A 72,089-nucleotide genomic window follows, 5' to 3' on the forward strand; every position below is an offset into this window, starting at 1 on the left:
GAGAAGAACTAAAACTTTATGTTGTTGTAAAGACGCTTCTATAATGAGAGCATGACTCTTGTTTACAATGTGTAAACTTGTTGTTAGGTGTACTCTGGAACACTTACCCCTAATGGTACATCAAAAGAGACATGGTGCGATTACCATAATTATGCTTGTTGGGCTGCTTTGCTAGTTATGGTTAGCTTGGGATAAACCCGATACCAAAGGTTGGACATTATGGCATCTGCGACATGGTTTGACCACTTCCCAAGGGAGCGAACCTTCACGTGTCTAGACTCATGACTCATGTCTCCATGCTCATGGCTCACATATCCAAGCTCACATGTGTTGACTCACTTCTTTTTTTGCGAGAATGTGGGCTCACGTCTCTCAACTCGAGAGCCCATTTGGCCTAATTTTTGGTGGTCTTTGTGATTTTTTTGGACTTGATGGGAGAAGTAAGGGTCCTAATCCTAGTTAATGATTGTTATGCAAGTGATTAATTTTTTTAATTGTTTTTTTGTTGATTTTGCATGTTTTTAAGCTACCAATCCAAACAATGCATGAAAAATATGAAGTGCATGAACAAAAAAACAATAACGTGTCTAGACTTACACGGCTCATGTCTCCACACTCATGGATCATGTCTCCATCCATACTCACAGTTTATGTCTTCCAAGCTCACATGTATTGACTCACGTTTTTGACTCGTATCTTTTTTTATGAGGTTGTGGACTCACATCTCCCAACTCAAGAGCTCGTTTGGCTTGGTTTTGGTGGTTTTGTGATTTTTTGGATTTGATGTAAGGATCCTAGTCCTAGTAGGTAATGATTATTAAGCAGGTGATTAAGTATTTTTTGTGATTTTTTAGATTTGATGGGTGTAAGGGTCATAATCCTAGTTAATGGTTGTTATGCAACTAGCTAAGTGTTATTTTAGTGGTTTTGCATGCGTCTGAGCTACTAATTCAAAAAATACATGAACAAAAATTAACTCTCTCACTGTAATCCACACCTAATGGTACTTAATCCTCATGTTCTTGGAGTTGATTCCACTTTTAATCAGAATGCTAAGCTATTCCTTAGCTTAATGCCATAAAATCTAAGCCTTGTGGGCTCGAAAATCATGCAAATCACCAAGAAACCAAGGTTTTCTCATTCTAAGATATGAAAATAGAATACTCTAATACACATAAACTTTAAATCAAAAACAAAATCAAGAAAGCTAACACATCCAAGGCTCCAAAACCTTATGTATTTTAGAGTGTGACTTCTTAATCAACACCTGACAATTTTAGGTGATCCCAATAGGTTGTAATTGATGGATGAATGAACAATATTGGGTGATCGCAATAGCTTGGAATTGACGCATGAATGGAGGTAAAAGCTCTAGGCTTGTCCCTAGCATGATAGAGCAATGCCAAATATGTCCAAGTCAAAAGCTTACCTTAGCCTTGTCAAAGCATATATCTTTAGGTCTTACCTTTGAGCTGCAATTTGCAACTTCATTATGTAAGTGCGCTAGCTCATCCATTGCATCCTCACTCTGTTTGTCACACTAGAATGCTCCTTTGCTAAAGGGGTAAAGGGAGAGCTTTCTATGCTTAGAAGGAGGCACAAGGAGATAGTCTTTCACAATGGTTTTCTCTTAGTAAAGGTGGGGTAAGAAGAAGCTAATAGAAGACGGAAACCTACTAAGACTTGCAAGAAAATAGATTATTCAACCTAATCAACTCATTAAAACCATAAATTCAAAATATTCAAGATTTTAATAAATAACAAGTAAAATACTTAACTCTAGATAACGACTCGACATTGGGTGCAATCATCCCTCCTCGTGTGTGGTCTCTCCCCACACATGAGTATTTACATAGGTCTTTTATTCCAAAATAGGCCATAGTCTCCAAAAATATATAAAAAGGTGCTTTTACTTGCAGCACGGCACTCTCTTATGCTCAAAATAGAGTCCATAAATTGAGGCTAGGATCAAAGCATATTATGCTTTACAATAGTATTAAAGTTCAAGTCTAAGCTTGGTAAATTAAAGCTTTCCAAAATAAAGCAAAATTTACACAAGCTAGCACAATCATTTACAAAGCTTATAAACAAAAATGTGTGCCGACAAATAATACTATGCACATTCTCCTCAATCTTTTGAATCCTCTTCACCTATAAAATAACCAACAACAAATTGGTAAACAAATATTCCATAAGTATATAAACCATAAACACACACATGTTTGCTAGGTGTAAGTAACCGAGGAATCATCCTTCCATGCAAACCAACTGTACCAAACATTGGAGGCCCCAATCATACATCGATATATACCAAACGTATTAATATTTATAAAGGCATCACCCATGATATTAACATGATTTGGCATGACCCAAAGATATCCAAGCGTCCCTGAATTATCTAATAGTAGATTAATATTTTTAAGAGAGCTTAAAATATATTCTCGTTCCCTCTTACTTGAGTTTGCAATTTTCCTCAATTGCGGGTTTGTTGAAAAGAACAGAGAATACGAAAGTATTTCTCATGCACCAATCTTGCATCTTCACAAGGATGATTTTGAAAAGTTGGTAAATATTTGATATATTGATTTCCAGTATGAGGATGTAATCTAATCAATCATAGTATCTGGAATCAAAACTTTTTCCTCACCCCCCTCAATAAGAGATGGTTCCTCATAGATAGGATGAGTGGGAAGTAATCCCCTAAAAGGTTTTAACAAACTCACATGAAACGAGTTATGGTTCTGCCAATGAGAAGGTAATTTAAGTCTGTAAGCAACATCATTAATTTTATGAATCATCTTAAAAGGTCCATAAAATCTTGGGGCGAGCTTAATAGATAGGAATTTTTCAACAGTCTTAAGTTTGCGCTTCTCAAATCTCAAAAGTACATAATCTCCAATCTCAAAAGTACATAATCTCCAATTTCAAAAGAGATAGATTTACATTTACGGTTTGCTTTCTTAACATATTGTTCTTGAGTATGTGCAATATAATGTTTTACATCATTCGAAATGCTACTAAAATTAATAGTGAATTTATTAGTAGCGTTGATTTTATGGGAAAGTCTAGTAGGTGGGAATACGCAAAGGTTTTCCATACACAATTTTGAAAGGTGCTCGACTAGTTGCTGAATGAGAAGTACTATTGTAAGCAAACTAGAGAAGATGAATGTACCTATCCCATGAATTAAGTTGTTGGGCAACATAGGCTCTAAGTAGATCCAAGATAGTGTCATTAGTAACCTAGGTTTATCCATTCATTTTCAAATGGAAAGTTGTAGAAAAATCTATCTTAGTGCCTGAGTTGGAGAAAAGAGTGATTCAAAAGTTACTGCAAAATCTAGAGTCCATCAGAAACAATGACTTTTGGCAGTCCGTGATGTATAAAGATTTGTTTGATAAACATAGTCACAGCTTGCTGTGAGAAGTCAATGTTTTCTTACAAGGTAAGAAATAAGCTTGCTTACTTAAACGTTCCACTATAGTCAAATCATGTCATTATGACAAGATATAGTAGGCAAAACTATAATGAAATCCATTAATATTTATTCCCAAGTATCATTAGGGATTGGTAGAGGTGTAAGAAGTTCTTGAGTCTTACCTTTGTAGCTTTTAATTTTATGACAAATTTAATATTTTGCCAAAAATTTTGCTACATCTTGTTTAAGATAAGGCCAAAAGAATTCTCTAGAGACTAATTGTAAAGTAGTTGAAACACCTCAATAACCCATGTATGGCAATTGATGCATTTCCTCCAATATGAATTGTTTGATAGGTTATGTAATACGCAATCTCTTTTGGAAGAAAAGGTATGAATAGTTACCAATAATGTTTCAATAATTATCTCTAAGCTTAGTCCAAACCTCAGAAAAATTCGGGTTAGTATCATAAGATTCTCTCATAAGACTCAAAGATTCACTCTGAATGATATAAATGTTGTGAACACTAGCACTTCTACTTAAAGCATCTGCCACAACATTTTCTTTGCCTGTTGATATTGAATCATGGGTTGGAAACTCTGAATAAATGAAGCTCGTTTGATATATTGGTTAAAAATCAATGGTTAGGTCAACAAATGGCGAATACTCCATTGATCTTACTTGATTAAAAATTCAGATCAATTAAATAATACTTCCAAAGTCTTAAAGCATATATAACAACAGCTAATTCCTTGTCATATGTACTATAAATCCTTTTTGCTGGTTTAAGCTTATGACTTTCATAAGCAATGGGATGTCCATTTTTGCATGATAATAACACCAAAACCATGTCCACTTGCATCAATAACTACAACAATGGTCGTTGAAAATCTGGTAATGTTTCAATAATATTTTATTCATCATTTTGTTGAAAGTAGCTGAAGCATTAGTCAAATCAAATGCCATGACTAAAAACTCATAATGATATGTTTAGGTTCTAAAAGCAGTCTTAAAAATGTCCCCTTCACCCATTCAATTATGATGGGTGACCGGACTTGAGGTCAATTTTACTAAAAACTTTTACTCTCTTCAGCTTATCCAAACAAGTCATCCAGTCATGGTATCATATATCAGTTATTGACAGTAATCTTGTTTAAGCACGATAATCGATACACTTTCGATATGTCCCATTCTTCTTTTAAATGAGAAGAATTGGAGCACCAAATGGAGAACTAGTGGGTCTAATTAGTTCTTTCTCTAACAATTATTTGGCTTGTCTTTGAATCTCTTTTTGCTCAAGCATGTTAACTCAATAAGGAGCTTTACATGGTAGATAGCTTCTAATGATTATTTCAATTTTATGATCTTTTGGATAAGATTTGGGTAAGCCAGGAGGTAGGTCATTTATAAAGCAGTTAGAGAACTTAGAAATGAAAGGATCACGAGGCACGTTTGCAGCCTGGGCACTAAGGTGGTTAACAAAAATAAAGAATGTCTTCTCCTTTTTCAAGGTTACAGCTCTTTTTGCTTAGGTATGAGTTAAAACTAGAAATAAGTCACCCTTAGACTGAGCTTGGAGATAAATATCGTTGTCCTCTTCAGTAACGTTTAGACGAGCCACATGTACAAAGTTCTTTTTCTTCTTTGGACAGTCTGGTACAAGGTGACCTTCCTTGTGACATCTAAAACACTTGATGATACGATTCTTTGGTTGATCATTTGAGAGTTTGTTGTTATTGTCTTTCCGAGCATCTCCTTTAGCTACATCTTTACCCTTGTGCATCCTAGATTTATCAAAATTTCTTGAAGTAAAACATGGTTTAGATAACTTTTTAAAATACTTTTCCTGCATTATGGAATCTCTAGAAAGAGATGGTTTGTGTTCAAAATTTAGAGCAAGATCCATAGCAAAACTAAGACTACGAGGATGAAACATATTAACACCAGCCCTAATAGTAGGCTTGAGACCGATAATTGATTTTCTTCTTTGCTCTCTTTCTTTGACCTTCTTGATCACTAAACATGTAATAGAATATCCCAAAATTTGTCAACATAGGCTTGGACATTCTCTTTCTCGACCTGGCATAAAGTGTCCCGTGTGGACGAGCTTTGGCCCTATATTAAGAAGGTAGAAAGTTCTTCTTTAAAAGTTTCAAGAACTCCTTCTGTGCCGTAGGTCGATGATCACGTTCCACCATAAAGCAACACTTTTAATTCAATGATTACAAGCACACTTAATCTTGTTCGTTTCTGAGAATTTTTGTCTGAAAAATAATCATCCAATTGATTGAGCTATGCAATTAGTACTTGTGTGTCTTTCTTGCCATCATAGTTTTGGAAAGAGAACGCATTTCGGCTAATCCGTGTATCTTTTCAGGAACTATGAGCATGTAAAATATCTTTAATAGTGCACCTAACATGATCATTTTCCTCCTCATCAAAGTAAAAAAAGTCATGCTTGCGCTTAGAACGCTTCACATGTTGCTATAGCTTGCGTTGGAGTTCACACTCACTTGCCATTTGCTCTTGAAGTGTAAATTTTTTCTCTTGCATAGTAGGTTGTGCAGGTAGATTGGCCATTGCAAATAATTAAACAAAGAAAGTGTAATTTTATGATGTAGATAAATAAATAAAAACAAGAAACTTATCTCTTGAAGCGTGTTGAATTTGGGTTTGAGGTTTGTTAAAAGGTTGATCTTAGCACTGTCCTTTTACTCCAATCTCAAATGAATCCCGAGTGTGGTAAAGAATCTTGAGTTTGGTCGACTTTGGCAAGATTTTTAAAGCCACTTCAAATTCGTTGAGTCTTCCTAGATCCATGGCTCTGATACCACTGACATGGATCCACTTCTAGGAAAATAGAGAAAATCAAGACTTACAAGAAAATAGATTATTAAACCCAGTCAACTCATCAAAACCACAAATTCAAAATATTCAAGAATTGAATAAATAACAAGTAAATTACTTAGCTCAAGATAATGACTCAATAGTAGTTGCAATCATCCCCCCTTATATGTGTGGCCTCTCCCCACACATGAGTATTTATGTAATTCTTTAATTCCAAAATAGGCCATAGCCTCCAAAATTTCAAAAAGGCGCATTTACTTACATAGCACTCTCGTGCTTAAAAAATAGAGTGTCCATAAATTGAGGCTAGCACATGTATTAAAGCATATCACACTTTATAAAAGTATTAAAGTTAAAGTCTAAGCTTGATAAATCAAAGTTTTCCAAAATAAATCAAACTATGCACAAGCCAGCACATGTATTTACAAAGCTTGTTTACAAAAATTTGTGTCAACATATAATATTATGTGCATTCTCCTCAATCTTCAAAATACTCTTCACCTATAAAATAACAACAAATATTCCATATGTATACAAACCATCACCACACACATGTTTGCCAGGTGTAAGTAACCCAAGAATGATCCTTCCATGCAAACCAACTATTATAACAAACATTGGAGGTCGCAATGATACTTCAATGTAAACCAAACGTATTAATATTTATAATGGCATCATCCATGATACGTCAATGTATACCAAATGTATTAATATTTATAATGGCATCACCCACCATGATATTAATATTATTTGGCATGATGCAAAGATAATCCAAGCATCCCCAAATTATCTAAGAGGGTAGAATAATATTTTTAAGAGAGCTGAATGGATTGGCCATAAGTTGTACAGTCAATTAATAGAACTTAAAAAACTAGATGAGGCCAGGTTATACTTGTTAGTGGGCATGTATGCTAAAAAGAAGATAAGAAAAAGATGGTTCAATTTAAATATCAAAACCAAGGGGTTCAAGGTAGGGGACTTGGTCCTACTTTATAACCTTAAGAAAAATAAATGAAAACTCAAACTTGGAGGGATGGGTCCTTTTATGATCTATGAATCAACTTCGGGAGGAGCTATCCTCTTAGAAACATTAGATGAATGAGGAATTTCTTAATAATAATTAAAGTAAACTTGAAGAATTATATGAACCTATAGGCGCTCTGCTCCATGAAAAACTGAAAGGCATCTAACTGGCTAAGGATATAAAAAAGAAGGAAGCAGAAAGGAAGAAATAAGCTTGAGGAGAATCCAAGGCTCGTGAGGAGAAAGCTAAACAAAAGAGAGGCATTCTGCTTGCCCACATGGATATTATAGATAGCGATGATAGAGAAGAAGATGTGAAGCTCACAAGTCTTTGCTTGGACTTCCCCACAAACACCACAAAATATATAGCCAAACTTGTTCTACTAGACATTGGTGCAAGAGGAAACTCAATGTCCTATGAGACATGGATCTCATTAGGCAAACCAATCCTTGAGCCTACAAAGGCCTTAGTGCAAACTGTTTTGGGACTGTACAATGAATGTGAAGGTGTTATAAATCTCATTCTATATTAACTCTTATCTCATGGAAGGGAGTTTCTTTGTCATGATTGTAGAAACTATGCTAGAAGAAATCATCCCTCGAAAGAGGATGGATTGTCAAACATGACTGCAACACTGATTGGAGGACAAGGTCTGCAACCATCAAATTCGAGCAAAGAACCACGAGTGTTCTTCTTGTAAGATGAGAATGAAGACAAGTCTCCTTAAAGATTCACTCAAGATTCATAAATTTCTCACTCTATTACAAGCATGTCCAATCAAACTAGTAAGTTCAATTATCCACAAACTCTAAACCTTATCGAAATAGACACAACCATAACCCTTCCCAACTCTATTCCTTTAGGAACCTACAAGCCAAAAGATGGACATAAGGCAGTGAAGCCCAAGCGAAAGCCGAGTAGAAACCATAGAAGGAACGTAAAAACAACCAAGAAATTAACAATTCTTGCTGTCTCCACTTCACCACCACTACCCAAGGGTAAAATTCGATGGAGTATAGGTACCTAAAGTCTATTATTCTAACTATTGTACTCGATACTTCTCTATAAACCAAGGTCAACCAACCAAACCTGGTAGGGATCCTAAAAGCTAGTATACTTAACTTACAAAACAGACAACATATGACTAGCTACTACTAGTATGGATCCCAAGGAGAGGGAGAAACAGCAAACAAAGAAATGATCCAACCACCCAAGGATGGATAACCACTTAACATACCCTCAAGGCCCAAGGATATTATCAATGACAAAGCTTGATCTGGATGCCTATGATAAAGTCAACACAAGGTGGCAAGACTGGGGCTCCAAAGGGTGAACTATTAGGTCTAATAAGTCCACGATCTTTCTTCTATTTGTTTCGTAATTTTTTTTTAAATTCGATTTTGTCTATAACAAGCTATGTGGGGTGGTTGACTACCTATAATAAGCTCAATAGTATGGTCTTCTGGCCTAGAAGTAGGTCGGCCAGGTGGTAAATTATTGACAAAACAATCTTCTAAATGATCTACAAAATCTTGTTGATTGGGTGTCAATTTATGCTTAGTCGCTTCAATTTGATTCGCATAAATCAAGTAAGCTTTCTTAATGAGTGTTTTTCTTGTGTGTGCGACAACAACGAGAGCAATTCATGTGTATGATGACTCTTAAGTGTTAAAGTTTCATCATTATGTGTAATGCACATTGTGTGTGTGTCCTAATTAATTTTTGGGTTAAGCTGATGATAAAAAGGCGTGCCTAGAATGATATCACTAGTGTATAATGGTGCAATTAGGAAATTTATTTTCCTTTATAAAAGGACCAATCATAATTTCTAATTGCCTAACTTCTTTAGTTCTAATTATATCGTATACCTTGGAATGTAGACTTGACCTTATAAAGTGGTGGATGCATCTCTGATTACAACTTCTTAACAGTACGTTCAAAAAAATTTATCGTATACCTTGGAATGTAGACTTGACCTTATAAAGTGGTGGATGCATCTCTGATTACAACTTCTTAACAGCACGTTCAAAAAAATTTATCGTGCTACCATCGTCATGCAATAATATGATATCATGACCATGAATTTCAGTCTTCATTTTAATCAAAGAGTAATACAAAATAGGGGTACTTGGTAGATCACATTGATCTCCATTTTCGTTGTCATCATGCAGCGTATTGTCAGACCAATCTAGCGTATAGTCACACCATTTTTGTTGTCATGTAGCGTACACATCCTTAGACCAATCTAGCGTATAGTCACACCATCATCGTTGGGTGCTTCTTCGAGGTTGTGAGGTTGAGTAACTCGTGGTTTTGGTATTCTTCCAACATCGAGTAGCAAAGTGCCATGGTTGATTACAATTGTATCATATAGGGCGAGGCTTTTTAGTAGTAGTAGTAGTAGTAGCAGTAGCAGCAGCAGAAGCAGCAGTAATAGTAGTAGTAGTAGCAGTAGAGCAGCAGAAGCAGTAGTAATAGTAGTACTAGTAGTGGTAGTGGTAGTGGTAGTGGTAGTGGTAGTGGTAGTGGTAGTGGTAGTAGTAGTAGTAGTAGTAGTAGTAGTAGTGTTGATCATTAGGCTTGGGATAAATTACATGACTTGATCATTAGAGTTCTTTTTCATATTAAATAGTAGTAGTGGTGGTGGGGGTGGTGGTGATGGTGATGGTGGTAGTAGTAGTAGTAGTGTTGATCATTAGGCTTGGGATAAATTACATGACTTGGTCATTAGAGTTATGTTCATATTGAATAGAAGGAGTACGTGCATTACTGTGTCCTACCCATTGTGACTAATAGGCTTGGGATAAATTACATGACTTGGTCATTAGAGTTATGTTCATATTGAATAGAAGGAGTACGTGCATTACTGTGTCCTACCCATTGTGACTAATAGGCTTGGGATGAATTACATGACTTGATCATTAGAGTTCTTTACATTTTGAATAGGAGGAGTAGTGCATTAGTATGTCCTACCCAAGGCTTCCTATTTACATGAGAACTATTAAAAGAATGGGCTCTGATAGGATCATTGTCGATATGAGGAAAATATTACTGTTTTTTATTGTAGCTCGAGGATCAGTACATTTGGGTAAGAAGCATTGGATTGGCGAGCTTGCTTGTTCAAACCCCTTTCTTTCTACATCATGAGCTAAAGTAATAGCATCATATAAGCTCTCCAGTCATTAATTAAAGCAACGATTTGCTGCTCAGTTTTTGTTGAGTATTTACCTCCTCAACATGCAAATTCCATCCATAGCGCTTGATCTTGCTCTCATGAAGAATTGGGAAAAAACACTTTTGAGAAAGAAGGGTGGTTTTTGGTTTTGTAGAAGTGATTTTCCACCTTTCCCTTTACCGAACCACTTACAATTTATTTTCCCAATGGTCCCTATTAAGCCTCCTCTTCAACCTTAGACTATTTCTACAATTGCTTCCACAGTGAGACCGGTTGTCTTTGACTCTGATATATCAATATTAGGAGACAATAACACTTCAAATATTAAATTATAAAAAAAATATAAGAGTTGATATAAGGTCCAATTTTCCTCCATATAAGAGTTAGCACACGTTTCCTCTTTGTTTATTTTAATAGATTATACTCATAATAACTTTTTGGGGCTCGAAATACATCTCAAGCAAAAATAGCTTGCTTTACTTTATGTTTGAGCTCTTATTTTAAAATTAAACAATAACCTTATCACCAAGTATTATTGACAACCTTTATACCCAAAATTAAATGTCTATACAAGAGCTTTCACATGTCCAATGTAAATAATTATTCATTGCCATATAATTTATATAGACGTCATCTAAAATGGAATAAACGGTGGGCGTCCCATATGATGAAATAATAATCTATGGATGCCCATAGTTGAGCGTCTCAAAATAAGCATGACCCCATCGGATCGCCTTCATTATCGAGCCCAAGGATCTACACTTACATCAACTATGCCAACTAATAAATAATTAATTGGTTAAATTACCAACACAAATATCCACATAAAAACTAAATAATTAAAACAATGTAGCCAGTATTGTCACACATGTATGGAGTCACCCATATACATTCAAAGTAGGCTACAAGCCCTCGGATTTTGAAAGGCATCCTAATCTAAACTTGTCTAAGAGAATTCATAATAAATAAAAACATGGGAATATAAATTTCACAAGTTACTCCTCATAATAGTAATCTAACCTAACATTGGAAAATTTTTATATCGAGAAGGCACAAGAGTTGGTTAGAAAAGGTCTAATCTGAACTAAACTCTATGCTTGAGTAAGTGGCATAATATGAACCCTTGCACACATCTAACCCACCACTTGATCCCAATCTACCATCAAAACCCAAGTCTTTGCTTCCATTTGAATCTTAATTAGAAGAAGCCATCCTCTATAGCACTAATTTGAAGTGAAAGCTATAAGCCAAAAATTACAAGAAGCCAACCTCTATAGCGCTAATTAGAAGGCACAAGAGTTGGTTAGAAAAGGTCTAAGCTAAACTAAACTCTATGCTTGAGTAAGTGGCATAATATAAACCCTTGCACACATCTAACCCACCACTTGATCCCAATCTACCATAAAACCCAAGTCTTTGCTTCCATTTGAATCTTAATTAGAAGAAGCCATCCTCTATAGCACTAATTTGAAGTGAAAGCTACAAGCCAAAAATTACAGGAAGCCAACCTCTATAGCGCTAATTAGAAGAACCCAACCTCTATAGCGCTAATTAGAAGAACCCAAGCTCTATAGCACTAATTAGAAGAAGCCACCCTCTATAGAACTAATTTGAAAGTGAAAGCTAGAAACCAAAAATTAGTAGAATCCAACCTCTTTAGTAGGAATTAGAAGAAGCCAACTTCTATAGCACTAGTTTGAAAGTGAAAGCTATAAACCAAAAATTAGAAGAAGCCAACCTCTATATAGCACTAATTCAAAAGCCATAAACCAAAAATTAATTACAGATTATTAATTGGTCACACATGCTCTCCCGAAGAGAAATATGTTCTCTTTAACCTTAATCACACATTTTGCAATTAATCAAATAAATAACGAGTAATTTTTTGATTATGTTATTGAGGACATGCACATCCCCATATCCAGAATTCTTATCCTCAAAAGTTCACATCCCCATAGGCTCTCTCTCTCTCTCTCTCTTTGTAAAAGGAAACCTCTATCTTTATAGAGATCTTAAGGATTGGATGGATGGAAGCCTCAATGCATATGTAGAAAAACCCATAGAGTCCTTATCAGCAGACTTGACCTCTCTAACACGCATTACAGACTACCCAAAGTGCCACAAGATAGGACACTAGTTTGAAGGTGAGGAAATGAATGATATAACACCTATCATATATACAAAGGGAAAAAGGTCACTGCAATCTTAGATGATGGCAATATTGGACAATGTTCTCACAACAAGTTGTCGGGAGACCTGGGGAAAACAACTCTTAATAAGTGGCACAAACATAGTCCAAACCAATGGGAGTCCTACAAGAAGATGATAGAATCAAAACATATGGAAAGTCCATAAAGAGAATAGATCTGCCCCACAAAAGGCAAAAATCAAAAGAGAAAAAACATTTAAATAATGATAACAAAAAGGAGCCCAAAAATTAAGAATATGAAGAACAATAGAGTATGTCAAGTCACAACTCATAATTCCTAGAAGTTAAATTATTTTGTAAAAGATTTGTAATTGGTCTTGGGGCACCTCAAGACACTTATTTGAGGACAACCTAGTGAGAAAACGCGTACAAGGTATAAAGGCCAATTTCTTATGTTTGGATCACACAATTCTCCATACATGAAATAGAGCTTTGTTTTTCTATACTCTTGCAACTCTTTTATGCTTTAGAATCACTAAGTGAGGGAGGATGAGAATGTCACCCATTAGATGCGGGGAGCTGCTACAATATGACAATGCATATAGGAGGGCATAAGTTGGAGTGACGAGAGGAAAAAGAAGATCTTAACATTGGTAATATTGTTAGGGATGGAACCCAAGTCACTTGCATGATGGGCAAAAATATGCAGTTCACTTAGATGGTTGTGTGCTTGTGCCTCTAGATATCCCTTATCTCTTGCTTATGTTTAACTAACTCCATATGTTGCATTTTATTGGATACTTGTAATTAGGTGTTTCATTCTAGTTTACTTCTGAAAGGGACTTGCAGCTCGAGGGAGTTGAAACTTTATAGGTGATGTGCCCGCTACCAATTGGTAGGTCACAATTCACAAGTAGCTACCTTAGTCACCTTAGCTACTTACCCTTTATTTTGAGCTTTACTAGTAGACTATTTAATCTATTTAGCCTTTACAATTTGTAAATTTTCACTATTGTTTGAAACTTTAAAGCTTTGATGATTGGCATGTAGGATGGCATAAGGTAGCATGCTTGAGTGGTACCCTCTAGGTTCTAAAGATTCTTTAAAAAAATAAAAAACAAAGGCCTTGATTTGCATAGTTGAAATTGGCCATGGATTTCTTGCTTTAAAGGCCAAAATAACACCTTGAGTTTTTTTCTCATGCCAAATTTTTGGAGGTACATTATATAAAGGTTTTACAGAGGATGATGCCCATTGAAGGCTACAAATTTCAGCTCTAGTTTAGGGTAAAGGTTACCATCAAGGGTGGAGAGTACCCCTTATAAAAAGGGTTTACTCTCCACCCCCTTATAAAAAGGGGTTGGTAATAAACTTTTTGAGAATACGATTCAAAACCCTTATGGATTTTTAATATCATAAATAAGGAAAATAATCAAGAAAAGAAAATGAAAACTAGATTCCTATGCAAGGCTTCGTGAGAAAATGAAAACTAGATTCCTATGCAAGGCTTCATGAGAAATATGAAATGGGAGGAAGGTTGCGTTGAAAATTATATGATGTGGATGATGTGATTTTTTTGGATTTACATGCACCCCATGTGTGAGATGGATGTGTGTCTCGTGTTTTCATTGGCATCATGTTTGCATGGCTTGACCATTGATTGGAGAAAGTGAAATGGGATGATTGGAGAAGTATGATCGGTGACATGAACATTTTGATGGAGCTTCTCCCAACATTGATGGAGCTTCTCCCAACATTGATGGAGCTTCTCCCAACATTGATTTGTGGACTCACACTTGTGGTTTATAGCAAGCAACTTCTATAGAGTTGTCGACTCACACTTGTGGTTTATAGCAAGCAGCTTCTATAGAGTTGTCGACTCACACTTGTGGTTTATAGCAAGCAGCTTCTATAGAGTTGTATATATAAGTATTTCATGAAGGCAACTCTTTTATATAGGTGAGCCCTAAAGCATTTTGGATTCAAAATATTTTTTTCTAACTAATATCTTTGGCTACATTAGAAATCATCATCAACTTTGTGGGCTACTCTTTGTGACTCTCACCAATTTTGTAAACTTTGTGAACACTGTACAAACATTCTTCATTGAGTCCTTGTTCAAGCATCACTTGCATGGTTGGATGCTCAATCAAAAGTGTGCTAAAAATGGGTGTGATCAAGCATATTCTTAGTTATATTAAGTGATTTTCCATTCTAATTGTGGCATAGTTACAATAAACCCACGTGAAGCCTAGAGCATGGTAGGTGGTTATTTATAATATGCTCTAAGTGGCAATAAAGCATGCTAGGTGGCACCTCTTGTCTTTCCTACCTCTTCTTCTTTCTCCTTTCTTTTCAATTATTCCCTTATCTCTTTGTTCTTTCTATCGACTCCCCTTTTCTCATGCATATCTTTTCATTCCTTCTTTCATCTTTTCTCCCTCTAGTTAACTATTTGGTTATGCCTTCTTCCATGCTGAGTAATGGAAATAGTAGAAGAGAATAATGATTCAAGTTAGCCTTTTGTGGTATCATATTTGTTCCTACAATGTTTTTTCAATTGGATTTAAGAAAAGAGAATACGTATACATAAAATAACTTAAAGATAATCATGAACGATAATTTAAAATGTAAATACTACTAAAAAAATGCACTTTTTTGACTCTTTACTTTGGATTTTCTTTTGGGGTGACATTACCCATCTCAATAACATAAACATTCATTGATAAAAAAAGAAATGGCTTATTTGGGCAAGTATCACCATGCATGCAATGCCATTTATCTTTTACCACATGAGCTGATCCACGTGGATATAGAAGTGATAAAACATGTGATCTAATAAAACATTTATCATATGTGACATGGACCAGCTTCCTTCCCCCTTCCACCTCCCTTTTGCCCCTATATAAAGGAGGTCCTTTATTATTTATATAATGGAGAAATCACGTTTCTACAAACAAGCACACTATTTCGAGTGTATTCTTAAATCTTTCAATCCTTAAAGAAGGTTTGATCAACACTTTATTTTTTGAAATTACATTTTACATACAAAAAGTATTTATAGAGACATTTATATCAATCTCTTACTTAGCAAGCCACTTGTATTAAAATACAAAAAAAAGAAAGTAAGTACAATATCAAAATTGCATATTTTATTTTCCAGTAAGACTCTTGGAAATCCCTTACTTAGTACAACCAATTATGAATCTTAATGTGATAACACCTTTTATTTCCTTTTTTTTTTAAAACAAACAAAGGACCATGCTTGCAATCTTTTTCACAAGAGCATTTGAAACTTTCAGTGTTGTAATGTTGAAACTAGTGTCCTTCTCGAAACTTGGAGATGACATTGAGCACTAAAACAATATATTGCCTATGGGATTTATGAGTTCACCCCCATTGGCTCTTAGCCCTTAGGTGTACACAACATGGTTTTATGTATTAAAACTTCATCTTCAAGCACTTCATGTAATCATGAAAGCATGCTTTTGTTTTGTAGATTAGGTAACCCTACAATTGTCATCATAAAAACACTTACACTTTAGCTTTCTAGCCCTTCATATGAACATTGATGAGATCAATGTTTAAGAAACTAAAATATTAGATAATTCGTCTAGGAAGAATAAATGTCCATGAGCAACACATATAAAAGTTGAAAATAAATAAACATGCTTGCCTTTTGTGGGAAGGTGTGCCGAGGTGGGGGTTGGTGAATCATAGGAGAAACCCATCAACAAAAAGGGAGCAAGGGACTAACTTTTTCTTTTGTGCACACAAGGTTGCATTATGAATATGGTTATTAATAGAAAAAGAGTTCTCACTTGATGGTCCTTACCTAAACGAAAATAAAAATCCCGAAAGGACAAATGTGTATAAACCATAATTTTGGGTTCTTTTCATAGCATGCATGGTTTGTTCATGAAATTCCAAGTAAATACGTGCCTTCTATAAAACACATTAAAACTTATATTTTTATTATCTTGGTTCACTCAAAGACATGTAATTCCAAGTAAAGACATGCCTTCTTGAACACACATTAAAACTGATATTTATTGAGAAGTTATCATAGTTCTTAACATACTTTCTTCTTTTGTTTGAGCATTTTCTAAACCTTTCATCCATCCAGTCTCATCCAATGAGAGCAACACTATTCATTTTATGGGATACAAATCATCATATCCGCTTGAACTTTTGCACCATTAAAAGGTGGCCAATATTCACCTTTAAATCAAAGCTACACATCGTCTCCTTAATGTCAACGTTGGAGCTTGTTATGTTATCTTTTAATGAGATGTACTACTACCAACTCATCTCATATGTCTTAATAAGTTGCACTACTACCAGCTCACCTCATATACTTATCACTACGGTAGTTGGAGGTAAGTCTGTGAGACTGGTTGTAGGTGCTACACCTCATGTCCCTTCGAGATAGTTCACAAAGTCTAGACTTTAATGCAAGCTAAAGGTAAACAATGGGGGAGGGACTTTCTTTAGAATCATGCTAAAAAACACTTAAATGCATATGTGTAAAGTTGATTATTCTACACTAGCTAACGATATATATATAGAGACATGACTAGTTGAAGTAATTTAATAAACTTCATCTCTCTTAGATCCATTGAAGTAATTTTATGAAGTTCATCTCTCTTAGATCCATAGGATAAAGAAGCTCTAAGTTACATCTGAATGAGTTTGTTTCACTAATCCGTTCTACATGAGTTGGCAAATTTTGCCTAATGTTCCAAGTGTATGTTCAAGCATGGGAGGAAATTGATTGCATACTCATGCTTTGTCCACATCATGCAGTTTCCGACATGAGAAGTGTGGCTAATGCATGCAATACATCTTTCCAAACTTATGGCAAACGTGTCTCTTTGGCCAAGTTACATGTGGTGCGTTATGATTAATCTTAAGTTCATTGCACCTTTGTTGGTGGAAAGCTTGCAAGCTAATTGGATTGAACTTGCAAGGATGTCTTTCCATAGTAGTTCCATCATTCAATGCCAACATGACGGTTGCAAGGATGTCTTTCCATAGCAATGCCATTATTCATTGGCAACATGAAGGTTGCAATACTCTTCAAAGGGAGGATTGCCCTTTCAAAACTCTACACTTGTTAGATGTTTTGAAAAGCTCCATTGAAAACACCTTAATTTACATGACAAGGAAAAACAACACTGCCTTGAAACCCCCAAAGAAATCCAGAAATGAGACTGCCTAGAAACCTCCATCCCGCATGTGCCCTCCCCGTGTCCAAAAGAGGAAACCTCCATTTACATAAAGTTTATCATCATTTACATAACCACAAATGCTCTAAGGTAGCCTCTGCAACAAATTAATTAATATGAATGAGAATTGGGCACCCATATCTATATATTTTGAGACAATATATATATTGAGACGATATAATCTAAATCAAGTAGGCAAAAAGATTAAACGTATAAAAGTACTTTGATAAAAAATAAATAGTTTATTAACTCGTGAGGTGCTGTAAAAAACATGCGTGCGAGCGTCGCTAAGTCTAGAGTCAGTACTGTAGTATGTATGTACTATGCACAATGCATGGGGAGATGGAGAAATGTCACATGAGTAGTGATAATTTATCGAAGGGGGAGGCGGGAGTCGGGATTTGATCCCATCATCCAATGAGTTTGCCAGTCTGACACACTCTTATGCTGCTAATTCCAACCTTGCAAGAAAACTCCTGTAGGCTGTGCTAGCCTAGCAGGCCTTCTTCCTGCCCTTACCGCTGCTATCGTGACCCATCAGAGCAGCACAGCCCTCGTAGCAGTTTGCTTGTGGGCGTTGACGATGGCCCTTATTTAGTGCTTATTGAGGGCAATTAGGGGACCCAAAATCGTCTTTATGCCACAACTCAAGCGTGGGCGCAATCCCTCCCCCCTTTTTCCCCTCTTCTCCCTCTCTGTCCCCGCCTCTCAGTAAAGTAGAAGACCGAATGCTTCTGGAAGTGTGATCTTCCCCAATGGGTTGCTGTATGAGCAAGCAGCAGGTGGCTCGCGCCAACAGAGCCGCGAAATGGCGAACCACAGGCATCGTGGGATTAAGGGACTCTAATCTCAAGGTTTAACCTTAATTTTCTGACAAATTTTTTTTTTTGTTCAAAATCATTTGGGTGCCTTCCTACCATATATGAAATTTTTACACGAAATAAATTTTTACACTCTGCTGAGTAACTGCAATTTGCTCATCAAATAAAATACTCAATTATGTCGGTGCCCCTAACAGCCAATCATACTCGTATTTCCCCCTTAAAATCACATGGCACAAGCATAGAGACCTTACCCTGTGCTAACCATCTGGTTGCCTACCCGCATGAACACCATCGTACTTTCATAAATTGCCGCAAGCGTTATCTGTAACACACCGATATTTTGTATTTCGGTTGCTTTGATCTCGATCTCTACCATATAACTCATAGCAAAAGACTAAGGGCCTCCTCTAACTCAACTTATGCTGTTTGTGTGGACACTCGGCAGAAATTACCGAGTGAGGTGCTCGATCTTGCAAGAAATGTGCGAACACTTGATGTGACACATAATAAGCTTGGTAAGTATGATTCCATTGCCTACTCTTTTGATGTATGAGATGTGCCCATGTGAGGGTTAGTCCTTTTTTCATTTGTGAAAAGATCATTTTGTTAATATGAAGAAACTAAATCTTAATTTTTTTGCAAAGGAAACTGGATTTACAGTTCAAAACACGAAAGAAGGTGGCGACTCCTAGTGGAGAAGGACTACATCGACCATGGGAATTAGGGTTTAGGAATGGTAGCTGGCAAATATTGTCTTGGTCCCCATAAAAACAAAACCGTCTCTTAAGTTCAGAAAAAGACTTAATGGTACACCAGGGTAGGGGGTAATAATAGCAAGGTTAGTGGTGTTTAGCTTGCAGACGCCATCTTGACCCCCCATAAAAGGAAGACTGCATCTTGAATGCAGAAGAAGACCTAGTAGTGCCTAAGAATATTCTTAAATTTACTTTCAATGCCATTCTTGTAGTAGAGACTCCTCCCAGCATGATTGGCTTTGGCTTTGGGATTCTGGAGAACAGAGTGCTTGCCACATTGCAGTTTTAGGTGAATAAAAAACGAGTTTCATATTTTGAAACGCCTCTGGCCAGCGTCATGTGCTTTACATGATTGATTACCTACGGTGTGCAGTTGAGAAAGATAAACGAACGGACCCTGGCGTTGACACGATCCCACATCTGTGTCTGAGCCTCCCGGTCCTTTCGGGTTGACGGTAACTCCCCTTCCTCTACATCCGGCCGTGGAACACCAACAATGACGAAATCAGCGAGGTCGTAGGACTCCAGAACAGATTCCATCATAACCTTCCATATGCCGTAGTTGCTCCCGTCCAACTGACGGTCCACAGGAAACGTGGGGAGTGTCGGGATCTTCACATGTCTCTCGGCCATCTCAAACAGATATGCCATTGCGGGGATGTACTTTGAAAAGGGTGGGTGGGTGGGAACAAGGAAGAATTAAAACCTGCAAGTGGCTGTCCAGCAAATCAGCCCGCCGTCCTCTTGCTTCTCCTCTTCCCGAACAGTCCAAAACAGTCCACCAATCAGCCACAAAACAGTCCCCCTCTTGCTCACACAAATCCCAAGACCTATCTAGAGCCTAGGGCTCTGATACCATGTCAGAATACGCAGCAGAGATGATGACGAGATCTAGGAACACTAGAGCAAAAAACGCAAAGAGAAAAACAGCACAAGAGAGAGAGAGATGTAGGCGTGTAACTCTGCTCTGATATACACAAGAAAATCCCGGGTATGATACAAGTGTGGTATGGGGGCTGGGGGCCTATTTATATGCCCCCACATCAGCAGTCGGGCCGACTGGCTCTGAGAACTCCACGACCAGCACACATCTCCAGTCGTCTAGATCATCAGCAGTCGGCCACCTCCCAGATGCAGTCGTGGACCAGTTCAGCAGTCGGCCAGCACATGGGCTGCCTCCCTAGCCACAAAAAAATGGGAAAAAAATAGGGGAAAAATGCGGGGAGTGAGAAAAAATGATAAAACACCTGATAAGGGCGGGCACACCCACAACAAAGGCCCAGGTGTATAAATCTAGACAGGAGATGATTTCTAACAGATTAAACATGATTAAGACAGAGGAGAGAGAAGAAGAGAGATAGTCGGTGTCAGGGTTTTCTTTATTATATGGTACAAAAAGGTGACTGCAAGACTTAACATATTCAAGGCCCTTGGTCCACTCCAAAGGGGTGACCTTTGGCCTTCTATATACTTCTATTGAGTGCTTGATTGCTTCAAAATGTGAATGTGATTGAAGAAGGATGAAAAACGTTGACTTATGCTTATATACATGCTTAAGGTGTTAGTCGGCTAGCTAGTGCTGTTGTCGGTCAGTTCTTGGAGGACAAGGAAAATGCCTAAAAATGCTACATTAAATGCTGCGCTTATTCCTCCCTGAACTGCCCCATTTGCTGGCCTTTACAGCGGTGCTTGCTAATTGGCTGTTTGAGTGTCTTGTTGGCTATCGATTGGGCTCCCATGCCCTCCAATGATTTTGATGTTGATGTTGACACTGAGGATGATGATGCTAGTGTTGATGATGCTCTAAATGCTGCTAGTGTTGATGATGCTCTAAATGCTATCCTCATAGTCACAGGGGACGGAAGGGACGACAGCTTAGAACGTCGAGACGCCGTCTCGGGACGGGTCAGAAACGGGGACGGAAGGGGACAGTCGGACGTCCCCCTGGAGGCGTCCCCTCACAAGGGATGGGGGATGGGAACGGCTGCTGGCAGGGGACGGCAGAGAGTCGTTGCGCCCTCGTTGCGCCCTGCAACGATCCTTTTTTGCCCGTTTTCTGGCCGTTTAGGTGGCCGTTTGGGGATGCCTTCCCCTCTTGCCACTTGGGCCTTGAACTTTGAGGCTTGGGCCTTGGGCCTTGGCCCTTGCCTCTCTCTCTTGCCTTGGCCGTTGAGGCTTGGCCCTTGCCTCTTTCTCTTGCCTATCTATATAAGAACAAGGCTACAAGGCTACAACCACACACACACACACACACACACACACCTTCAAGCAACTTTCAAGTTTCAAGTCTCTTGAGTCTTGAGTCTTTGGCACTTTGCTCATTGCTCAAGCTTCAAGCGGCAAGCCACACTCTATGAGTATATCTACTCTCTCTAGTCTCTCTTCCTCAAGCTTCTTCCAACTTCCAAGTTCCAAGCTTCTCACACAAGGCTCTACTCTCTAGACTCTCTCTCTCACCTTTCCCTCAAGCCTCCTGAGTCTTCCAACTTCCAAGCCTCTAGGCTCTCACACAAGCACTCTAGTCTCTAGTCTCTCTCCCTGAAGCCTCTCTCTCTCTCTCTCTCTCTCGGCTCAAGCCATCTTCAACCATGGCATCCTCCTCACGTGCCGGGGCTTCCCGTAGAAGGACAATGGGATGGACATGGTGGGAGGAGGTTAACCACACCCCATCTGTTCATGGAGGCAGTTCTCGGCCATGGACAAAGTGCGGGTCCACCTCTTGCATGAGAGTGGGCATGAGGTGCGGTTTTGCACGAATGTCACGTCCGAAAAGAGACAGGAACTTCTTGACAAGCTTGCCGTCTACGAGGCGGTCGAAGCGGCAAGAAGGACACCACGAGTGGCTGTGGATCCCGCGACGATGGGAAGAGGAACTCAAGCCTCTACGATGGAGTCATGTGGTGGATCGGGATCATGCACGCCATCACCTTCACCATCGAGTCGGAATGTTGCTCCATCCATGACGCCGGTGTTAGACATATATATTAATTTAGTCCGAGGCAATTAGGCCTAGACCGGACATTATTAGTGTGTGCACGGGCAAGGGCCTAGTGGGCCAAGGTCCGTAGCTCGGGGGTTAGCCAAGGAGCGCGGGAATGGGAGCTAAGGGAGCACTTTTACCTTTCGCTTGATAAGGAGGTAAGAACATGCTCTAGGGGACTTCCATTTATAGAAGCTCATGGGCTATATTGGCTGGGAGGAGAGAAGCGCACACATGTCATTTTTAGCCCTCTTACATTTGGTATCCGAGCTTCTGGTTACGAGCGCTGGGGAACAAGCGGTGGAAAAAAAAAAAAAGCGGTGCAGTAGGTAGACAAAGATGAAAAGTTGCGAGTGCCGTACAATGCGTTGATATTCTCATCTCCGCCTCTGTGCAAATCCTTGTTTTTTTTAAGTGTGTTTGCCTCTTCTTCTACCGCCTGCAATTGCCCTCTGTGCCTTCGCCCAACACAAAGGTGTAGATCAGCTTTTGAGCTTCTAATCCACACTGGCTTTAGGGATCTGGGGTTTCGGGCCTCTACGGATTAAAGCTCGTGGCGTTGATGCTGGCTTTTGGGCTCGCTCGGTCCCCCCCTCTTCTGGCAGCTCACTAAAGGCGCTCCAGCCACCACCACCTCCTCCACTACTAACTGTGCCCCCTGCACCTGCGACTGCTTCTCGGACAGCGAGTCCATGCTGCTTCCAGGCGCTGGGAACACACCATCTTCAGAGCATATCAAGTACTTCAATTGAGTCAAGGATGGTGCAGAAGTGAGCAATTATAAGCCTTGTTTATTGTGTTGCAAAATTGGTCCCGGCAAGCTAAAAAAAAAAAAAAAGGTTCAAAGGTCTGGCAAAATCTGCACTTCCGCCATGAACGCTCGAATTGGTGCCAGATATGCGTTTCTAACCCTTTTATGCTGAAATTGAATGTTCTGGCACATGTATGAGATGCATTGGTGATGCGTATGTGTGGATATGCGTGCATAGAGTGAATTGCACATCAATTTGTCACTCTGCAATTTCTGGTCTTTTGCATCAAAAAGGCAAATTTGGACTTGTTTCGCATCGAAATCTTCACAAAATACATGTTTTGAGCAAAATTGGGGCAATTGATGTATACTTTTTGGGGCTATTCTGCATTTTATGCTGTTATGCTGGTAAATTTCATTCAAAGACAATAAAGTGCAGAAGTTACAAGTGCATTTAGTGTTTGTGTGACAGTTTGCTAGCTGTAAATATTTGGGTGCTTTTCCTATACTCTTTTCATCAAGCCATTTAAAAAAGAAAAGAAAAAAGAAAACATGGAAGGAGAATCCTCACAGCAACATGTGCCTGATTCGACCATGCATGACGAGGATGAAACACTTGATGTGACTACTATGGTTGCTCGTATTGACTCTATGGAAAATACTATGCAATTAGTTCTTAATCAAATGAAAGAATTGACTGAAATGCAGGGAAAAGAAATAGAAAAGTCTATATCCATTCCTCTTGATGAGGAAATCAATCAAGGCGGTCTTGGAGAGCCAGGAACCTCGGCTAGAGTGCCTACTTTGGGGCGAGCCAAGTGGCAACTTAAAGATCTCAAACCGCCTAAATATAATGGCAATACAGTAGCTCGCACAGCAGATGCAGTGGAACAATGGCTTTCCAAGTGGGAGCAATGTTTTAGGCTGTGCCATATAAATGATGATGTGGCTAAGATTCAGCAAGCCACGTATAACCTCCTCGATGTGGCTCATCGATGGTGGAGGAAGATAGAAAAGGACAAAACAGAGCCTGTTACCTGGAATGCCTTTAAAGTTATATTTTATAATAACTTTGTGCCACCTGATGAGCGCAGTCGAGCGCTTGATTCTTGGTTTTTCATGTCGCAGAAGAACTATTCTGTTCAAGAATATGCGGATAGGTATCGGGAAGTCTTGCTAAAAGACCTCTACTTTACCATCCACCAGTGAGGGTAGGGGTAAAGAGATTAAAGAGATTCATATGATCAAAAGAAAAGGGGACCAAAAGAAAAGTTTCTGCTATGGCAGAAAGGGCTTTTAATAGATCTATGCTTACTCCGCAGCAAAGGGATAAAGCAATGAAGGAAGGGCTGTGTTATGGATGTATGGGCCAGCATAAATTTAAAGATTGCCCAAAGAAGTCAAAGATCATGGCTAGTATGATGGTTAATCCAATGCAAGTGTCGGAGGACAGTGAGGATGACTTGTTGGATGACACTCCACAAGATTATCCTAAAAGGATTTTAGCTATTTCAGTAACCAAGAAGGTGCCTACAGCTCCAGATGCAGTCTTGTCTCCTGGGGCACAGCAGGGTTACCAATTTCCAGACACCGAGCTTATAGTATTGAAGGGGACTGTGCAAGCAACGCCAGTCAAGATCCTCTTTGATACTGGCTCTACTCATAATGTAATTAGCTCAAGGCTTGTCAAGAAGCTAAAGCTCCAAACGCAGCCTTCAGAGTACAGCTACACAGTGGAGCTAGCTGACGGCAAGGGCACAGAAGTGTGGGATCGTCAAGTCAGAGGACTCCCATTCCAGATCCAGTCCTACGAGGACAGATTGGACTTTGAAATTACACGGCTTGCGAGATTCGATCTAGTTCTCGGCAAGCAATGGCATGCATGGAAGAAACCAACGATAGACTTTTCTTCCCACGTCATCCAGTTCGAGCATAGCGGCAGACGCCTTTTGATTCGCGGGGAACCCGATTTCCCAGAAGCGAAACTGTTAAAGGCTACCAAGATGCTCAAGTTAGACTGTAAGTATATTTACTTTTGTTATATTGTAAATATTTCTAAATCAAATCCAAGGATGGATTCGACAGTTGGTGGCAGTTTTATTACTTCAGCTTTAAATCTTTCTAATAAGATAAAAGCTGAATTCGAAGATGTATTTAAAACTGAGTTACCTGTTGGTTTACCTCCTCGCAGGAATGTGGAGCATAGGATTGAGCTCATTCCAGGAGCTAATCCAGTTGCTAGACCACCATATCGCATGAGTCTCAAGGAGGAGAACGAGGTTAGGAAGGTGGTGGACGAATACCTTAGTAAAGGCCTGATTCGTTCGAGTTTTTCACCTTTTGCCTCGCCTGTTTTACTTGTAAAGAAAAAGGATGGTTCTTTTAGGATGTGCGTAGATTACAGAGCACTCAATAAAATTACTGTCAAGCATCGTTATCCTATGCCTAGGATCGATGATCTCTTAGATGCTCTTGGTGGTGCTACTATTTTTAGTAAAATAGATTTAAAAAGTGGTTACCACCAGATAAGAGTAAGAGAAGAAGATGTATATAAAACAGCTTTTAGAACCAGGTTTGGTCAGTATGAGTATTTAGTAATGCCATTTGGTTTGACTAATGCTCCAGCTACTTTTATGATGTTAATGAATGATATTTTAAGACCATTCATGGGTAAATTTGTGGTAGATTTCATTGATGATGTGCTAGTTTATAGCAAGAACATCATAGAACATGAATCACATTTAATTTCTGTTTTTCAAGCGTTACGTGAAACAAGTTTGTTTGCCAACAAGGAAAAGACTTTTTTGTGTATGACTGAGATTGAATATCTAGGTCATATAGTTTCTGCAGATGGGATTAGAATGGATCCCAAGAAAGTTTCCGTGATATTGGCATGGCCAGTGCCAGAAAATATCACTGCACTTAGATCCTTTTTGGGATTAAGTGGTTTTTATCGTAGATTTATAGAGCTCTATTCTCTAATAGCAGCTCCTATGACAGATTTGTTGCAAGAACAGGTGCCCTATGTGTGGACATCTATGCAACAAGGAAGTTTTGATACAATGAAACAAGCAGTTTCAACAGCTCCAGTTTTGAAAGTGGTCGACCTAGAAAAGCCTTTTGTCTTAGAAACTGACGCTAGCGGTGTGGCTGTTGGCGCAGTGTTAAGCCAAGATGGTAGGCCAGTGGCCTTTGAAAGCAAGAAGCTTTCGCCAACTCAACAGAATTGGCCAGTCCATGAGCAAGAATTGTATGCTATTATACATGCTCTCAGAATTTGGCGGCACTATCTTTATGGTGCTGAGTTTAAAGTATATACAGATCATCATACACTTAAGTATTTTTGCAGTCAACCTGATCTACGAGGAAGACAAGGTAGATGGGCTGAGTTGATGCAAGAATTTCATATGGAAATTTTGTATCGTAAAGGTCGAGATAATGTAGTTGCTGACGCATTATCTAGAATTATGTATAATATGAGTTTTACAGTTTTAGAAAACTCATTGCTTCAAGAAATCAAAGAAGCACAGTTGGAGGACCTTTATGCACAGACAGTAAGGTCCAGACTCGAGTCTACTATGGATACTAGTGAAGAGTCAGCTTCGTCTACTTCTTCACTAAGACCTTCATCAAGTCCGTATGCCAATTTCTCAGTTGAGAACGGATGGCTAAAGCGGAAAGGAAAGATATATGTTCCTTGTGCACGGGAACTAAGAACAAAAGTTTTGCAAGAGAACCATGATAGTCCCTGTGCTGGGCATCCTGGTCAAGATAAAACAGTTCAACTTGTTAGACGGGCATTTTGGTGGCCACATCTATTTAGAGATGTCCACAAGTATGTCCAACAATGCTTTCAATGCCAAGCAATAAAGGCAGAAAGAGTAAAAAGCCCAGGGTTACTACATCCCTTACAAATTCCGGAATCTAACTGGCAAAGCATATCCATGGATTTTATCACGGGATTGCCACGAACTCAAAGACAAAAAAATACCATTTTGGTGGTAGTTGACCGCCTGAGCAAGATGGCTCATTTTATAGCAACCAAGGACACTGTGGAAGCTCCACAGGTTGCAGATTTGTTTATCCAGAATGTATTTAGATTACATGGATTACCTTTGTCTATTGTCTCAGACAGAGATGTGCGTTTTTGTGGACATTTCTGGAGACATATTTTTGCAAAGTTGAATGTTACTCTCAATATGAGTAGTGGTGACCACCCCGAGACAGACGGTCAGACGGAAAGGGTCAACCAAGTACTCGAGGACATGTTACGTGCTTACGTATCTGATAGCCAGACAGATTGGGATTCATACTTACCCTTGCTAGAGTTTGCATATAATAATAGACCTCATAAGGTGACTGGTATGTCTCCTTCTGAGATGAATTATGGTATGTCTCCCTTAACTCCTGGTACTATAGGCACACCACAGAAATGTCCTAGTGCGGCAGAATTTTTAGCAAGAATGCAAGATACTCTAGCATTGGCTAAAACTAAGCTTCAGCAAGCAGCTGAAAGAGCTAAGTTTTATGCTGATAAGAAAAGATCTCCTCGATCTTTTGAAAAGGGAGAAAAAGTTTTTCTTCAAGTACCATTAAACTGTACATCTTTATTTACTGGAAAGTGTCCTAAGCTTTCGCCTAGATTTTGTGGACCTTGGACCATTATGGACAAGCTTAGTGACGTAGCTTACCGGCTGGAACTTCCACCACACTGTCGTGTCCATCCGGTGTTTCATGTTAGTAAACTCAAGAGATATATATCTAAGGATGATAATCTAATTGATGGTCTTATTTCTTTGCAGGAAAATCACTCTGTAGACCATGGTCCAGACAAGATACTAGATCGCAGAGAGAAGCGGGTTGGTCCAATACATGTTCCATCCGTGATTAACACATAATCCGCCACTCATTCTTTGCTTGCATCCAAAATAATATTAGTCAGTGCACACAACTTATTAAACACATTAACCCTAATCATATCATACCAGCGCATAGAGCTGATTAAATCCATTAATCCTTGTAGATATCATACCAGTGCACACAGCTTGATTAAACACATTAATTCTGGTAGATGATATAAAAAGACGTATCCAAAAATAAAATATCCCAAAATAAAATAATGGGCGTCTCCATAGAGATTATGACTAACCTTTTGACTCTGACTTTGACACTTTGTCTGAACACCTTTTACTTCTGATCTCCACTTCCAAGTCTCGCTGAAGAACTGAGCAGCTGTTCCACTGTTGTTCCCATGCCTGCTATCTCTTTCACTTAACACAACGGTGGGTCACTTGCTAGAATTGATCATGCCTGTTGCTAGGTCTTTGGAACTTATCTGAGAGCTTAATGATGTACTGGTTCTCAGTACATCATAGTCACAAGGGATAGACCCTTGGAACGGGGGGACGCCGTCCCGGAAACACCGTGGGACGGGGACGGACGGACGTCCCCAGCTGGGTGTCCCTCACAAGGGACGGCGTTCTAGGGACGGATCTAGGAGGGGACGGTTGTGGGGGACGGCTGCATGGGAACGCCGCAGGTTATTGTTTGGGCAATGGTTACATTTTTGACCGCTTTTTTTTGGTCGTTTGGAAGGGGCTTTTCATGGGCCTTTAGCCTTGGCCCATAGGCCTTGAGCCTTTGAGGCTTTGGGCCTTGGCCTCTGTCTTGCCTCCCTGCCTATAAGAAGACACACACACACACACTCCCTCTCACACTTCAAGCTTTAGCTTCACACACACACACACACACTCTCTCCCTCAAGGGCCAAGGTCTCAAGTTTCAAGCTCTCACACAAGCAAGCTGTAGCACTCTCCCTCACACACACACTCTCTCAAGCTTCACACACACACACACACCCCCACCCACCCTCACACTCAAGTTCTCCCTCAACTTTCAAGGCTCAAGCCTCACTCACTCTCTCTCTCTCTCTCTCTCTCTCAAGCTATCAAGTGACAAGGAGGCATCGATCATCCATGGCATCCTCCTCGTGGCAGTGGCTCTTCAAGTTCCAACTACTCGTAGAAGGACGACGGGATGGACATGGTGGGATGAGGTCAATCACACCCCATCCCCTCATGGAGGTGGTGCACAACCATGGACATGCAAGCTTTGCCCGTATAGGCGAGTGGGTGGTACTGACAAAGTAATTTTTAAGTGCCGTTCCTACCCCCGTCCCCGTTCCCTACATATGGCCGTCCCTCGTCCCGTTCCTGTCCCCGTCCCCCGTCCCTTGTGACTATGCAGCAGCACATACTCCGAGAGAATGCTTTCCTCCAGCTTCGCCTGTTGTTGCAGACCACTTCATTTGCTACCTTGACTGCATTCTTCTCATGGATCTCTGCACCTCCTTGGGACTATGCGTAGTGGTTGAGCCTGAATGCTCTGATACCAATGTTGCATGTGCGGAAGCCTTGCTGCACTGATCCACGGCCCTAAGCTTGATTAAGAACAAGATTCCAATTAAAGAGAGAGTTAGTGTTAGGGTTTTCTTTATTATATGGTACAAAAAGGTGACTGTATGACTTGACATATTCAAGGCCCTTGGTCCATCCCAAAGGGGTGACCTCGGGCCTTCTACATACTTCAATTGACTGCTTGACTTCATCAAAATGTGAATGTGACTGATGAATGATGAAAATCGCTGATTTCTGCTTATATACAGGCTTGAGGTGCCAGTCGGCCAGCTACTATTGGTGTTGGCCAGTTCTTGGACAAGGAAAATGCCTAAAATTGCTACATTAAATGCTGTGTTTATTCTCTGAACTGCCCCAACTTGCTGCCTGAGTGCCTTGCTGGCTGCGGACTGGGCTACCATGCCCTGCAACGATGTTGATGCTGATGTTGACACTGATGATGATGATGCTACTGTTGATGATGCTCTAAATGCTGTCCTAATCAGGGATTATGCTGTTCATGCTGAAGATTAGCCATGGCACGGGTGTGCATGTGGAGTCACATCAAATTGGGCACGCACACGCTAGTAAGCTAGACGCCCTCGTCTCGTCGGACCTCGGTCACCCCTAGCTCATCAGCCCCAAATTTAGGAGATCCTGGCCCACCATCAAACGGCCTCATCGACATCTCTAGCCTTCTTGTATCACCCATGATGGACATCCTAGATGGTTGGATTTGCCCATGATTCAACAACTCTTGCACTTGTTCCCCCATCCCCATCTCCCCCCCCCCCCAACCGCCCCTTGTTATGGGGGATAGATAATAGGGTGCAAAATGTAGAGGAAGAGCTACTATTATAAGTGACAATTAGTGGGTGTTTTGACCTTTTGGCTAGAATATCTTACTTTTTGCATTCTTGGGTGAGTACATTCATAGACTTTGTTATAGGGCTTTATATTTTTCATTCTTTACATGAATATATATTTTTTCTTCTTTTATTATTTTTCTTTAATAGATTCTGTATTAAAGCCATGGGTTTTGACGACTTGAGTGAAAATCAAAAGGCCTTAAGGTTTTGTGTGGTTGCATCTCATTTTACTCTACTTGAAAGGATTGTAGAGTAGCTGCTGCATGTATTGTTCTTAATTTGGAAAATTGGAAAACTTTGTGTAACTTCTCAAAATTTGTACTATGCAGTTGATCTACCCGTTGAAATCAGTGGACTTGTCAATCTTCAACGTTTGGTATGGATTCTTCATAGTCCATTGATTTGAATGTAGTGACGAACAACTGATTTCCTTGATCAAGCTAGTGTGGCCATGTTGATTAGAGTTTGATCCTATATTTTAAGAAGTAATTCACATTCTTAATGCATTTATCTAGTTTGAGTGCTTGAAAGTTATTGGCTGTGTGGTTGTCGCTCCTTTAAGAGGCTATGAGACATGATAGAGGTGCTTATTGCCTCTTTCTTGGTCTCGGCACCCTGACAGCCAGTGCCTCCCCCTGGGATTCATGGGATGCCCAGTGTACTACGACTTCTTTAAGTGCTTCTTCAAGTGCCTCCCTCTTGACGCCAGCTTGTTTGTGGAGGTAGCGGCTCCTCTTTGAATTTGTGTTTTTGTGTACCACTCCTGCCCTTCCCCCACGGATGTAGGAGCAACGAGTTACGATTTTCTTCTCTTTCTGAGCGTGGTCCTTGAAAGGGAGTGGAAATAACCACTGTTGGCTGCACTCTTTGGGACCATGCTGTTGGATTTTTCCAGCTGCTTTGCAACATGTGGATCATTGATGCCATTAGTGGCACTTAGCGGATGATATGGATGGAGGTGGCGTGTTTGATGAGGGGGTGAGGAAGGTTCACCTATTCATCTCCTTCCACATGAGCTTTGCAACAGAGAGGGGAGTTCGAGAGGAGGATTACTCTTGCAACAAGCAGTATGCATCCACACCCACTTGGAGTGCCCAAGGTTTCGGATGGACAGGCACTACTCTCTGTCCAATTCAGCAGAGAACCTTGCTAGCCTCTTCCCCTAGTTATGTGGATTGTGTTTTGGAACGTTCATGGCTTGGATGGCACCTGTAGTCACAGGTGCAAGATGATTATTCACAATGACTTTCGGAGTGCTCTCATAAGGGGTGACCTTGACATGCTCATGGTCAGGAGCAGCACTTGATGGTGGGGTGGACTAGATGCTGTTGAAAGCTTCTCTTCGGGCGTAGTCACATCTTTTGGTCTCTGGCGTTTGGACCCTTGTGCACCAGGAAGGGTTTTACATCTCCATGAGCGACTAGCTTCTACCTCAGGCGATGGATTCTGGCACCATCATCTTGTACAGTGATTCTCACTTGTGGAAAGGACTGGGTCCGTGTCTTCGATATCTATGCTCCCAATGGGAGTAGAGATTGCAGAGATTTCTAAATCTAGGTGCACTAAGACCTTCCTTGCATAGATTTTTGGTGCCTGGGAGGCAACTTCAACTTGTTTCAGTCGTTGGAGGATCACTGGGGAGAGAGCTTCAATTCCATGGCAGCAAGAGCAGAGTGCACTGTGTGGGAGGAGCTTCTCTTGGCCAGGAAGCTTGGCACTTGTCAGAGTTTGGCCCTCTCCTCACAATCTTTAGCTCTCTGGATTTGATCGCCGCTTGCAACGACGAGGCCTGACGTGGTGATGAGGCCATGAACCTGGTCTGGCTTGACTATTTTTACCTCGATAAGTGGGCATGCGAATAGGGGCAACATTGTGGGGCATCCTGGTGGTAACCACCTTCTCGGACCATGCCCCAGTTCTTTTGCATCTTGGAGATCCTTGGCAGTATTCCAGGAACACAAACTCCTTTATTCAGGACCCTAAGATTTTCTCTCGCATTGAGGAGATCTGGGAGACTTTCTACTTCCTTTGGGGGTTGCAGCTATGGCCATGGATGGAGCACTTCAAGAGGTCAGCTTCTTCTTCCAGTCAGCTGCCTAGGACTGACTCCGGGTTTTCTCCAAGCATGAGAGGAGCTAGCACCATAACCTTACCTCCCTGCAACTTCTCCACGAGCAGACCCCCGAATCCCGATATTGAGTGGAGAGGTGCTTAGATGGAGACTGCCTGTGGCACACCTGCACACCTATGAGTATGTAGGGCACAGTTGAACATTGCAGCCGATAGGCAGAGTCGCACATTGTAGGTGACACATGGCACTGCCACATGGCAGTGATGATGTGGTGGCAATGATGTGGCATTGATAATGTGGCAGTTGGGTACAGGTGGCCGACAACAAGACTACTGGCTGACTAGGAGCATTGGTGTATATATATACTTGGGTAGCGAATCGCCATATTCATGTGCTTTCCTGAGTGTTGGACTTCACAGAGCGTTTTTTTGTATGCAAAGTGCTAACCAGGAGTGTACAACATGCTGGTCACAGGGCTGTGAATTGACGTCTTCATTCTCAACCACATCTTGTACTTGAATTTCAGTTGTATTACTTCTTTCTTGTACATAATACATAGCAATAGTTTAGGACTCTTGTATGTGCTGTATGTGTGATTCCACCGCACTCTTCTTTCTATCTCTAGAAAACCCTAGCACATAGGCACAAGTGTTCTACAACTAGTATTAGAGCCTCGGAAACTTGCATTTTTTTTCCTCTTTTTTTGGCACTCGTGTGCGTTGATTGCTTGGATAGGGTAGAGCACTTAGATTCTAACAGTGCACAAGTTCGGGTTTGGGAAAGTGAGTATTTGGGTTCTCTTCATTGCACTTGGTTAATTGGGGTATATTGTGCTTCCCTACCCCACCAAACTCTTACCTCATCACGAGGGCTGAAATCCTTCACCTAGTCCTTAATCACTTGATATTTGTCATGGATTCACAACTTAATGATTTACTTCTCAGCATGAAGGCATGCATGGACACATGCATGCAGCTAAACTGGAGGCTGTATCTCCCCGTGTGGATAGGATGGAATCGGCACTTTGAGCACCTAGTATTCCGGATCTGGAATCTACAAGGGTTCGTGCTTCGAGAGCAAGTGTTGGACGATTCCAAGGACGAAGTGGAAAAACTTTTTGAGGAGGATTTTTCACTCCTTTGCTTGTAGGCAAGGATGTATTGGATGGGTTTCACTCTCAGTTTGGTAGTCATCATTCTACGCTTGCGTGTAGTCAGCATGTCACGGACGGTCTCCTCCGTGGAGTCTCTTCACCATATTCTCGAGATAATTTTTCTCGCTCTTCTTCACCGGCTCGATGCCGGGCGACTACCGGTTTGCCAAGTTGTTCCTCCATGCCTCATGAGGAATGAGCTCAATTATTGAAGCTTCTGAAGCCTCCCAAGTTCAACGGGAAGATGGACGAAGAAGTCATCACCAATTGGACCCGTGAGATGGTTGTCATGTTGGCAGTACATCAGGTGGTTCTTATATTTTTATGCTCCATTTGGTGCATATGTCTTTGATGGGTACTGCTCTCTTGTGGTAGGAAGACCACCTTAGGCACCACTCCATGACTTGTTGGGATGACTGCTACAAGGTGGTCTTGAATCAGTTTATTCCCGTAGATTACCAACTTGAATTGAAGAAACAATGTGAATGTTTGTGCAAAAACATGGCGAAATGATAATGAGCTATCTTGCTTGTTTCTAGAGGCTTTTGCTCATGCTCCCAAGGACCATCAAACGGTTTTTGAGAAGGTTGAACGATATGTGGATGGTTTGAAACAGTCTTTGCAAATAGAGGTTCATGCACATCGGCCCCGTGATCTTTCATATGTGTTTCGTCTTGCTACAACTCTCGAGACGCGGGAGAGTTCGAAGTTTGGGACTCAACAACAAGGACAACGAAAAGGCAAAGACAAGGGTAGCCCGTTCAAGGCCAAGGATGATAAGGATAAGGCAAGTGAGGGAGATTCGGTGACTCGCCTCACCCTTGAAGAGCATCACGCCAAGATGGCTGCTGAACAGTGATTTTATTGTGAAAAATTTGAGCATATTGGAAGGGATTGTTTGAAGAACATGAGGAAGCAGAATGGTAAGGGCAAGGAGGAGGTTTGTTGGTCTGCAAAATGCCGCAACAGTATTTACGATACCCGCACTTGCTACTCCCCTACCCGCTCCCATTAGTACCACAATTGCTCTTCATTTGAGTTGGTATGGGAGGACCTCAGTGGTCCTCGGCCGGCATGATACAATGATGTGCTGAGGGATGTTTCACGGACATCTGGTATCCATACACTTTGATGGAGGAGCCTCAGAGGACATCATTAGAGGTTGTATGGTTGAGCGCACCAGTGGCATAGTCTTAGCCACCATTGAGAGGCAAGGGAAAGAAATCGAACCAATTTCGGGTTATGGAGACCTTGGAGGATGCCCTGCTGCTTTTGGGGAGTTTTTTGAATGTCACATGTACAAGGCGACACCCCTGTATCATATGGATACTATTCTAGGCTACCCATGGTTGTATGATCATGAGGGCGTGGTCTACCACAAGGAGCACATGTTGAATTTTTAGATTACTTCCGGCCGCTCCTTAGAGATGATTGGGTTGTCCTTACCATCTCATATAGGCCCTGTTGTAGTTATATATCCGCCCTTGAGATGAAACGGTCGGTATGCAAGGGTGGTCATACATGTATGGTATATGTGCGAGCTATTCAGCCAAATGACTTGGAGGATTTGGTGGCAAATAGAAAGCACATTTTGGACGAGCTTGGACACTTGTTCTGTGCCGATTTTCCCGAGGAGTTACCTCCATCATAGCCCAAGGACCACCACATGGATCTCAGTCCTAGTGTAGAGTCCCCATCTCATGCCCCATACCGATTTGACGTGACGGAGTTACCTCCATCACGGCCCAAGGACCACCACATGGATCTCATTCTTGGTGCAGAGCCCTTGTCTCATGACCCATACCGGATGAGTTGTGCCAAAATGATAGAGCTCAAGCTGCAGCTGGAGGAAATGTTGGCCAAAGGCTTGGTCTGTCTGAGCTCCTTGCTATTTGGAGCTCTGGTCCTCTTGGCGAAGAAGGATGGGAGTATGCGTTTGTGTGTGGACTACTGGGCACTCAACAAACTCACTATGAAAAACAAGTTCTCGTTGCCCCGCATTGATGACTTGTTGGATCAGCTCGTAGGGGCAAAGTGGTTTAGCAAGCTGGATTTGAAATCCGGATGCCATCGGGTTCACATACATCTGGATGATATTCAGAAGAGTCCTTTTTGGACTTTGTTCGGTTTGTTTGAGTTTCTTGTGTTGCCATTTGGGTTAACGAATGCCCCGGCTACCTTCGGCAGTATGATGTCCCGGATCTTCTAGTCTTTCCTTGGGATCATTGTCGCAAGAAACATCTTGAGGTTTCAAGGTTTTGTAGGTTTTGTTTTGAAAGGTTTCGTCTGTTAGTGAAAAAAACTGCAGGTTTCGAGAAAACACACACACACACACATAGGTAGGTGGATTATATACATACATACATACATACATACATACATACATACATATATACATACATACATACATACATACATACATACATACATACATACATACATACATACATACATATATATATATATATATATATATATATATATATATATATATAAGTACGAGCGGACGTGCGGCACGAAACTCACGTCTTTGCCGCACGCGGCCACTTGATGGCTCATGACGGCTCCACCGGCCCGTCGAGCGCGTTGCGCGCGTTTGCCTTGCGGGTCTCACCGATCACTTGCCCTTCATGCCCGGCTCGGCTCCAGGGGCCTCACTCGGGACTTGCCTTCCATCCATGCCCTGCCAGCCTAGGGTCCATCGCGGCCCCGTCGGCCCGGCCCGGCCCGCCGGCCACGTCGGCGGTCGTTTTTCCACCGTCCACGGTCCCGTCGGCTCATTCGGTCCCGACTCCGTCAAGGTTGGGAGGGCATCCCCGGGGCACACGGCTCCCTAGCAACCCCACTCGCAACGCGGGAGGCCTAACGTGCCTACCCGGTGCGTGAGTGCGTCTAGGTGCCTACCATGGGTCCATGCTTTACCCCTCCAAGCACTTCCTCCCCATATAGATGCATTATATTCGGGGCGGTCTAGCATACCCCTTGGGCACCATGTCCCTCCGGATAGAAATCCCGCGATGCGTCACGGTAAACGGCCGTTTTGGCCGTTTTTAGCCAAGACGGCGAAAACTGACGGAACGCGTCACACACACACACACACACACACACACACACACACACACACATATATATATATATATATATATATATATGTATGTGTGTGTGTGTGTGTGTGTGTGTGTGTCTTTCAGAAACCTCTAGAATATGGTGTTAACCCACACATTCTAGGTATTGCCATTTTTGTTTCAGCTAGGAATTGTAGAATGTGGGATTAGGAAGAAAAAGAGATGGGAGAAGAAGAAGTGAAAAGAAAAAAAGAAGAGGAGCAAGAAAAGAAGGAGAGAAAGTGGAAGAAGGGAGCAAGGAGAAGGAAGGAGAGGAAGAGGAGGAGAAGGAGAGGGCCAATGGGCACTCAAGTTGCTACTACAAAAGAATCTACGCAAGGGAAAAAAGTGAAGTTATTTTTTTTTTCAAAAAATGTGATTTTTTTTTTCCGAAACTTCCTTGACCAAGAGGTTTCAAGGTTTTTTAGAATTTTTTCGCTTCGAAACATTTCGTAGGTTTCAAAATGACGAAACGGGTTTTTTTGTGACTATGCTTGGGATATTCATCATTGTCTTCTTGGATAATATCTTGGTCTTTAGCAAGACTAAAAATGAGCATGGGAAGCATGTGGAGACGGCCTTGTGGTTGATTGATGTCCATAATTTGCCATATCATCCTCGAAAGACGGTTTTTCATGGTCAAAATATCTTTTTCAGGACATGTCATCTTGGAGGATGGAGTCTTGATGGATCCGGAGAAGATTGAGGGCATTCATACCGGAAAATGTACACGAGCTTCGTGGATTTCTCGGCCTTACAGGCTTTTATCGGCGTTCTGTGGAGCATTATGTCGGGAGACCAAAGCTGAAAGTTATTATTTCATTTGCTTCCGTTACCGGATTTGCTTGAGTCCTTCATGGTTTTCTGCGACACTAATGGAGGAGGCCTTGGAGTAGTGTTGGGCACTTGGTTGCCTATGAGAGTCGAAAGCTCCTTGGTGTCGAGTTGTGGTATTCAACATATGATTAGGAGTGTCTTGCAATGGTGCACGCCCTTCGGAAATGGCGCTACTATTTGATTGGTTCGGAGTTCCGGATCTGCACCAGTCTCTGAGATATTTGTTGACATAGTCATAGCAGGACTTGTCTCCCGGCCAGTTATGGTGGTGGCATTTTCTCTCTCAGTTTACCTTTCAGATTGACCATTTGCTTGGTAAGGAGAATGTGTAGCCGAGGCGTTGAGTCGAAGGCCTTGCTTGCATCCTCCTCCTTCTCTTTATTTTGAGCGATCCTCTTCCTGCACTCATTGATATAGTGCCCTAGCTTATGGCGGAAACGACATTTCCCTTTCTTATTCTTGCTCTTTGAGGCATCACACCGATTTCCATGTGTCTACCTTTGTTTTGCCTTATCCTTCACTACAAAAGCTTGGTCACCACCATGAGAATGATTGGCCCTAGTTTGCTCCTCTTGTAGAAGCATGCCCACAAGCTCATCAAAAGAGATTGGATCTCTACCAACGAAATAGGGGAAGACCACTTGGGTGGCTAAATGGTGACATCGCGATCATAGTCTAGTTCATACTCTCGACCTAGCTGTCTATCTAGGGATGAAAGGTGGTACTGAAGTGTAACTTTTTCCCTAACCCATAGAACAAGGCTCTCTAAAAACCTCCAGTGAATTTTGGATCCCTGTCTGAGATAATCCTCTTCGGAAGTCCAGGTAAGCGGAACACCTCCTGGATGAAAAGCCTGGCCACCTCCTGAGCATTTGCATCTGAGTTGCAAGGAATAAGGTGGGTATACTTACTCAACCAATCAACAACTGTAAGAATACAATTATTTTGGAACCTCGGGATCTTTGGCAATTCGACCACAAAGTCCATAGACATATCCGCCCATGGCAACACCGGAACTGGCAATGTGTGAAGCTTACCAGCAGCTTTCTTTGTGTTTGGCTTTGACTTCTGACAGACCTCGTAGAACGGTACTTACTGATGAACATCTTGCTTCATGCGAGGCCAAAAGAAAAGACAGGATAATCCAATGTCAAGCCCTCGTCACGGTATCCTGAAATGGAAACACCATGTGCCTAGTGTAGAAGCACTTGATGGAAATCACTGCCCTTGACAAAGTCAATCCTTGTAGTACAACCACCCATCCCAATAATGTATTCTGAAGCAATGCTATGCACGCATTTGCTCGAAGGTTCCTTGAAATATGGGTCCTCAGCATTCATCAGCATGAAATAACTATGGCAACTCTCTGTGGTGTGCAAGGATTGTGTAATTTATGACAAACATTTTCGAACTGTGACATTGCTGTCTGCACCTACATGGATTTTAAACCCTCGAAAATCCAGCCCAACCCAAAAGCCTCATGTAGATTTGAACGATACCACCTTCCCTTGATGAGAATGCCACTGTAGGCTGCTTGTTTCTGCCGTATTATCGACAAGCAGATTTCATTTGAAGTCTTCATCCAAGTTGCAGTCAGCTGGTTTATTTTTTCAATGCAATGCAATTACCCAACCAAACTATCGTGTGTTTGTATGTTTGTGTCTGTGTGTGTTCTCTTTAGTTCAGTTCATAGCAGATCTAGCGGAACTGTTTACAAGATACAATTTACAATCTACTATCTACAATCTACCTATATATATAAGATTAGGTTTAGAGAATCTGTAAGTCTTCGGTTGGCATCACTCTTTCCTCTCTTCCTCTTTTATGTGAATTCTCGATTTTGTGCTTAAAGAAGTTGAAAGAATGCTTCGGCATGGTGCACCTTGAGAAAAGGCCACTCTTGAAAAACGTTTTCCATTTATAATTTTAGTTTGACTGTATTTGTGATGGGCTTTTAGACTGTAATTGATAAAATTACAGTGGGAAAAAACCACACTCTGTTTAGCTTTAGTTGAGACATTTTGTGGATGTTCATGGATTTACACAGTTTTTGAAGTCCCTTAGAGTGCACAGTCAAACAGTACCATATTGCTTTTGTGTTGGTGAGCTGCAGATGGTTTCTGAGAATTTGTTGCAATGTCTGCCATCCACACTGGGAAAGCTTCAGTCCCTTAAGGTGCTTGCCCTCGATGAAAACAGCCTTACGACCTTGCCCGATGAATGTATGCTAAGTGCCGCTGATCTAAACTGGTCCCTTTTCTTCCATACATTGCCTTTTGCAGTTTGATTGAGTTCTCATTATGTGTGTAGTGGGGCTTTTGGTGCGGATTGAAAGGCTTTCTGTGTCACTGAACTCCTTGACTTCCTTGCCAAGTGCAATAGGAAGCTTAAGAAATGTAGGTGCTACTTTTTCGGGATAAGGTGTTTATTGTTGAAATTTGTCTATTTGTCTCAAAATTAACCTTTTCCAGTGGTTTATTTGGGCACATGTGTGCATCCCACAAGTAGTTGACACTGTTGAACATCAGTCATAATCGGCTCAGGCATCTTCCGGAGTCTCTGGGTAGCTGCTTTCTCCTTGAGGAGCTGCTTGCTAATGGTTTGTCATTGTTTTCTCAGACAAAACAATGCTTGCATGTTTCTATATCCTGTATTTCCTCAAATTTGTGTTCTTTTCTTGCTCGTAGGTTGTTTCCATACCTGTAGTGTCGAGTCATAGGAAAGTTAACATATAAATAAATAAATATGTATATATATATATGTGTGCACACACACACACACACACACACACACACACACACACACACACATATATACATATATACACGCGCACGTGCATGCCCACACACACACACGCACATATATATAACGTCTATATGTAGTATATGTGTGTGTGTGTACATACATACATACATATGCATGCATATATACATACATACATACATGTGTGTGTGTGTGTGTGTGTGTGTGTGTGTGTGTATACTTATACTATTGGGATGGTTGGGTGGGATTGATTGCATATATATATATATACACACATACATACATACATACATATATGTATGTAAATATATGTATATATATGTGTGTGTGTGTGTGTGTGTATGTATGTATGTATACTTATATTATTGGGATGGTTGGGTGGGATCGATTGCATATTTTCGTGGGCTATTATTTTCAATCTATTCTTTTATTTAATTGTGGGAATGAATTGTGGCAGATAACTTGATTGAGGAGCTTCCACCTTCGATTGGTATTCTTGTACATCTAAAATCTTTGAGGCTGGACAACAACAAGTTGAATCAGGTATGAGAAACATTGTAACAAAACAAGTTTTGAGATCTAGCCAAGAAAAGTAAATTTTTTTAACAAATATAAGACACAAACACACCAAGTACCACAAGGGGCTACCACCCTTCCAAATATTTGCCAGTGAAGGCAATGGGCAAGCTGTCAGGACATGCCCCACAAGTATGTTGCTTGGCCAATTGGAGTGAGAGAACCTTGCAGACAAGTCTTCGAATATAAGTTCCAAATTTAGAGCATTGAAGCTTGAAGAGCCGACTTGCACACTGATGCCACTGATCAATTGGTCATGAAGGAGGTGGGAAAGCGCTGGAAATTTCTGATGTATGGGTGTGGTGACCATCATGCTCAGGAGCATGATACACTTGGGCATTGTGAAGCCCACCTTAGGAAAAGGGAGTGGTGTCCCCAAGATTTGAACCCACGACCTCCACTTTAGAAGGTTAAGCTCAAACCACTTGGCTAATTCCTTGGGAATTTAAGAACAGTATCTTATATGGTGTCCTTTATATCAATTTTTAAGGTCTTGTGTCAAATCCGATGCTTGTAGCTCCAATTAGAAAAACCCTATTTCACAACAATGAAAAGCCATAAACGATGCATGACAGGGTTAAACTTGGCATATATCTCTACTTTTTCTACAACCCACATATCTCCTAAACGCAAAACACCAGTAGTGATTAGTACAAACCCCCTAAGAGGGGTGCAAACTATATATATATTAGTACAAATCTCCTAAGAGGGGTGCAAGCTACCTCACCACCCAACCGTAGGTTGACGTCTGCATAATCACTGGTGTTTTGCATTTAGGAGATCCGTGGGGTTGTAACAACTTTAGATGCCCATTGGACCTCCGTCTATGATCACTGGTTGTGGTGCAGGGGGAATAGTGGGAAAATGAGGTGGTCTTGTTGCAGAGCAAATCAAACAGAGAATGGCAAGAGGGCCAAACAGCATGTGATTAAGTTTATACATAAAGGATTGAATGAAGAAGTATGGAGGTCATTCTTTCAGGTTTATCTAGACTTGTTATCAGCATATAGGGAATCCATGCAACTACCTCCTTTGGAACCACCAATATCTTGGCAATTCATCATGGACCTCATTGCATGCACTAAAGAATTAGTGTTTTGGATCTGTAAGGAGAGTGTATAATGATCATCTTTCAACCAGGCTTAGTACTAGGTGAGCATGCCCGGGTCCCAAGCCTAACATCAGCCTGAACTCCTCACCTAACCTTTCGTGTCCCATGCCACTAGGACCCACCACTCCAGTGTAAGACTTGAGCCAAACAAAGGTGTGACCTGGGACTTAACTCCCTAGGTCTCCACCCCCATGGGAGTGCCCACCATTAGTTAGTCTAAACCTCACTCATCTTACTCATATAGATGCTAGGTGAGGGTATCTGTCAGCAAAAGGATTTGGAGGTAAACCTCAGCAAAACAAAGGTGATGATCTTTCAAGCCTCTAGGGTGGGATTAAGCAAGCATTAATTCACATACAAAGGGAACAAATAGAGGTGTTGGACTCCTACACATACTTGGGGATACTTTTTTCGCCTCTCTTTACCATGAGAAAGGTGGCTGAAGCAGCCCAAGCAGCGCTGATCCTTGAAGAGAGTGAACCTCCCACGTATCTTATAATAAACTGGGCATCTAAATAGTCAGTCTCTTCCTACCCAGTTGTGCATAGTCGGCATATCCTCTTCTCCCTTGTTTTGCCCTCGGCTCTCCCTGTCTCTATTCAGAGGTAATGTGTGTGTGTGTGTGTGAGAGAGAGAGAGAGAGAGAGAGAGAGAGAAGTGGTGCTATGTTCATGTGTAAACTGGAATTCAGAAACATGGAAACAACTGAGTGCTAGAGAAAAACAAAGGTTGTGGGCCTCACGTGTACAAGGTTTGTCATGTTTCTATTTCTTGTACAGCTGCCCACGATGCTTTTAAAGGAGTGCACGTCGTTACAAAGCCTTTCTGTTCATGGAAACACTATCACAGTTGAGCAGTTGCAACAGGTAAAATCACTTGCCTTGTGCATTAACTAGTCTTTTTAAAAATCATAATATTCCCTAGTTTGATCACAAATACACAGTTGTGCAAGACAGTATGCCATGCATTATCTACTAAGTATCTGATAGGATTGCAAGATAGCAGAATAATGATCCATCACACTCGGTTGGTCCCCTCCCTCTCCTGGGGGTATCATTCATTCCTTATGATGAGAGCTTGCAACAAACGTTCCAACACTGATGCAGTCTGCATTGCGCCAAGCTCTTAGATTACATACAAAGTCAGCCAATCAACCAAAATTTAAACGAACCTGGAATTGAGTTTTGGTGTGGAGTTTTTTGCACTTCCTTGTCAAAAGACAAATATTTGTTTAGAAATTCCTTGTAGCGGCAGGTTTTGTGTCAACAAAGAAGTTAGGGGACAGTGCAACACAAATAGGCACAATCAAGTGATAATGCATACAAGTGTAAATCTCTCTTATAGTAGCACTGAGAAGAGGTGCTGCCCCTTTGACTGAGCAAGTGTGAGAGGTCACTTTCCACTTTTCATTTGCATTTTGACATCTAAAGCTAAAAGCTTTTGGCCTTGCACCAGAGACACTTGACTTTCCTTACATCATTGCTTGCACATGATATAATGATGTTGGCATGGCACACTAATGAAGCGGCACATCACTAAACATGCTGACTGGACACATGACGTGTTGCCTATTAAGGGTAGGTCTTTATGAGCTATACCTATTGACAATCTTAGCATGACAATATTCTTGTATGATTGAGGGTCGATGGATATAAAATCCAGGACCTTTCCCCAATGTGAATTACAAACACTCAAGGCATGAGACAAGTATCAATGGTTGCACAACATCTGGGCATTAGAGCCATAGCAACCAAATGGCTGGCATGGCTAGGTGCCAAGTTTCTCACTTGCTTATTCTTCTTATTTCTTCTCATATGACATGCTCTTTTGGTGATGTATAAACTTTCTTGTATGAGAAGGCCATGGTGGGATCTTCTAGCTCTTCTCCAAGAGAGGAACATGCAGTAGATGTAGCTTTTTTCTTTGGAATACAAGCATGGAATTCAGAATCTCCATGGCATCATGGCTAGTTTCCAATACTCGATCTGTTTGTGATAAAACATGACTCACACTACTCATGGTGACCGAGTCTTCTGACTCTCTTGGAAGTTGGTACCTAGTGTACTCAATGATGCTTGAAAGGAACCTGCATGCCTGCAAGACTAGAGTAACATGGTATGCCTACTAGTAATCCAAGTGCAAATTACATGATTCTAATTTGGTAGCCCTTGGCTTCCCTTGTTCTGGTGTTTTCAAGAGAGTACCTAAGCCACTTTTGCTATGTCTTTTAGTATCTACAATGTATTGAAAAATTGGCAACCACATACTGCAAAGTAGCCAAAAACTGAATCCAGGGTGCAAGGATAGGAGGTGAAAACATGATTATGGATGCATGTATGCCGTGAGAGACCTACATTGGTTGCATGAGTAAGGGATTTTTCCTAGATACAACCATGTATTCTCTGATCATGAACTTGAGCAAAAGTTCTTTGGATTGTCTTTGGTTGTGCTTGTGGTAGGTGTGGACGTCGCCCAATATCATCTATACTCACTCCACTAGGTGGCCATCATCTATACTCACTCCACTAGGTTGCCTTCGAGATAATGTTAAAAGTGTTGGGTTAGGCTTAACCCTATTGTGCAGGAAATGGGGGCAGAAAATGAGAGAGAAGAAAGAAAGAAAGAAAGAAAGCTGTATTAACGTCTACTAGAGGCCGAACTCGACCTATGAGACAAATCAATGTACAACTATCAATGTCTTCTGGATGTCCAGAAAAGAAAAGGACAAAATGAACATGAAATAAACTGTGAAAGTACTGAGCTAGTGGGGGGTGTGATGGATGGAGCACTATTGCTAGAGGCTCAGTATGCAACCTATATGCGTAGGGTATACAAGAATGCAATGAACTCTGTCTAGCTCCAACCAGTACCATAATGGGGGTGTAATATGTGATACATAGGTGATGGCGAGGCAAAAATACCTCGGAGCATGATCTCCGGGTGTGAGTGTGAGTGTAAGTGAGCTAGCCGTTCTTGGATATGGTTGATGTCGAGCCCGTATCTCTGTGATCTCCCTCTGATGTAGTCTGGGAGTCTGGTAGCCTGGTGCTCTCGGTCTCCGTTTGGCTCAGAGGTCCGCAATGCACTGAAGTGTAACCCCCTCCTGTGTCAGGGTAGGCACTGGGATAGATCTTTGGAAGAAATCAGTGAGCTAGAGCTGTCGCCCACCTCTCCCTGTGGTATGAGTCCGTAGCAGTGTCTCTCTGTGGCGCCGTGTCTCTAGCAAGAACTGGCCAAATCTGCACTGGTTTGCGGCTCCATGATCTGGCGGAGTGAGGGATGTCCACTGAAGATGGTGGTGTATCTCTCTCTAATGACACTATATGCTCTGCATCTGCATACATAATGTTCCTCACTCTCAACCTCCTCTTGGCATAGTCTGCATATCCTCTTTGCTCTGGGGATCCACGCTGCCCTACCTGCCTCAATCTCAAGCTGGTGTGATGACACTCTGAGCTGGCCAATCGCCACTCGGGCGCACTGTGAGGCATGTACACATTCATGTATCCAGGTCTCTGTATGAATCCATCCGCTGAGATACGCATAAACTGATCTCTGTAGTATAGCATCTTCGGCGATAGAGGCTGACTGGGTGTAATCCAAGTCTCTTGAGTGTATCGCTGCCATAAATCCTGCTGAAGGACTCTGTTCCTCTCACTGTGAGAGAGCTGGATGTGTGGTGCATGTATATCATACTGGAAAGGTGGCAGATGATCTATGTCAAGACCATGCTGAGTGAGCCACTGCATCATCTGTGAATACCATGATCTCCTATCTCCACTCTCTGCGAGCTATCTGGACGCCTCAAAAGCTCTATGTGAGAGTCGATCTGATGGCATATCTCCAATCCTCTGTATGAAGCAGATCGTCTGGAAGAGGGCCTCTACTAGCATAGGAGGTGCAGCAGCAAACTCCATCCAGGCAATGTCATGTGGGACGGAGGGTTTGCTGTGGATCATCCGTGAGAGCATGAGAATCTGAGGCCTCTCTATCTGAGACCATGTGGAGGTGGCGAGCCCAGGTGCCCATACTGCTGCTGTAGCATACATCAAAGCAGGGGTGACTAGTGTGTCAAACAACCACCCCTTTGTGCGGGGCTCCTGGAAGTGTGCCTGGTGACACTATCTCTCTAGCATGGCCAGAGCTGCATACCCTCGTGTGAGTCTATCCCTGGCTGCCTGTGCCATAGTAAATCTTCCTGGCGGAGTCGTAAATGTAATCCCCAGGTACACATATGAGTCTACCACCTCTACCTGTCCTCTTGCTAGTGTGAAGATGGCTTGTTGTCGAACCGGCCCTGAGGTGTGGAAAATCATGGCCTTGGTTTTTCCAAGGTACACTGTAAGCCCCCTCTGTGTGCAGAAGTCATCGAGTGCATGGAGATGGTGCTGTAGTCCCATCTGCGACTCAGAGACGAGAATAATATCATCTGCATATAGCATGGTGTGGACTGTGGTACCTGAGATGTCTACCCCGTCCCCACCACCGTGACCAATGAAGTCAGCCACCTCATCGATGTATAGCCCAAATAGTGTAGGAGAGAGTGGGCATCCTTGCTTCACACCTATGGTGCTAGCAATAACATCAGATAGCCCCCTGGGGCATCGTATGCGCCCAAGGACCTGCTCATATAAAGCATAGATGCCCCAAACCATCTTTGATGGGATCCCCAATGATTGTAGGCGCTGAAAGAGTCTCTCTCGTGGCACTGTGTCAAATGCTTTGCGGAAATCCACAAAGTAGTAGTATAATCTCTTCTCTTGCGCCCTAGCCTGGTCAATCAGACATCTTAGAGTGAATATATGGTCAATAGTGGAGAAAGCTCGTCGGAATCCAGCCTGCCTTGGTGCTGGCAGTCCCTCCTTCTTTGCATATGAGCTCAACTTTGCCTCGAGCACTGCGCCATAAAGTTTGGCCAATGTATGACCAATCATGATAGTCCTGTAGTTGTTGGGGTCTAGCATGTCTCCCGCTTTGTGGAGAGGCACGATGGTGTGCATAGTCCACTTAGTTGGTAGGCCCTCCACTAGTGCCCTATTAAAGAGGTGAGCAACAAAGGGTCCCAGTGTGTCAGCTGCATAAATAAGATGCTCACTCTGTATACCTGTGTGGTCAGTCGATCAGTATCCACTGTCGGGGAGCCGCCACTTCTTGGAGATCCAGAAGAGGCTGATGATGATTCCCAGACCATTGCTCCAGTTGATCAACCTCAATCAGCACGGGAGGTTGAGCCCGCAGTTGGAGTAGAGCCCCCGCAACAGCAGGAGGCTCCACGATCTGTTCGAGTACCTAGGTGGTTGTTGGACACCCTTCGGGAGTGAGGTGTCACGGAGTTACCCTCCGAGTGGACCACAGAGGACGGCCCTCGAAGATCACACAGAGTCCGAGACAAAAGCAATACAACGGAGCTTCTTTAGGTAAACTATGCTCTAATGTCTCATATTATGCGGGACAAGGAGCCCACTTCCGTTAAGGAAGCTCTCTCACAGGATACTTGGAGGAAAGCCATGCAGGTGGAACTTGATGCCATCGAGAAGAACAACACATGGGAGTTGGTACCGAGGCCGTCGAAACGGTCAGGCATTGGTGTCAAATGATGCTCATCAAAGACCACATCCCGGCTGACAACAATCTCGTTCCTGTCTGGATCATACAATCTGTATCTCTTGGAAATAGAATTATACCCCACAAATATAAGCTTGCGGGATTTGGAGTCAAGCTTCCCCCTCTGCTTCTTCGGAATATGTACATACGCATCACTCCCAAAAACACCGAAGTGCGAGACATTAGGTTTCCTGCCAAAGTATGCCTCAAACGGAGTCATATTAGGTACTGAAGTCGTTGGAGACCGGTTGAGGGTATGGACAGCCGTTGCCACAGCCTCTCCCCAAAGTGGACGAGGAAGATCACGATGCTCCGGCATGGTCCTCGCCATCTCCACCATAGTCCTGTTTTTGCGTTCTACAACTCCATTCTCTGAAGGGGATCCGGTATTGGCCAGTTCCCTCTTGATGCCATGGTCTGCACAAAATCTGAGAAATACAGTCGAGGAGAATTCACCCCCTTTGTCAGCCTTGAGAGTCTTTACCTGCAATCCAGACTCTTTTTCCACCATCACGTGCCAATCCTTGAACCGTGCAAAAGCTTGGTCTTTCTGTGAAAAGAAAGTAGACCCACGTGATCTGGTACAGTCATCAACAAGCAGCATAAAATGGAGAGATCCTCCCAATGATGTTGTGTGCTGAGGTCCACACAAGTCAATGTGAATCAACTCCAACGGTTTCGAAGCCCGCCTAGAAGCCTGCTTTGGAAAGGATTCCTTGTGCTGCTTACCACGTATGCAAGAACTGCAACGTCCTTGCTTACTGCCAACATTTGGCAAGCCAACCACCATCTGGTCTCGGAAAGCTCGCCGCAATGCGTCCACATTTAAGTGGCCAAAACGAAAGTGCCACAGATCTCCGACCTGAGAACCTGTCAACGAGGAGAGTGCAGAGAGCTTGTAGATACCATTCTCCACACCGCCTTCCCAAACAACCTGGCCAGTCTCACGGTCCCGTAGAGCAACTGAATGCTCCTCAAATTCCACCCGCAAGCCAGTCTTGCATACTTCATGCACTGACAGAAGATGAAAACCCAGAGCAGGGACATAAAGAACATGGGAAGCATGCTTGCCTCCCTTGTCGTCGGGAATAATTTCCATCCAGCCCTCACTGTGTATCGGAATAGTGGAGTTGTCGCCAATAAAAATGCGACCTAACTGTCGTTTCAGATCCAAAAAGAAGTCACGAGACGGAGTCATGTGCCTGGAAGCACCACTGTCAAGAATCCATTCCCGGGTATCCTTTGCGGTGAAGCCAACTGCCTCCTCGCTCGAAGACGATGAAGCATCGGAGTCCATCATCTCTAAGTGCACAAATGCAGGAGTCTTTGCAGCTGAGGCTGAAGAATGAGCACTCTTCCCAGTCTGCTTAGGACACTTCCTCCAATAGTGGCCTTTCTCGCCAGATCGTTCGGCCTTTAGCTTCTCTCGTTGTGTGTCGGGCTTCTTCTCAGAAGACCTCTCCGGTGATGCCTTTCCTTTGCCCTTGTTGTTATTCCGGCCTTTCGACCGTTGGCCAGTTAAGGCCTCCGAACCTCCGCTGTGAAGAGGGTTCGTGAAACGTTCCTCCTGGTCCAAGACCATGGGCACAAGCTCCTCCCAGGTAATGGTGTTGAGCCTGCCACTCGTAATAAAAAAGGAGTAGAAAGCGGAATACTGAGCAGGCAAGTGGGACAGCAAAGTAATGGCCATGTCTTCAGATGATATCTCCTTCCCAGCCTGGAGGACTTCCTGCTGAAGGGCCTACAGCTTGTTAATGTGCTCCCGCATTGTCGATGACTTTGCAGGGTTCATAACCCGCATCTGCACTTCCAAGGAGATCCTCTTCATGGGTGATACCCTGTTATAAAGAGAAGCCAAGTGCTGCCATATGCCTCTGGCCAGCGTCATGTGCTTTACGTGATTGATTACTTGTGGTGTGCAATTGAGGAAAATAAATGACCGGACCCTGGCGTTGACACGATCCCATATATGTGCCTGTGCCTCGCGGTCCTTCTTCATTGACAGTAACTCCCCTTCCTCTGCTTCCGGCCTTGGAACCCCGATAACGATGAAATCAGCAAGGTTATATGACTCCAGCACAGACTCCATCATAACCTTCCAGATGTTGTAATTGTTCCCGTCCAACTGATGGTCCACTGGGAACGTGGGGAGAGTCGGGATCTTCACATGCTTCTCAGCCATCTCTAACAAATCTGCCATCGCGGGGATGTAACTGAAAAGGGTGGGAAAAAAAACTCTAAACCTGCAAGTGGCTGTCTAGCACCTTAGCCCGCCTTCCTCTTGCAACTTCTCTTCTCGAACAGTTCAAACAGTCCACCAATCAGCAACGTAACTATCCTCCTCTTGCTCAGAAAACTCCCAAGATCTTTCAAGAGCTTAGGGCTCTAATACCATGTCAAAATACGCAGCGGAAATGATAACCAAATTTGAGACCACAAGAGCAAGTAGAGTGCAGAAAATAGACAGCACAAGAGAAGGAGAGAGATAGGCGTATAACTCTTCTCTATACACAAGATTCCGAGGAAAAACTGAATGAATACAATGTGGGGCAATGGGGCCTATTTATATGGCCCCATCATGCAGTCGGCCAGTGCTAGCATGCGCCGCCAGCCCTCACGATTGGGCACATCCAGTCGGCCAATAAAAAAAACACCACGACTACTTCTGATCAGGTCGGCCAGCCTGCGTGTCCAAGAGTGCAGCCGGCCAGCATTAGAAGCTCCTGCTAACCTATGGCAGCCACCCACATCATGGAAAAAATGGGGAAAAAATACGGGGAGTGAGGAAAAATGATAAAACACCTATACAGGGCGGGCACACCCACATCAGAGGCCCTGGTGTCTGATAAAGACAAGAGATGACTTCTAATAAGAGCAACACGATGCTGAATGTATTAGAATGATAAGGTTGTTTGTACACAACCACAAGTACAAGGCATAATAATAAAAAGTTGTCCATATGGTGTCCTTTCACACCTGGTGGTCACGGGAAAAAAACCCTTAAATATAGAAGGTAAAAAGTTCCTCTTATAAGCCCATGTTCACACCTAGTGTAACTACTCCCTAATTTCTCGTGATTCATATTGTAAAATTCTCTATTATCCATGGACATGGGTGTTGGACACTACATGTAGCCATGGAATGTTTATGTCTAAGCAGCAAGCTTCCCATGTATGTGTATGCTAGCTGTATCTACGAGATCCTGGCTGCATGAAGCATGTTAAGCATTTGATGGATCTTGGAGAACCAAATACTATAGCCCTTGTAAATATCAAGTACACATAAATAGATGGGGTTTCTTCCAAAATATGTGTTTAAATGCATACATTTGTGTGCATGGCTTCTTTTGATTTGCGTGTATTGTTTTGTTTGCCTGGACAATGCTTGTATTTTATTGCATCAGAAGCTCATGGATCTGGGGACGCTTGGATTGCACCCATGGGTTAGTATGTTGCATAACTTGTCTTCAATTAACTTGTATGGATGGATTTGTACAGGAATAATTGACATTTTGAAGGCAATCCACTCTTATGCGGGTTTTCTATCTCTATGCATGCAAGCATGACAGTCCAGATAAGTATAGTTGATAAACTTCTTCTCCATGATGAGAAACCCTCATGCATGTGACATGCATAGTTAGAAACCCTCATGCATGCGACATGCAAGCTTTTTCAGCTACATGCATGTATCATGCAATGCTTTCTCTCTTCATGCACCTAAAAGCGTGCATGCAAGCTTACTTTACTTAAAAGCAAATCATGCAAGCTCACTTTTCTCCAAAAGAGTCATGCAAGCTAGTTAACTCAAAAGAAAAAGATAAAAAGTAAGCTTTTCCTCCTCTTTTTGCTACACGAGTAGCCATTCTTTGATCCAAAAGTCTTGCACAAACCTCTCCCTACCACATCTTTTCATGACCAATAACCTCCACTCCTTCTCTTCTTGTAGGCGCCTCTTTCTAGGCTGAATAGAACAGATTTCCAGCCTCATTCAAGAGTCCTTCTTGGCCTTTGTTTATTGCTCTATCTAATACAATTATTGTAGAGTATTTTTCCAGCCATACCATAGTGTTTTTACCTCTCCAAAACACTTAGAAGTTGGCTGAATTCTGATTTTCAGAATTGAAAGTCGCTATTCAAGTTAGAAGAAGAAGAAGAAGAAGAAGAAGACAAATTCTAAAGATTGAAGCTGTGGAAGAATCATCTTCTCTCCGGTTGCTACAAGTTCTATGCGGGAGAATCCTTGGAAGTGCTGGGCATTTTCCTAAGGCTGATCTTCAACCACTAGATGGTTGATCTCATTGAAGTTAAGCTACATTTGCAGAAATCGGGATTGCTGGTGGGCAATCTTAGTGAAGGGTGCTAGGCACCAAATTGCTAGCTTGTAGCTGGGCTACTTGTGCGGAAATATAGTTTTTGTAAGTTGTTTTCATGTTCAATCATTTTGGAGGAACGGTGGTGTATGGCTAGGCCAATCCACCCGTTTTATGTACTTGTAAAATTCTTACTCCCTTAAGGCAATACATATCCTTAGGGGGGGGGGTGCGGGGGGACCAGCCCATCTTCTGGTCCCTAGTGCAGTATCATTTCTTTTCAGTACTTCCACATTGTATAATCAAATTTATGGCTATGTATGTGGGATATGGCAGTGATCAAAGGATGATAAATCTTGTGATTTTAGTATTAAATTCTATATAACCACGCATCTGTTTGTGACACCTAGCACTTTCACTATGAGTTTTCCTACAAATCTGCCCTTAGTCATAGTGTGAATATGTTCAGGGTTGCAGATCTCTCTTCAAATGGGAGTAAGCAAAGATTTGCAGAAAGCTTCAACAAACAGATCTGCAATGTTCTCATGTGTAGGACAATAAACCAAACTGGTCTCCCCTGCATGTAGCCTCTCTCTAACATAGTGGTAATGTATCTCTTTGTGCTTGGTGCGAGCATGGAAGACTAGATTCTGTGCTACAGCCATAGCACTTTGACCATTGATGGAGAATGGGAATGGGTGCCCATTGACTCCCACGAAGATCTGCCATCAATCTCCTCAGCCATACACACTCAATTGCAGTAGTGAAAACTGCCTTGTACTCAGCTTCACATGAAGATGTAGCCACATTGCTTTTTGCTCAACCATCATATGCATGAGCTCCCAAGGAAAAAGCAATTCCCATTTGTGGACTGCCTTGCACCATAATCACCAGCCCAATTTGAATCAATGTAAGCATGGAGCTGATAATCACCCCCCCAGCATAGAATACACCCAGAGACCGGGTGCCCTGACACATGCTTAACAGGTTGTCAATGCTCTATCCCTGGGCTGTGCATAAATTTGCTCAACTCGGACACTAGTATATGAGGCAGCCAACAACCTGGCTATAAAGAGTGGCATCACAAGGCTCTCTTGCATCATACATACTCAGCCTAAGCCTGGGTTCTATTGGAGTAGAAGTAGGCCTACAATCTTAAGATTTGAACCGTGTACCAGTCCCATTATGTTCTTGGATTGTAGCAAAACAATGCCCTCTTGTAACTGTACAAACTATATGCCCAAATAATAGTGTAACAACCCGAGATCTTACGTTTCAAATGAGGATTCAAGATCAGCCTTGAATGCTGCAATTTTATCCTCGTATATCTTCCACATATAGGATGATGATAATCAAAATCCTCTTCGTCCACGTTGACGTAGAGGGTACTCTCCGTTGGACTATTCTGGAAGCATCAGCCTTGAATACTGCAATTTTATCCTCATATATCATCTGTAACGAAACTGCTCAGGGGACTTAGGACTTTGACAAATCAACCATTTACAACTTATCCATAGAGCTGAATAATAAAGATTTGCACAGGACAGGACAGGACACGACATTGGGCCTGGAACCGTGCCGCCCCCCCCCCCCCCCCCCCTCCTCTCGTATGGATAACTTCTTTATTCGAGGAGTTCTTACAAGTTCTCAGATGTGAGGGTGTTTACGACACCGGATTTCCCAAGATCATCAGAGTTTCACTTAACATATATCAATCCTTCCTGTTCAAAACAGTCAGAAGAAAGAGAGAACAGCCATATACAGCCGTAGTGATAAAATCTAGCCAAATACCCTTCTAGGAGAGAGAGAATCAACCATACGACACAATAGGGAGTGAATCAACAATTTTCCCCTTCTATAGAGAGAAAAAACCAGACATGGATCAAATCAAGGGGAAAATACCAATACACAGCTGAAATTCATCTCCACGACGACCAACATCAGCAACAAACTGAGGTCAAGCTGTTGAACTGCTTTTTCTGGGATAAAGTGATCAGAAAACTGATTTTCAGGGTTCCAAACAGCAAATCAGGGTTTTGGACAGCGGATTAGGGTTGTATGATCTGTATCAAATTGACCAGAGGAGGGAGAAAAGCAACCTGTTGGAATGCCTGTATCAAACCGGCCAGAGGGGAGAGAGAGTAAACATAGTCGCCCTGCTGTAGAGAGAGAAAATGCAGATCTGTAGAGAGAGGAAGCTGTATGGAAGCACTTAAACAGCCCTGAATGCTCCTCCCCTTGCACCACCAGCAGCCCTCCAAGAAAAACATGCATAAGTGCCCATAAAAGGAGTTGTCTTGCTCAGAATATCAGTTCTAGCCTTTTTTAGCCACATGACCAGCTTTATGCTCAATATACTGTCTTTAAGATAGGCTCCAGCCTATACTTGCCCAAAGCATGCTTTATTTGTCCACGAGTGCTATAAATGATAAAAACGCCCTCATTAAGGTATAGCATGCCGCATGCGTATAGGGTGGTCGCAAGATCAAGGGTGCCACTTTTGGCAAAGTGGGACATCCTCCTCGTCCATGAAGGCTGGGCACCAACGTTTGATCAAGGTCCAAATTACCTTGATCCAGGTATCCGAACCACCCAGAAGCGATGCGTGGCTCCCTCTTAAAAATTAGTTGTCCGCAACTGAATAGCTCCTGCTATATCGAAGAATGATCAAGGTCAGGTTCTGAGTCAATACCACTCTTTAGGAATTCATATGGCTCTTATACGGTTGTCAGTTATGTGACAATCGGTCACAAATCCTGTGAGTGTCATTCACTATTATGGGACCATAGTCCTGGAAACACACCCACCAGGTGTCTTTTCAAATATAACGTAGCATGTCCGTGATCAGGGTACCACCCTGTTGATGAGTCTTTCAATTCTCCTATCTTTCAGAAACCACTAGAATATGGTGTTATCCCACACATTCCAGGTATTGTCTTTTTTGTTTCGGCTAGGAATTGTAGAATGTGGGATTGTAATTATGGGATTAAGAAGATATGAATTGGGATTAGGAAGAAAAAGAGATGGGAGAAGAAAGGTGAAAAGAAAAAAACAAGAGGAGGAAGAGAAGACTAAGAAAAAGAAGGAGAGGAAGTGGAAGAAGGAAGGAAGGAAGGAGAAGAAGAAGAAGGAAGGAGAAGAAGAAGGAGGAAGAGAAGACTAAGAAAAGGAAGGAAGGAAGGAAGGAGAAGAAGAAGGGAAGGAAGGAGAGGAAGAGGAGGAGGAGAGGGCCGGTCGGCACTCAAGTTGCTACTACAAAAGGATCTACTCAAGGGGGAAAAAAAGCAAAAAAAAATACACAAAATGTTCAAAAAATGTGATTTTTTCCCCCTCCAAACTTCCCTGACCAAGAGGTTTCAAGGTGTTTAGAAAATTTTGCCTCAAAACGTTTTGTAGGTTCAAAATGACAAAAACAGGTTTTTTTGTGTCTATGGCCCTACTAAATTTGTTTACTAATCTACTTAAAAAATGCCGGGTAGCTTAGCAGAAGCGATCATTTCTTTATGAGTGTCCATTGCGCTGAATTATATTAGACAAAAATTTACAGTTGATTCTTTTATATTTACAAGCACACATCATCAGCACTGGGTCCCAATGGCCAGGAGGGCCACTACCCTGTGTGCATTTGTGAGAATGAAATACAATGCTGGCTGAAAACTAAATTTGATTACCTCGCCCTGCTCTCTGTGCAATCCAGGCCTGGAATAGAGCAGGCACTGTTCTTTTCTTTCCAATGATGAATCATTGAGGTATGGCTCTAAGGCTGATCCAAAAATCATAGCCATCAAATGCCCAACCATGATGATGTGAAAGTTTTGTGGATTCATTGGGTCCCTTGCTTCATGGATGGGAATAATGGTGTTTTCTGAACACGACTCGAGGAACCCTTTGCAAGTGGCTTCATTGAAGAGCTCTGCAAGAATTGGCATGCAAGAGTCTCATAGCCTTGAGGAAATACTTCAGATTGCAGTCCTTCAATTTGTGAGGTTACCAATAGTTATAGTGACTTCGTGGTGAACAGTAGTCTTGCTTAGTCAAGGCATATCCATGGTGTCAATGGCGGGCTGGTTGGGTGCATTGGGCAGCCCATCTGTATATGCGTGCCAAATCTTGAGAATCTTGTACATGTTGCTCTAGGAATATCAATGCATCATCCTAAAAATCTAGCATCTCTTTTTTCTTGGTGCATTTAAATCCCCCAATAGCAATATATCTCCTTGATGGGAGCTCTCTCTCTCTATAGAAAATATGGTATGGAGACCCTAGCTCTTGTCTGGCTAAATCTCAGGAGTATGGAGAGTTCTGTGATGGTAAGTAACATACGCCTACATATGCATGCCCTGAAGGTTGCTTATATAGTGTATTGATTTGTGTTTATCATTGTGATCTATTGCTCAAGTATGATCTATGCAACATAGCTGTGCCTCCTGATCTATGTACCCCCGTCACATGAGCAGCTTCTTGATTTGCTGATTACCATGTGTATCCTTGTACCTCTGGTAGTCCCTTTGCATGGCTCGTGGGTTTCTGTACTTCATGACCCACAGGATGCGCATCCCTATTTGGGTTTTAATGGCAACTTACTCTTGCCATCTCTATACACGGACCGTTTCTCTTGGAGGCATGTTGCGTTTACCTGCTCGAGATCCTCGTTTTTCTGTTCAATTTGCATTGGTGTTAGATCCTCATACTGTATGTCTTGGTCTCCTTAAATGTTGGCCTCTTTTTGAGTACGTCTAAACGAGTACTTGCTTCAATCTCATCCTCACCAGTGGTCTTTCCTGTGTGTGTGTGTGTGTGTGTGTGTGTGTGTGTGTGTGCGCGCGCGTGCGTGCGTGCGTGCGAGAGCAAGCGAGAGAGAGAGAGAGAGAGAGAGAGAGAGAGAGAGTCTTATACTTCTTTGTTTACAATGAAGATGGATGGCTTCCAAGAGTACGAAGGACGGAGGAGAAGGAAATTTGACAAGCAAATAGATGCAAATGTATTACTTGGCTCTAAAGGACTAGATGAAGGGGTGGACTTCAAATTAATGAATCAGTAGACTGAAACCAAAGCTCTTTTCATTTTTGCTTAAGATGCTATTATTGTGTGCTTGATTTAGTTTGACAAAGGATTAGTTTCAATGCAAAAGAATAAACATCCTTGCTTAGTCTAATTATAGATAGTAAAGAACTATTGATTTTCTCAACGATCAATGTTAGGCTGGTTACACACAGCATGCCCATGCCCTTTTTCAGATGACGGTCCTGCAAAAGTGGGAGATCTCCCTGGCCCATGCCTCTTGGATGGGGTCAACCATCCCCTGCCCATCCTTGTTTTCAGCTGATATGATGGGCGGGGGACGAGTCTGTAACTGGCCTTAGTTTTTTAAGTTTTAGTGAGCCATGTATATCGTAGACCTTGAGGTTCAAATCCATGCCATGTTGGGTAGATTGCCACCTAGGCTTCTTTTTCTTATTTTGCAAGAAAGAGACTTCTATTAAGTATGAAAAAATCAATACAAAATCATGGTTAGAAGCCTGAAATCCTCGTCACAGAGTGTGGTAATCCGGTAATCGCAGCTAGTCAGGGGCGTGGCAATGCCAAAAGAGTACAGTGGGAGTTGAAGAGAAGAAGATGAGAAAATGGAACTTACCCACTCTCATTTTTGCTGTTGGAAGATGAGACTTTGATAACTCTCTAATCATGATTTTGTTAACTAAGGTTAAAGTAAATGTGGTCGGGATGATGTACATGAATGGAGGAGAAAGGAGGTTCCTAAAAATTACTTTTAACGGTTTTTTCAATTAATATTTTTGTAGACATGTCAAGACGTGAATCTTTTTGTAGTAATTATACAATTATTTTTTTTATCATGTTCATTCAGAAAGTTTATGAAATCATTTATGTCTTGAACCCATCCATACATATACTAGTGAACTTGGATGTCTAGTGTGTATCTTATCTATTGGAGACGATATTTATGTGCCCCTTCTGTGCAATTTGGTATCCCCATGCACGCCAGTAGCTATCACCCAAGAACATCGTTAACATTAGATAAGGGTTTACATGTCGCATAAGTGGTGATTTGTCTTATGTTGTTAATGGGTTCCATGCTTTTATCAGTTTGTGCCATGCATTGTAAGCGCGTAATTGTAGAAGTTGTCGTATTTCCTCCCCTTTTAGAAATCATCGTCCTAGATGACAAACTCAAGATAATGCTTTTGAAACTAGGACTTGGTTTCCCAAGTTGCATTTTGATAAGGAATGTTCTTTTTATTTTACAAGGAACTCTAGAAGAGTACGATTCATGTGGTGAACCAAAGTGCACACATTGTCCTATTGGAAAGACTTTTCGGGTCACATAGACCTACGAGTTCAATCCCCTATAAAAGTGTAATTGAAAGGAAATGACTATAATCATATATGGTAAAAAGTTCAATATTTGAAAAAGCAAGCTACCCAAGGCAATGCACAATGATGCAAGTTTAACTTAGTTGTATGGTTCTCCTTTCATCATCCACTACATCCTTCACGATTGCCTCATCAATGGGTTGATATGTGGACCAATCATGGGTTGATTTTTAGGTGGTAGGAGCTTATTTTTAGCTAGTACATATTGATTTCATCTTCCTCTTGAGTACTAGATCACTTCACATATGGTTGTCCTACATTGTACAAAGGTAGCAATGAGTCAAACAAGTCTTGTGGATGTACATCCTCTTGGGTGTGAATTTTTAACACAAACATGACATCTTACTCACCAAAATCCGCTTAGTGGATGGTAAACACTATACCCTTTGCTTTATCCCACAAAAATGCATGTAAAGTTGAAAAAGTGGTTGAACAATTCAAGAGGGCTATGGAGGCTCAAAGATAAGGATGAATTTAATATTCATGGTGAGAAGAAATTCTAGGGAAAAAGGCAAATGAAGAAGAATACACAATGATATGGGCAAAGAGTAGAACTTTCCACTTGTGATGCTCCATAGGCCTTTCTTCATGAGAATGAGATTGATGCGGGTTTGCCAAGTGTGGAAGTTTTGCCCTTTGAAGCAGAAGGTAGTATCATGTGAGGCCATTAGGGTTGAGTGTGTTGAGAAACACACTTGAGAGCAACTACTAAAGAAGATTTGGCTTAGCCTTGAGTCCCTTTGAAGGCCCTTGCTCTCGTTAAAGAAGAAGAGATTTGGGGTAGAAGCCTTGAGCAAGCTTGGAAGGGGCTTTGAGGTGCTTTTTGGAGATTTGTTGGGCCTTACAAGAGAGGCCAACACCAACATTAGGATTAGGGGAGTACCAAATACTAAGAGAGAGAGAGAGAGAGCGAGAGAGCGAGAGAGCGAGCTTATTTAGCCAAGGAATTAGTGAGATTAGTGATAATTAATCACTCACAATTAAGAGGTTAAGGATTTTGGCTATGGTTGTGAGAGTACCCAGCCTTGATAAACTAATTGGTTCTCCTCAATGGAAGGACCTTTGCCAAGCCCTTTTAGATAAAGATAGGATGCATATAGGCGCATCACCTCGTAAGAGGAATTAGATAATGGAGGCTTGTAGATGCGGGACGAGATGTATGACTAGGCGGGTGCATAAAGGACAAACGATTTGGGGGAAACATAGCTGGCGCGATTGGCGTGACCGTTTTGGCGCAATTGAGGGTGTGGGCTTGAGCGCCTAGAGGCAAGAGGCAAGAGGAGGGGCCCACCAAGTTTGGTGGGTAATGGCTGAAGGAGCTGAGAGCACTGAAGCCTCCACCAGCTAGGGGTCAAGCTGGTAGTTTGGAGCTTTGTGGAGAGAAAGTCAAAAAGCTACTAAAGATGGACATCTACCAAGGAAATATAACCTAGCTTGAGATACCAAGTTGAAAAAGTAGTTGAACAATTCAAGGGGGCTATGGAGGCTCAAAGATAAGGATGAATTTAATATTCATGGTGAGAAAAAATTCTAGGAAAAAAGGCAAATGAAGAAGAATACACAATGATATGGGCAAAGAGTAGAACTTATATTAGTTCATAGGCAAGTGCCCTTTTATAGATTTTCTTACAATCAAAAACCACCTAGTGGTTTCGTCTTACAAGAGGTTTTTCTCAAAACTAGGTGCTAAGGAAGCTTCACACACAAGCTATCCATTTGGACTCTTTCACATGTGCTTGGACAATTTTGGCCCCATCCTACTAAGGATGTGCTTGGTGTATTTCAACATGTAATCACCTTATTATAAAGCTTATTGCATTGCTTCTTTGGCACTAGAGCATTGGCTAAGTAACCAATTACATGCAAATGAGCCATTGAGGGCTATGCCAAGCTTCATAAGGGGTTATAATTTGCAAGGCTTTGGTAAAGCATCTATTTAGCACATAAGCTCCACTTCCGTCCAAAATCTGTGAGGCCAATCTTGACCTTCACCATGCAACATGCCATCTGCATGAGAGAACGATTCTTCCTCTCAGCCACACCGTCTCGTTGAGCTGTGTAAGGCACTGTACATTGGTGTACATTAGTCTTTTATGCCTCTCTTAGACAAGTATGCATAAAGAAAGTTCTTTGGACGTGTATCTGTTGGAATGTGTAGTGGAAAAGAGACAAAAATCAGAGAGCAAAAAACTGTAGAATAGCAAGAGAGGAGAGATGGTGTCAAACTCAACTATATGCAAGAGTATATTCGGTACAAATGAGTGGCGGGGCAAGGCCCACAATACATATGGGCTAGGGTTGCAGTTGGCCCTATCTAAAACAAGCCGACAACCCCACAATGGCCCATGACTGAGAAAAAATCCAATCGGCCAACAGATGGTAAGTTTGCCAGTAAAAAAAAGAAAGTCGGCCCAGTAAAATGGCAAGTTGGGCACCTCTTGTGGCAGCAATATACTACAGTCGACCAGGGAAAAAAACCAACCCCCCACACAACTATAGAACCGAGAATAAAATGGATAAAATTGGAGACTCCTCACACGGGCGGGCACACCCACATCATGCCTCACTCCCGACAGTGTAATATGGTACAAACAAGAGATGCCTGCTAACACCCCCTCTCAGCTCATGGATGTGGAACTAACCCCAGTGAGTTGGAGTGCTGACGGAGCATCTGGTAGAGGCTTCGTGAAGAGGTCGGTCACATTGTCCTCCGTCGAACAAAAAACTAGCAAGATGTCACTTGCCAAAATCTTCTCTCGAACAAAGTGATATTGTATCTCTATATGCTTGGTTCGGGCATGGAAGACCGAGTTCTAAGTAATAGCTATACAGCTCTGGTTGTCGCGATCGTGGGTTCCTTCTGTGGAAACCCAATCTCGCCAAGTAACCTCCTAAGCCACACCACCTCGTAAGCAGCACTACAAGTAGCTCGATACTTTGCCTTTGTGGTGGAAGACAAGGTAACAATTGGCTACTTCTTGCTGCTCCAAGAAATCGCTCTTGAGCCAAGGGTAAAGCTGTATCTTGAAGTAGATCTCCTCGTGTTTGGATCTCCTCCCCAATTAGAGTCACTCCAACCTCAGAGTCTGACTCGGTCCTTCGATCCCCCTCCAGTGTCATAAAAGAGTCCAAGATCCTTCGTTCCCTGCAAATACTACAAGAGATGCAATCATGCATCCCAATGAGTCTTCAAAGGTGTCTGCATAAATGAGCTCAACAGCCCCACTGGAAAACTCAAGTCCAATCTGGTGTTCAACAACCAAATCAATGAACCGACAAGTTTCCAATATAAAGAGGCATCAACCTGCTCACAAGGATCATGTACAATAAGTTTGGTATTCGGGTCCATTCGGAGATAAAATAGGCTTCCAGTTCTCCATCCCAAAGGCCTATAGCAACTCATGAACATACTGCTCTGGTGAGAAACAAAGAACCCCCTCTGGGTCTGCCAAATCTCCAATTCGAAAAAGAAATGGAGTAAGCCTAAATATGTCATCTCAAACTCCTCTGACACAAGACAGCCTTCATCACAACTATGTGCTCCACATGACTACCAGTGAGAACAAGATCATCCACATAGAGGATAATCAATGTGAGATACCACATTCTCGAAAGAGATACAAGTTGGGATCTGCAAGCTAATCTCCGGAAACTCTGCTTCTAAAAGAAAGTATCAATCTTCTAGTTCCAAACCCTGGGAGCCTGTTTCAGACCATACAAGGCCTTTCACAACCTGTAAACCATGCCTTTTGAGCCTGGAACCTCAAAGCCAGGAGGTTGCTCAACACACACCTCCTCCTGCAAGTCATCATTCAGAAACTCAAATTTGACGTCCATCTGATACACTGGCCATTGCTAATGAGAGGCAAGAGTAAGAACTGTCTGACTTGTGGCCATCCTAGCTGTCGGTGCAGAAGTGTCCTCATAGTCAATGCTTGCCCGCTAAGCATACTTCTTGACCACAAGTCTGGCTTTGTGCTTGTCCACATACCCATCGAACTTATAGTTGGTTTTGTAAACCCACTTGACACCAATGACTGACCATTTTGACGGCCTCCCTCAGAATACACTCCCAAGTCCCATTCTTCTCTATGGCCTGTAGTTCCACTTGCATGGTTATCCTCCAAGTCTCCTGGGAAAAAGCTTCTTTCACTGAAGTAGGTTCCTTGTCCCCAATGATACGAGACATCAAGGCATAAATTTCTTATAAATTCTCCTCTGTCTAACATTTTTCACACGAGGTCCATCATTTTTGGTCCACTCGGAGGAATACTTCATTACACCAGACTCCTTTTCCACCAAAGCATGCTAGTCCTTGAACCGAGCAAAGGCTTGGTCCTTATGTGGCGCAGAAAATACACCCATGCAAACCTGCTACAATCATCCACAATCAGTATGAAATATAAGGCTCCTCCCAAGGATGGGGTCTGCATAGGTCCACACAAGTCAATGTGAACCAACTCCAATGGTTTCGAAGCCTGCCTCTGGTAGCCTGCTTTGGAAAAGACTCCCTATGTTGCCTCCCACGAATGCAAGAACTCCAATGTCCCTGCCTGCCAACATCTAACAAGCCATCCACAATCTGGTCCCGGAAAGTTTGCCTACAGCGCATCCACATTCAAGTGGCCAAAACGGAAATACCACAAATCACCGAGCTCAGTTCTTGTAAGAGAAGAGAGTGTTGAGAGTTTGTAAATCCCATTCTTCACTCTACCTTCTCAAACAATCTCGCTTGTTGCTTTGTCCCGGATAGCAACTAAATGCTCATCAAACTCCACCCATATGCCAGTCTTGCAAACCTCATGCACTAACAAAAGATGAAAACCAAGAGATGGAACACAAAGAACTAGCAAGGAATGCTTCCCTCTCTGCCATCGGGGACGATCTCCAACCTGCCCTCAATGTGAATCGAGATAGTGGACTTGTCATCACTGATAAAGATGTGACTTGCTTTCCTCCAAAGGTTCTGTAACAACTCTCGAGAAGGAGTCATGTGCCTGGAAGCACCATTGTCCAGAATCCACTCCCAAGTATCCCCAACGGTGAGACCAACCACCTCCTTGCTCGAAGAAGATGAAGCTGGAGTCTTCAGAGATACAGCTAAGGAATCAGCACCTTTCTTGGTGCTCCGCAAGGACATTTCCTCTAACAATGTACCCTTTTTGCCACAATGGTTACAGGTCCGCTCGGCCTCTTCAAAGCATCATGATTTGAGTCAGGCTTCTAGAAGACTTCGACTGTGAAGACTCCCCTTTGCCCTTGTTATTATTATTGTTGTTGCGGCCTTTCAATTGCTAGCTAGTTAAAGCCTCAGAACCTCAGTCCTGTGGAGGGTTCAAAAACCGCTCCTCGTGGTCCAAAACCATCGACACAAGCTCCTCCCAAACAAGTAATGGTTTTAAGCCTCCCACTGGTGATCAAAGAAGAATAGAAAGCTTAGTACTGAGGGGATAGATGAGACAGGAGGGTGATGGCCATGTCCTCTGGAATATATACGTTATAAAACGTCTATAAAATTATACTATAAAAAAACACTTCATTGAGGTTTCTACCTCACAAATTGTATCCTTAATCTTGATTCCTTAAGGCTTATCGCTTTACCCTTTGCTCGTGGCTCGGCGCCCTCGCTCTCTGCCTGCATGCGAGTCTACAATCTAGTAGAGTCTGGATTGGTACAACTTACAAGCCAGACTCAGCAACCCTTAGAGAGAAGCCCAGCAGTGATCCATCGTCAACGCGGTAGACTGGCCCTAGAGAGAAGCCCGCCCAGTAGTGATTTACCGTCAACGCGGCCCGGCTAACAAAGCGACTGTGCAGTGTGCTAGCAACCTCTAAAGATACCGTGGTGTTGGTACCTATCATCCACATTTCTTTTTCTTTAAAAATAAAAAAATTTGTGAAGCTCAACGAGTCAGCTGATCATGTTGTGGATGCAGAAGGGGAGAGCTGTAAAGTGTAGTCTGTATCACCTTTAACTTATACATTATATATATATTAGTATTGGACCCGTGCGTTGCTGCGGTGGCAGGTAGAGTTCCAAGGCTCAATTTCTCCAATTTAGGTCATGTTTTAAGTAAACACAATACATTATTTCAAGTGACTTCATACATACATATCTCAAAATAACATCCATGTCTCGTAGATTTATAGCGAAAACAAAAATATCATAGTAATGTAGCATACGAAGATGCAAAAAAGGACCAATATTACATATTCTTAAAATGCACCACAAAATACGTATTCTCAGTCAGTAATATCAGAATCAACAAATCGAATTCTTTTTTTATGAGAAGGATCATTCATTTGTCTCCTCACAATACGCTCTCTATTGTAAAGCGGTGATCCATCCCGCACATGCTCTACTATCGATGAATGCAAAGGACCTGCATAAACGAAACAACGATAAATCAAATCTCAAAAGGACCTGCACATAACGACACATAACGCCACATAAAATCTCAAAAAAATCTTATAATAAAAAAACATAATCAAAATTACCTCGTACAATAGAACATCGAGTGAATGGTACATGAGGAGCTCTAGTATAAAACCCATAACGAATACCAATGGTCATGATGGATGTAAGAAACAACCAGTCATCGGGTACTCCTCAAATGATGCAAAGCATCTGTCCATCTCTCTCCAAAACAAATAGACACCCCACTCCTCATCAAGAACACCGATCTCGTACATCTCGATGCATTTGTCGACAACTCTTACCATAAACGTATCAATGTCATGCAATATCCTAAAATCAAAGCATAACAAATAGGTTATACAATTATTTATATATAGGTTCAAAAAATATTTATACAATGCCTAACAATTACACTTATACTTACCCATCCCTATAAGCATCAATCATAATCCCTGCTACGTGACCTGCAGTAATAGGAGCTGACCATAGCGGTGGCTCTGTACAGATAGACATCAGTATAGAATGTCATGTTCCATACTTTGTAATCAAGAAAAGTTATGCAAATATAGAGAATAACTCATCTTCTATCCTCGACAAAGATATGTCCAATGTAAAGGTAATCTTAGACATGTCTGTCAAAACATAGTGATGATTTCAGTCTCCAAGACTTTAGAGTGAAAGGCCTTACATATCATCCGTGTACCATTACAGAGTCCACGTCTTGGATCCAAGTTACGAAGCAAAATAACAGGAGCTTCTAACTTTAAAACTAAGCAGTGAGGTGGATATCCGCCCCAAAGGTCGATTGTGTTCAAAAATTCCTGTGGAATATAGGAATGAATTTTCATCATTTTCAAGAATTGAATCTGCACTGAAATATTGCTTAGGCTCACCAGGCATCGCATCCAAAGCTGTCTTATTCACAATATCCACTTGACTGTTTATCGGAGCAAGAATAGCACGCTTACTAAAGTATGAAGCATATGTCATAGTGATAGCCAATTCAGAGTATACCCAATGTACCAAGTCTTTAAGAGTCGATCTTTGCAAGACCATATTACTTGGTAGTGTCACCATCGTATTATTATCGCTACAATCTACTCCATTCCCAATATTCATGACCCCATTGTTTAAACTCATTGCATCCATTAGTATTGCTTGATTGAATACGCATATTTTCAGTTAACTTTAGAACTTTGATAGAGTTCCATAGAAAGGAACGACACAATGCTGCATTAACAATATCCTCACGTCTTCCCTTCATAATAACAAGCAAGATTTGTCTAAAATGTCCTCCCATTAATACAACCTTTCCACCAAATGGCTTATCTGAGAATAATACATCTTGTAAGCTCCTATCCAATGCTTCAAAAGCATAACGATGAATCATTGGAGCCTTATCCCAAATAATGAGCTTACAAACTCTCAAAACCTCAGCAAGTTGTCCATGTACAGGGATTTTGCAAGTTGAAGAATTGTTTAGCTCCAGAGGTATCTTGAATCTAGAATGTGCAGTACGTCCATTCACTAAGAGTAGAGAAGCAATACCTGACGATGCAGTGGCCCAAAGCAACATACCCTTGTCCACGTACTCGCGCAAGCAAGCAATTATACAAATAGGTCTTGCCCAATCCCCCCGGACCATCTAGAAAAAAAATGTCACCTGCATCTGTCGCAATTGCATGATGCATTACAGCATCGAAAGCAACATGCTGGCTATTTGTTAATATTGACTCCATAGCACTTGACAGGTTAGATTGTTCGACAATATCAAAAGATCTCTCTTTCAAAAGCAATCTATTTTCACCCAAGACTTCCAAATCAGTTCTGTTTAGTTCAGGCATTCCTTCAAAATCTGCCAATGTCCGTCTCTGAGCACGAAGAATTTCTTCTAAATATAGTAGTGCATGAGTTTTAGCTAATTGTTCAATACCAATAAACTGGCCCCTGCTTCTCGATAACTGGTATAGAAAATCTTCTATCATTTCGTCTCGAAATCTCTTCCACAATATTCATGGACAGGAATGCATGCATATACTCTCTCTCTCTCTCTCTCTCTCTCTCTCTCTCTCTCTCTCTCTCTCTCACACACACACACACACACACACACGTACACACCGCACATACACTAATGAAAACACACACTATCTCCTCCCACATAAACTATCTCCTACATATTTTGCATACATATGTATGTGATTGTGTGTGCACATACACACGTATGTGTGATTGTGTAATGTCTTCATGCGTGCATGTGTTGTGCAAGTGTCTTGATTGTGTGTGTGTGTTAGTGTGTATTTGTTGTGTGTGTGTGTGTGTACATGGTGTGTATGTTTTTATATATGTGTATCCATAGCGAGTGTCTGCATGTACGTGTGTGTGAGCATGTGAATATACTCGTGTGTACATCTATGTGTGTGCATGTGCAGGTGCATATGTGTGTGTGTGTGTGTGCATGTCCATGTGTGTGTGTGTGAGTGTGTGCATGTCCATGTGTGTGCACATGTACTTGTGTATGTGAGTGTATTTATGTGCTTGTGTGCATGTATACACATGTGTGTGCGCAAGCTTGAGTATGTGTGCAAGTGTGCATATCTCTATATGTTGCATGTGTGTCCATGTGTGCGAGTGTGTGTATGTGTGTTTGTATGCGTGTGTGCACGTATCATGTGCTTGTGTCTGTGTGTTATGTGTGTGTGTGTGTATGCATGAACATACATGTGTGCGTCGATATACATAGAAATCTATTTATATATACATGCTTACATACCTATAGATACACATACATACATGATATATATACGTGTGTGTGTGTGTGTGTGTATATTCTCTCTCTTACACATGCACATAATATATATATTTGTGTGTATGTGCAAGCTTGAGTATGTGTGCAAGTGTGCATATCTCTATATGTTGCACGTGTGTCCATGCATGCGAGTGTGTACGTATCATGTGCTGGTGTCTGTGTGTTGTGTGTGTGTGTTGTGTGTGTGCATGAACATACATGTGTGTGCATCGACATACATATAAATCTATTTATATATACATGCTTACATACCTATAGATACACATACATACATAATATATATCAGTGTGTGTATCTATAGGTATGTAAGCATGTATACAAAGATTTCATTGAAAGATGTGAGATGAGATCTTCTTAGATTCAAATTCAAAATTGCATTGGAAGATGTGAGATTTGGCTCCTCCTCATGCTTGCAGGAGGAGTGGTTATTTTGAATTAGCCCCACCTCCTTTGCCCACGTGGAGGGAGGTGGGGTTGTCCTTAATCCTATATATATATATATATATATATATATTATATGGGAGGTGCGTACAGTGTGACCACAATGCCAGCGGGCTGCACAGACGATTACACACTGCACAGTACGCGTAATAGCCCTTAGATTACACAGTACGTATAATAGCCCTTAAGGGTTAGACTACACAACAGTACGCGGCTCATCACCCCTCGTCCATGCGACAGCCGTCGGCAACTCTGAGCAGACTCCAGAGACTCGAGAGCTTAATATATTTAAATAGCATTCGATTGCTATTTAAATAGATTAGAAAATATGCTTGAATTTATTTATTTAATTTTTTTAAGGATTCAGAGATTCTTCATTAATGTTATTTGACTCCATCATTAATTATTGCCATTTCTTACAACCATTATAATTTACCATATCTTCATCGATTAAAACCTTAATGTTATCTCGGCTTTGCATGGATGATAACTCGCTTTTGAAGCTTTCGTTCATATCTTATGCTTTGCAGGATTGATATAGATTGTGGCTCGGGTACGAAGTTTGAACGCTTACAAACCATTGATTGGCATCAAACTTTGTAGTATTAATTTAAGATCAAGGTAAATTTTGTTTTAACTTGCCTTTCTTCATCTCTTTTCCGGCTTGCATCTCTCTGTCTATGTCTCTCATTGACAACTACTCAACATCTTTTTTCTTTTAATTTTTAGATATGTTAAGGCATACAACGTGACATGACTTGCTATTTCTTGGTAAAAAAATAATTTATAAGGAACATATTATCATAATAATACATTTCAAATATTTCAGATGGCTTTTGTGCAATCCACACTACTCAGATTTGGAGGATTTAGTGAAGAAGTTGTGGTGGATAAGAAGAAAAAAGCAATTGAGGAAGAAATTATTGCTAATGATTTTATTGTAAGCATCGAAAAGATTGATGAAAAAGAGGCTACTCGTAGAAAAAGAGCTAGGTTATCGTGGTGTGAAAATTGAAGAAGTGAATTTCATTGGTTGAAATTTGATAGAGAGAAAGCACGCATGTATTGTAAGGTTTGTATGGAGGATCTTAATTGAAAAAGTGAGTTTGTAACAATAGGTGCACAAAACATGCATCATAGTGTCCCAAGTACACTGCACGCTCTCGCACACATAGATTATCATTGATTTGTTCTATGTCAAGAGGAAGCCTTGAAGTAGGATTGAGCAAACAAAATGAAACACATGACAAAGAGATTACTAATCTATTTTATACTATCTATTTTCTTGCTAAAAATGATATTCCATCAAACAAGTTTGTGACAATGCTAGAGTTTCTGCAAGAATGCAAAACTCTTAATGTACCCGAATATATGTACAACAATGATAAGAGTTGTGCAACTTTTGTTCAATATTTTGAAAAAGCATTGTCACACAATATAGTAGAATGATTAAAAAATTCTCCTTGTTCTGGGATCATGATAGATGAATCAACAGATATATCTATCGATAAGCACATGATAGTATGTGCATCTTATCTAGAGAATCATTGTCTTTGGACTTGTAGATGTTATTGGGGATTGTACTGCTGTCGAGGGCTTGTATAATCCTTTAATAACATTGATCTTAGAAAATGGATTGGACTTAAGAAAAATAGTTGGATTTCGATCTAATGGTGTATCCGTAAATGATAGAAAAGAGATCAAGGGTGTCTACTAGATTAAAGGGGTCTTGTTCTTTCATGCCATCTATGCATTGTGTGGCTTATCGCACAAATCTTTGTGCATCTTAAAGTATAGGAAATTTTTCATTTGCAAAAGCTATAGATTCCACTGTCAATGAAGTTCATTTATGCACTACATTTCTTAGCAGATCTATATCAACATTTGACAAAGTATCATATGTTGATATTGCTAGTATTCTTGGCATTGTGAATGTTGAGATTTGTGTATTGAAACTAGAGTTTGTGTCAGAATCGGATATTGGCATAAATGCAAGAAAGGAAGATACGAGTTTTCTTATTATTCTTGATCATGGACCAGATAAGGGTGTTTCTCCACGGTTTATGATCTTTAATAAAAGGTGACTATTTTCGTAGAAAAAAGATATCTCACTCTTTTGATGGCTTTAATATTGAATTGGTTATTAGCTTTAATATTGAATTGGTTATTAGCTTTCAAAAAGCATTCACATTAAGTGTTAATGAAGATTTGAAAGAGAGATTTGTGGATAACTCTATCTTGGCTTGTTTTAAAATACTATCTCCATCTTGTTATCCTCCTGGAAAGCTACTTAAGAATTTTGGAGTTGATGAATTAGACAGGTCGATATCATTTTATGGAGAAAGCAAACTTGCTAATAATGGAGAAATTTGTAGATCCATTATATCTTCGAAGGGAATATCGTACATTCAAGATTCAAGTAACTAATGATTTGAAAGGGTGAAATTTGTGGGACACTTGGTCTTACATAAGCAACAATATATTTATCACTCTTCAAGAAAAGTATGAAGGGTTGCTAAAGCTAGCGCAAGTTGCATTAGTCCAATGCTCTAGTACTGCAATTTGTAAGCGTGGCTTTAGTATACAGAATATTATCAAATGAAAGTTAAGGAATAGATTGATGACAAAGAGTACAACTTCCCCCGATGTCAGAGTTCGGACTTTGGCTTAGCAATAGAGCTTTGGAGGCTTGATGCCATTACGACAAGACAAGCTTTTACAAATAAAGACTGAAAGGTATTTCTAAAAACTTTAGAGGTTAAATACATTATTAATGCCTTCATAACAAAGTACTAAGGCATAATACAATCTTCTTTTCATTAGGAGATGGAGGAGCATGAAGGATTTGGGAGCTTGTGGAGTAAAAGAAATTCAACTAGTCTTAGCTTCTTTTAGGACCCAATGCAATGTTTGTAGTACATTTATGCACAAGCATGGATGATAGATAGTCTTGTGGAAGCGAAATTCTATTTTCTTTAATGATAAATATCATTTTACTCATGAATTTTACAATCAACAATTTAGTAAATTCTACTGATGTTACCAATCATTTTGTTGAACTTACTTTTTCTTTTTAAGATTAAAGGTATAAAAAGATATAGGACTTGGGTTTCTTTCGAACACTGGTTAGGTTAATGTTGTTAGTTGGGTTTTGCCTGGCGGCCGCAGCAGGTTGTATAGTTGGCTTTCTCTCTGGGGTTTGCATTTGATGATTGTATGAATACTGCAGGTGGTTGAAGTGAAGGCCATGAAGAAGCCTACAAAAGCGCGGTAGCAGTAGCAGCCGTCAACATTCGTGGAGGATCGGGATGATGCAAGGCTTGTAAAAAGCAGATGAAAAAATGAAGTTATGCAAAAGGTACAAGTTTGCTTGAATATAAGTTTAATGGTTTAGAGTTATTGTGCAGGGTTTCATCTCGGTTGTTTGTGCTGTCAGATGTTGCAGGACCAAAAATAGAAGCCCAAAGCAAGGTCTCCATGTTCGTGCATGAGTTTACGTTGTTGGCTAGGTTTTGCTCTCTCGAGGTTGCATTTGATGATTTTTCTATGTATTACTGGTGGTTGAAGTGAAGGCCATGAAGAAGCCTACATAAGTGTGGCAGTAGCAGCAACTGTTCTCGACGTCCGTGGAGAATCACAATGATGCAAGGCCTGCAAAAAGTAGACAAAAAGATGAAGTTCTACACAAGGTACAAGTTTTTTCGAATTTAGGTTTAATGGTTTAGGGTTATTGTGCAGGGTTTTGATCTCGGTTGTTTGTGCTACAGAATGTCGTAAGATAGAAAAATACCATGTTCGTGTACGGGTTTACATTGTTGGTTGGGTTTTGCCTGGCAGCCGTAGGTTGTATGGTTGGCTTGCTCTCCCAGGATTGCATTTGATGATTTTTCTATGTATTGCAGGTGGTTGAAGTGAAGGCCATGAAGAAGCCTACAAAAGCGTGCCCATGGAGGATCACAATGATGTAAGACCTACAAAAAGCAAACGAAAAGATGAAGTTTTGTGCAAGGTATAGGTTTGCCCGAGTTTAGATTTGATGGTTTAGGGTTAGGGTTGCAGGATGTTGTAGGACCAAAAATAGAAGCCCA

General features: G+C 41.5%; 2 protein-coding genes across 5 annotated transcripts in view; both read left to right on the top strand.

The window, feature by feature from the left end:
• Window positions 1-18,158: 18,158 nt before the first annotated feature.
• On the top strand, window positions 18,159-57,131 carry LOC147620702 (Leucine-rich repeat (LRR) family protein). 2 transcript variants are annotated; one of them, XM_086824969.1, is made up of 9 exons: window positions 18,159-18,695; window positions 19,111-19,180; window positions 30,745-30,791; window positions 39,694-39,802; window positions 39,891-39,976; window positions 40,089-40,143; window positions 40,801-40,886; window positions 42,810-42,896; window positions 56,859-57,131. In XM_086824969.1, the coding sequence occupies exons 1-9, from the start codon at window positions 18,597-18,599 to the stop codon at window positions 56,982-56,984; spliced, it is 765 nt and encodes a 254-aa protein (XP_086681095.1). In that variant the 5' UTR covers window positions 18,159-18,596; the 3' UTR covers window positions 56,985-57,131. The 2 variants fall into 2 exon arrangements, with proteins under 2 accessions (XP_086681095.1, XP_086681094.1); XM_086824968.1 differs by having other exon boundaries at window positions 18,162-18,695; window positions 40,089-40,179.
• Window positions 57,132-71,137: 14,006 nt separating this feature from the next.
• The window catches only part of LOC147620703 (uncharacterized), a 3,065-nt gene continuing 2,113 nt past the window's right edge, over window positions 71,138-72,089 (top strand). For all 3 annotated transcript variants that reach the window (XM_086824970.1, XM_086824972.1, XM_086824973.1), the window contains exons 1-3: window positions 71,138-71,359; window positions 71,438-71,690; window positions 71,904-72,010. Coding sequence is in view for 1 of the 3 variants with exons in the window: in XM_086824973.1 (XP_086681099.1) it covers window positions 71,948-72,010 (63 nt within the window). In the remaining 2 variants the exon portion in view is untranslated. The remainder of the gene's footprint in view (window positions 71,360-71,437; window positions 71,691-71,903; window positions 72,011-72,089) is intronic.

Source organism: Cibotium barometz, chromosome 31, assembly GCF_041138505.1.
Source record: "Cibotium barometz isolate CiBa-2024 chromosome 31, ASM4113850v1, whole genome shotgun sequence".
NCBI classification, from domain to species: Eukaryota; Viridiplantae; Streptophyta; class Polypodiopsida; order Cyatheales; family Cibotiaceae; genus Cibotium; species Cibotium barometz.

Excerpts from the sequence above, each read along its gene's own strand:
- LOC147620702 (XM_086824968.1), top strand. The coding sequence starts at position 18,597 with ATGGGTTGCTGTATGAGCAAGCAGCAGGTGGCTCGCGCCAACAGAGCC. Across the intron at positions 30,792-39,693 it reads TTGTCAATCTTCAACGTTTG|ATGGTTTCTGAGAATTTGTT; the intron begins GTATGGATTCTT and ends GGTGAGCTGCAG. Across the intron at positions 39,803-39,890 it reads TACGACCTTGCCCGATGAAT|TGGGGCTTTTGGTGCGGATT; the intron begins GTATGCTAAGTG and ends TTATGTGTGTAG.